The 69481-nt window shown below is 51.9% G+C and overlaps 3 protein-coding genes across 5 annotated transcripts; all 3 read right to left on the bottom strand.

Annotated features, from left to right (window-relative positions):
* Window positions 1–1676: 1676 nt before the first annotated feature.
* On the bottom strand, window positions 1677–14065 carry LOC146344245 (uncharacterized). 2 transcript variants are annotated; one of them, XM_084860333.1, is made up of 10 exons: window positions 13385–14065; window positions 9005–9067; window positions 8680–8774; window positions 6125–6260; window positions 5571–5650; window positions 4926–5031; window positions 3824–3928; window positions 2770–2922; window positions 2523–2619; window positions 1677–1968 (listed from the first exon to the last, which is right to left on the bottom strand). In XM_084860333.1, the coding sequence occupies exons 4-10, from the start codon at window positions 6230–6232 to the stop codon at window positions 1937–1939; spliced, it is 681 nt and encodes a 226-aa protein (XP_084716459.1). In that variant the 5' UTR covers window positions 6233–6260; window positions 8680–8774; window positions 9005–9067; window positions 13385–14065; the 3' UTR covers window positions 1677–1936. The 2 variants fall into 2 exon arrangements, with proteins under 2 accessions (XP_084716459.1, XP_084716460.1); XM_084860334.1 differs by lacking the exon at window positions 13385–14065 and adding an exon at window positions 13033–13384.
* A 3602-nt stretch (window positions 14066–17667) lies between these two features.
* LOC146344246 (uncharacterized) lies at window positions 17668–30055 on the bottom strand. Of its 2 annotated transcripts, none has more exons than XM_084860335.1 (10): window positions 29375–30055; window positions 24995–25057; window positions 24670–24764; window positions 22116–22251; window positions 21562–21641; window positions 20917–21022; window positions 19815–19919; window positions 18761–18913; window positions 18514–18610; window positions 17668–17959 (listed from the first exon to the last, which is right to left on the bottom strand). In XM_084860335.1, the coding sequence occupies exons 4-10, from the start codon at window positions 22221–22223 to the stop codon at window positions 17928–17930; spliced, it is 681 nt and encodes a 226-aa protein (XP_084716461.1). In that variant the 5' UTR covers window positions 22224–22251; window positions 24670–24764; window positions 24995–25057; window positions 29375–30055; the 3' UTR covers window positions 17668–17927. The 2 variants fall into 2 exon arrangements, with proteins under 2 accessions (XP_084716461.1, XP_084716462.1); XM_084860336.1 differs by lacking the exon at window positions 29375–30055 and adding an exon at window positions 29023–29374.
* A 3599-nt stretch (window positions 30056–33654) lies between these two features.
* Window positions 33655–36117, bottom strand: LOC146344247 (uncharacterized). The gene is made up of 6 exons (XM_084860338.1): window positions 36019–36117; window positions 35371–35506; window positions 35126–35226; window positions 34540–34692; window positions 34293–34389; window positions 33655–33948 (listed from the first exon to the last, which is right to left on the bottom strand). The coding sequence occupies exons 1-6, from the start codon at window positions 36106–36108 to the stop codon at window positions 33917–33919; spliced, it is 609 nt and encodes a 202-aa protein (XP_084716464.1). The 5' UTR covers window positions 36109–36117; the 3' UTR covers window positions 33655–33916.
* Between the last annotated feature and the right edge of the window lie 33364 nt (window positions 36118–69481).

Raw genomic sequence — 69481 nt, forward strand, 5'->3', positions numbered from 1 at the left:
AATGCCCCACCCCCCTTTGGCAAGCTGCCCATATATAGATATAGACATAGACATAGATACACGCATACACACACATCCATATATGGTGGTATACGTATATATATGCTCATATATCTACAAATATATTTATATTAATAGTGTCCGATCGGAGAGCCAGTGTGGTGTAGTGGTGAGAGTGCTGGACTGGGAGCCGGGAGATCCGGGTTCTAGTCCCCACTCGGCCATGGAAGCTCACTGGGTGACTTTGGGCCAGTCGCTGACTCTCAGCCCACCCCACCTCACAGGGTTGCTGTTGTGAGGATAAAATGGAGAGGAGGAGGATCATGTACGCCGCCGTGGGCTCCTTGGAGGAAAGCAGGCAGGATACATGGGAGACCAAGAGATCAGTATCAGCCTTGATCCACAAAGCAGCGTGGCATGCAGCAGTGCAAAACCAGGCAGAAGCTCAGCAGGCAGAGCTCCACCCCCACCCCACCCCCCTTCCCTGAGCAGCACAGCTAAAGTGGAAGGGGAGCCAGGCTCCTGAAATAAGACACACACCTCCTCCACCTCTCGGTGCGCAGGATCCTGTTGTGACAGAGGTTCAGAGGTCTTCCCTGGCTTCCACTCAGAGTAGACGGAGAAGCACAGCAGAGACCTGGACGCCCTGAACCACAAGCAGCCCTGCAAAAAGTAGCGGCCAGCCGCTGCAGGCCTTCCTCCTGCCCCCACCGCCCCTAGGGGGCAGGTGGCCTCCCCACACAGGCCAGCTCTTCCTTCCCCACAGCCTGTCAGCCACGTTGCCCGGCAACGGCCAGCGCCCTGTTCAGGCCTTCTCTCAGCGGGCTTGCCAAGGGGCCAGGCCGGGGCATGTCCAGCCCTGCCCCTCCTCCCTCCTCCTCTCCTCCCGAAGGATGCGTGTGCAGAGCAGAACTGCAATGGAAGCGATTTCTTGAATGCAATGCACTATTTGTTCAGCACTTTAAAAGCTGGGCCTCAGGTGTGGTTCAGAAGTGCTGCTGTCACCCTTCAGCCCAGCGGTCAGGAGCGCCCCAGCTGCCTCTTAAAGTCCCCTCCAGTGGCCAACTCAAGACACAGACGAAAGGGATTCTTCCAAGGCTTTATTCCCTTACAACTCAATGACTCTTTCAGATGCTAACTTCCCGCGACTAGGCAAGGAACTGCCCTGGGGCAGTAGCAGAGTTGCCTAAGCTCCAGGCAAGGCAGCTGGTCCCCGTTTGAAGGAGTAGCGCGGGAAGACTCTGAACTTATGGGCTATGGAGAGGTCCCCCCTCTCACCCGTGGGTCCTCGGGACGCAGGCGTTGTCGTAGCACCAAGCGGGCAGAGCGCCGCCTCTCGGCGCCCTCCATTTGGCGCCTCCCCCTGCGTCTGTGCCGAGCGTCCACCAACACCCCGTCCCCCGCTCTTTCACTGCCAGGGTCACTCTCTCTCTCAGGAAGGCAGGCAGGAGGAATCTCTCCCTGCAGGTGCGCTTCTGAAAGACGAGCGGGCTCCTCTCCCGTGGGAAGCTGCTCTTCCTCAGAATAAGAGCTGCTTTGGGGCTCTATGGGCTCAGTTTCCACCCTGACATCAGGTTACAACAAGCACGTCCCTGTCTTCATCTTTGATATGTTGGAAGCTGTGGATCAGTACCTCAAACTGAACATGGGATCAAGGAGTCTTGCAGCAGAATCATGGGCTGTAATTGTTTTATTTTCACAAATAATGACATTCAGAAACTTTTCTCCCCCCGACTGCTGACTGAGAACGCATTGGTCTTTAATCCCTCCTCCCCCAAATAGCATTGTTTTTCCGAGCATGTTTTTCTTTTCCTTCCCTCTGATCCTTCACGTTCCTGGGCCGGACCCTTTTGCATTTTCTTTCCTTTCATTTAGTTCAATGCTGCAGACAGTGCCGCTTGTCAAGAGGATGGCCCAGTTTGGGGTGGCGAATCCCCTACTCTTCGAGGTCCTCAACAATTACAGCATCTGGATGGAACAGAAGGGAAAAGAAGCAAAGGGGATACTGGAGTATTCCACCTGATTTAGGTAGCAGATGACTGAAGACGTCACATATAAAACTGCATTATTTGGGGTCTTTACGTAATTACCTGTTAGTGACTGAGACCAAGAAAACAGGTAGATTAGTCTAATGGTGGTGGAGGTGGAATCTCCCTCCCAAAATTGGAGGGTTTGGGGGACTAGAGGCAAAAAGGAATGAAGTGTTTTAAGGATATGTTTTCTCCCTGACACACACACACTTTAGTGAGGAGCTTCCTGTGTGTTCTTCCCGTGGCCCGGAAAGAGAAAGACAGCGAGAGAGAGAGATCGGCCAGCTACACAGCCAGCCAGGAAGGACACTAATTGAGTGTCTATCTGGCCACGAAGAACACAGGTGGTCCGTGCTGAGAAATCCCAGCCTAAATGATTGAGGCCAAGGCCATTCCCCAGAAAGAGATGGAGAACCCGGGGATAGATGAACGTGGCCCCTTGCTCAGCCTTGCATGTGTACACATGCAGGGTGTCGAGGATCTGGCAGTCACCTTTGCTTGGGAAGAGGACTCTCAGCGCCTCAGGGACCTTCTTCTGCCTCTGGAGGATGTCGAGCTGCTGCAGTACCTTTTCCTTCACTGCCCTTGCCTTACAGGGTGAGAAACACAAGCTGTGCGGGCAGCTCTCCTTCCCCCGCGCCCCCTATTCATGACACAGGGACACCGCCGATGTCAAATGCAGTTCTCTGCGCAGACCCGTCCGTTCCCCTGCGCCAAGCCGACTTAGCCGCTGACTCACCTCCGTCCCCAGTACCACATGGGATTGCCCGAGCATGGTGTAGACCAAGAGGACCCCAGCCGCACTTGTCCGCAGCTGGGATCCATGCGCAGTCAGCACAGCCATGCTCAGGAACTCTCTCTTCTGGCCCTCAGTGAAGAGTTCCTGGAAGACCTAAAAGAGACAAGCAGTGACGGTACTCAGAGGGGGTGCCGGAAGGCATCTTCGTCCCCGTTCCCCCCTGGCACCACAGTTCCTCCTCCTCCAAGTCAGTCATTCTCTGCCCTAACAGAGACGCGCCAGAAGCTATAGCTTGGTTGCCCTCTACCACTGGCCTGACATCTTTCTCTTCCCTTCCCAAGACAAATCCAAGGGAAGCAGGGGGTAAAGAAACTTGAGCAGCAGATGGAGCTTTTCCAGCTTCCGTACCCCTCTGGAAGAGAAGCAGCTTCATCAGGCAGCTGATGGCCTCCCTCGCCTGGTCCCTTAGTTCTTCATGTTTGCTGGTAAGGTGGAGGCCAAAAGCTGCCACATAGTACCCGAGAGCAGGGTGTTCTCCCGATGTCTAGTGGGAAAGAAAGCGAGATGAATCTCTATGCACATTCCACTCTCAGCTCCTCCCTTTGCTTCAATGCACTTCTTTCTGCAACTCCACTGGTAGGATTAGCCCTTAGCGAGAGCTCTAACCCACCTTCTCCACATTCAGGGTAACTGGACCGGTTCCCAGTGGGATGCTCTATCTTTGCATTTGGGAGGGGAGCATGAGACGACTTTGGGTCTTAGAAGCACTGAGAGACACGTCCGTTCCCCACGAAACTGTCAAGATTGTCCTTTCCCAAACAGGCAGGATGGGAAGCACGACCTGGAACACGACCCTGGCATGGGGGGGGGGTTAACCCATCACCTGCAACTGTGACTCTGATTCGGTGTCCCTCCCCGCCCCCACCCCCGCACCTGCTAATCACATAAAGAAAATAGTTCCCTGGCCCCCCAATGGCAGTTTGGTCTATCCTCTGAATTCCCTCCCAGTCCCAGGCCAGGGCTCCAGGCCGTGACAGCATGTGGGGATACTCACATCCAGGTCTGGCAGGGTGACTGCATGGCGCAGGAGGGATGCTCCGCATGTCAGGGCTCTGCCTCTCTCCTGGCCATGTTTCGACAGCATCCAGTACTTGATGTGCTGTGGAAGGAAGCAGCAGGTCAGAGTCCTATGGGGGTTGCACACCACCTTTTTCAACCGAACTGGATCACAAAGTGGTCCGCAGCAATACCATCGGATTGTGTGAGATGGATGCTATTGCCCTGAGAGAAGCACATCTTGAAGACCCTCTTTGATATCAGATGGCCTCAGACTTCGATATCAGGTGTGTCTCTCCTCCTCCTCCTCCTGCTCCGCTTATTTGGATGCTGCTTTTCGGAAGTCAAATCATCCCTAAAGCGGCTTAAACGCCAACTAAGGTACATCATACAAGGCTTGCACAACCACGTCCTCCCCTCCCTGACTTTCTGCCTTGATGGATCACAGCTCATGGACTAGAGAGTCATCCATGCAGAAGCAAGCAGGAGGCAGCAGGCAGGAGGGCCGTGCCAGAAATGGCCCCTGTCACTCCATCCTGAACGTTCTGCACGGGACCTGCTCCCTTCGGCTTGTGCTGCTGTCCGTTGGGCCACGTCCTCTTCCGCTGCTGCTGAAGGCTGGGTCAACTAAGACTCTCCCTTGGAATCCAAAGGGCAAGATCGACCTCTCCTGCCCCCCCGAAGCCCCTCACCTGCAACAAGAACAGCAGATGGCTGAGGGTGGGCTCCCCCGCCAGCAAGCCCCTGAGCATTAATTTCAGGGTGTCAGCAGGGGAGGGTTGGCAGGAACCCTGGAAGGGAAGAGAGCAGCCGCTTAGCGTGGGGCGACTGAAGGGTCCTCCCAGTCAGCGGTGGAAGGCTCCACCAGGGCGAGAGCAAGTCCTGTAGCTCAGCAATTCCAGGGAGACCCGCCAGCTAGAGACAGCTCCATGAACCAGAAGGGAACGTGGGCAGCAGCTACGGACCACTCGTCCCTTCCTGCCCTCTCAGGGCGCCGCCATTTGCCCCCTGAGGAAGGAACTTGGTAAAGAGGGGATTGGGCACCATAGACCCAGGACAGGGTATTTGCCCCAGCATTGATGCATTTGGCCAGAATATACCTTGCTGTGGAAATCTGCTCTTTCTCTTTCCCTGCTCAAGACTCCATGAAGAGCCAATCTGAGGACCAGAGCCTCGATCTGCCGGCTCAAAGGAGGCTTCGCTTTGCTGGTAGGAGGAAAGGAAAAGCAGCAGATTAGAGGGAGGGAGGGAGGGACTCCAGGAGAACGTGTTGGACGTCCCCAGCAACACCCCTGCCCTGTGCAGCAGAGAGCTGCCCCGGGGGAAGTGCGGGATCCCCTCCTAGCCCTGCTTATGTCTCAAACGGGGTCCCCAGGCTCTCCCCCAGGGCTGCAAGGTGTAAACCAAGAATACGTCTGAGGTTTAAATGACAGAACTCTCATGTGAGACGTTCTTTGACCATTGAGGAGAGAGGGAGACACTGACCCCGAGGGAGCAGTAACTGCAGAGCTCATTTTGGTTTCTCTTGAAAAATAAACCAAAGAGGAACCTTCTGGAAGCCTGTGATACGTGGAGTTTGGGGAAATGTGATCCCTGGGCTAATCCTACACGCAGCATGGGAGCTGGTAAACAGCACTGACGAAACTCTGCCCCTGCCCCCACTTCCCCAAATCAGCCACCATGGACTTGCGGAGACCAGTCCTTGAGCCAGCGCTGATTCCAATGCCCACAGGCCGCCTCCGTACCTGAGGTGGTGAATAGCCAGCATCACTGCAGACAGGACACAGGAGGGCCCTGAGTCCTCAGGAAGGGTCTCCATTGCTGCCTGTGGGAGATCAAGAGGTGAAAGGCAACAGATGAGAACCACAGGCCCACTGACACCCCGCCTGGCCCTGGAGGGAATGGCGAGAACGAGACAGAGGGCCTCTCCAAACTGTCCTCCCAGCCCTGCAACCCAGGTAAGAACACGTGATGAGCCCTGTAGGATCAGACCAAGGGTCCATCAAGCCCAGCATTCTGTTCACACAGTGCTCAACCAGCTGGCCCCAGGAAACCCACAAGCAGGACATGCGTGCAACAGCACCCTCCTGCCCGTGTCCCCCAGCAAATGGCCTATGGTTGGATTGTTCTGTCTCCTTTCTCCTCCATACGCCATCCACAGAGGGTGAAAGAACATCCATGGAAGCCCCAGAGCCCTCATGTGTCCCTGGATTCCTCTGGTCTGGTCCCCAACATTGGAATACAGGGCTCCTCCTCCACCCTCCAGCTCTGCGCCTCTCAGGGGCTCCATCTCACTCACCGCTATAGCCAGGGCAAGCTCCGCCTTGGTAGAGAGGAGGCCGACTGTCCCCCAGCTGCTCTGGCCTGCGGCCATGCAGCAGCTGGGGATGGCACGCAGGAAGGCCATCTTTCATCCGGCAGTCCAGCAGGAACCTCTGGAAATGGGGAGGGTCAGGCTGTGAGGGAGTGAGGGGTGTTTCCGGGCCTTGTCTGACATGGTTCAGGCAGCCAGAATGCAGGTTGCGAAGTGGTATCCTACTCCTCATATGGTGCAGGCCAACCTGGCAGCAATTCGCAGTTGCCTGAACCCCTTATCCTGTTACTTACAGGCTGCTAGTGAGGCCCCTAACACGAAGCTCTGCTTGGATGCCAGATCCAGAGACAGATGACATCTGAAGCTGAATATCCCTTGCAGAGAGGCAATGGCCTGGTTGGGACAACATGACAGCCCACTGTGTCTGAATTCACCCAGTGGGGGCTATCGTGTTCTGCGGGTCTCCCATGGGTCCCTGGCTTGCCATGGCTTGTGGTTTCATAGGAACATAAGAAGAGCCATGCTGGAACACACCATGGGTCCATCCCGGCCAGCATTCCGTTCACACATTGGCCAACCAGCTGCCGAGCGGGACTCCACAAGCAGGCCAAGGGCGCAACGGCACCCTCCTGCCCATGTTCCCTAGCAATGGTTGGACGTGGGCATACCGCCTCTGGTATTGGACGTGGCAAGTAGCCCTCAAGCCTAATAGCCAGGGCTGGACGTCTCCTTCAGGAATTTGTCTAACCTCCTTTTCAAGCCATCCACACCGAATTTTGTCTACTTCTACCATGTCTCCCTTTACCCTCCTTTTTCCAAGCGAAACAATCCCAGTGTTGTAAACTTCCCTCATAGGGGAGAGGCTCCAGCCCCTTGATCATTGTTGTTGCCCTTTTCTGCCCTTTTCCCAGCTCTCCACGATCCTTCTTCAGGTGTGGTGACCTGAACTGTACCCAGTTCATGTTGAAAAGCATTGGTCCCAATGTAGATGCCTGTGGGACCCCACTATTGACTTCCCTTGAATTGGGATAATTTACCATGCACTCCTGCTCTATGCTTTCAGTTCTTTAACCAATTACTGATCCATAGAAGGACCTCTGCTCATATCCCATGACTGCTACGTTTGCTCAGGAGGTTTTGGTGAGGGACTTTGTCGAAAGCCTTTTGGAAGTCCAAGTGAACAATGTCTACCACATCACCCCTGGCTACATGTCTAATGATACTCAGAAAGAAGCCTAAAAGGTTCGTGAGACAAGACTTCCCTTTGCAGAAGCCAGCCAGGTTGATTCTAGGGATGCACGAAAGTCACTTACCTGGTCTCGCAGCTTGCTTCACGGTGGGGGGGAGGCGCTTCGCTGCTCCCCCCGAAGTTCAGGCCGGGGGGGGAGGCTTCCCTCCTCGCCCGGCCGAAATTCAGGCCGGGGGGGAGGCTTCCCGCCTCACCCGGCCGAAATTCAGGCCGGGGAGAAGCGCCCCGTCTCCCCGCAAACTTCAATAGAAAAAAAAGAAAAAAAATGCCCCTGTGATAGGCTACGTAACGATTAACGTAGCCTATCATGGCTAGATTTGCAAAGTCAGCCGTGATATGCTACGTTAATCGTCACATAGCCTATCACGGGTGACTTAAAAAAAAAAAAAGCACGTACGCAAATGGCGGCCCCCATAGGGAGCCGCCATTCGCGTTTCTTATTTGGTCCCTGTAGTCTACGTAAAGATTTATGTAGACTACGGCGAAAATAAGGGCAACGCTATTTGCATTGTCCTTATTTTCGCCGTAGCCTACGTAAATCTTTACGTAGACTACAGGGATCAAATAAGGAACGCAAATGGCGGGTCCCTATGGGGGCCGCCATTAGCCGTACGGGCTTTTTTTTTGTTTTTTAAAGTCACCCGTGATAGGCTACGTGATGATTAACGTAGCCTATCATGGCTGACTTTGCAAATCTAGCCGTGATAGGCTACGTTAATCGTTATGTAGCCTATCACAGGGGTGTTTTGTTTTGTTTTACTTTGCTTGTAATGGCGGCGGCGGCAGCCGGTCAAAAGACCGGCAGCCGCCCCCGCCCATGACAAAGACCTGCCGAACCGCCACTGGGACCCGCCGCCGGGAGGGACATTCGTGAAAGGTAAGTCCCATCCCGGGGGGGGCGGGGGGCAGGGGGGGCGGATAATTTCTCCCCGAACAACCTTCAGAGGACCGAATGTGTTGGCACTCCGCCATCCCTAGGTGATTCTTGTTCAGAAGGACTTGTCCTAATACTGCTTTCAGCTGAGTTCCCCAAAACAGATGTGACGATAACCAGCCTGTAATTTCCCAATCCCCCCTGCAGTTTCGGGAAAGCCACCTTGGTGGTCCTGGTTTTCATCCCTCCTAGCTTGCAACCTTCAGAGAGCTGGGTGAACTGAGGCAGCAGACGTTGTCTGAGGGTCAATCCCAGCTAAAAAGCCTTGCATTATTTGAGGGCTGTTGAACCCTCCCAAAGCCCCACTGCCTGGGTTCCCTTGACATAACAAGTAAGAAATGCGATGGCTGACTGTACCTTTTGCCCTGACTGAAGTCTCTGCATGAACTGCCGGACGGTATCGACCTCCTCTGAAAGGGTCTTCTGGGACTGGATCAGTGGCAGAAAGTTGTCTGTTGGGATACCCGAGGGGAAAGACATGGCAAGGAGACAAGAAAGGAGAACAGGCAAGAAAGGAGAAATGAGTCCCACTTCCTTCTTGAAGAGGCGCTGCTTTCCCCATAAGCCTTCTCGAATCAGAGAGGTGGAAAAGCCAGACCTGCCTCCATCTTCCCAGTGGGCGTGATCCTTTGTTCCCGTACAGAAGTCCCCCCACCCCGCCCAAGCCCAGGCATCATCTCACCTGAACCGTCCGACCCAGTCGTCCTCTCCATCCCATCCTCAAAGTCCTCAAGTATAACAGCATCTGGATGGAAGAGAAGAGATTGATGATTTAGGTTACCAGCTGACTGAGGGAAGGGTGACTGTAGATTTCACATTCAGAACGCCATTGTTTGGGGGGTTTGAGTTTTATGGTCTTTTGACCTGGATCATGGAAACATGTAGCTGACTCCAATTTGGGGGATCCCCTTCCCAAAATTGTAGGATTTGGGGATTGGGGGGTGAATGAATTTCTTTGGGGCAGGTAAGGCTGTTTTCTTCTTTTTTTCCCTTTTGACCTCATCCGGATAGAGAAGAGACTCCATCATGCTCTGCCTTCCTTGGCCATGGGGCAGGGGTGGAAGGGGGGGAGAGATTAACTAGCTACCCACCCGGGCAGAAAGCATACTTCTTGAGGGCTCAGTTTTGCCACTGTGAATGCTGGCGGTCCATGCTGAGAAATCCCAGACTAAATGATTGATTGAGAACGTGGCCATTCCCAAGGAAGGGGTGAAGATCCCAGTTCACAGAGGAGGCTCAGGCCAAACATGGCCCCTCGTGCTGCCTGGCCTGGGCACCAGTCCAGGGTGTCCAGGAATCTGGCAGTGTTCTCTTTGCTGGGAAGGGGGACTTTCAACGCTGCTTCACGGACCTCTTTGCGCCTGCAAAGGATAGGGAGCTGCTGGAGGATTTTACTCTTTGCTACTGTCTAGCAACATGGAAACACACAAACTAATAAGCAGGCTTCACAGGGAGAAGTTTGCAGGAGGAGTGGGTGGCTTTTCTTCTTGGAGGACCCCTCTCCTTTATCCCCCGTCACTCTTCATGAGACAGGGGCGGCCTCTGCATCAAATGCCCCCTTCACGGGCCTGGCCGTTTCTCCTCTTGCAGACCGAACGCAGCAGCTCCTGGGCAGGGGTCCCCGTGCGCGAGCAAAGCTGGCTTCTGGGATGCTCAGTTCTCTCTGTGTGAAGGTTTTGGCAACCACCTACAGTCAACTAGTGGCCACCGGAATAAGAGTGTGTGCGAGACGGCGATCTCCATTTTTCTTAGTACGTGAATAGAGCTAGGGCGAACCTGCTTCGAAAGGTTGCAGGAATTCCCCTCTTTAGTCCTCTCCCCCGGCTGAAAGAAGAATCCTGTAGTGCGGTTTTGGGCTCAGCAAGCGGGGGCAAGACTTCGGGAGGAGCGGGAGGAAAAGCACACACCCCCAATCTGTGCTGATCATCTACCTTTAAATGCTGGGGCACTGAGAGTTCCAACTGCAAAGACGGATCAGGACTTACCGTTAGTCAGTTGGCATCTGGGATTAGACAGTTAGAGTGACCAGGGAGACCTTTCAAGAGCAACCTCTCCATATCACAACCTTGAAATAAGACCTTAGGTGATGAAGCGTCAATCTGTACGAGAGCGAAGCTTGAACTGGGGGCCAACCCCCTTCCCCCTGACATCATCCCTTGCTCTCCCATGTGGCTCTCGCTTGGGGCTGTCAGGACAGGGAGGTGAGCAGGTGGGGGGCAATTGGAAGAGGGGCCCCTTGTCCTCTCCTTCCAGACACCTCCCTATGTAGTGCACAGCAGAAGCTTCTGAAGGACAGGCTTTGGCTTAACCCTAGGCCACAACGCCATGTGGGGGCTGAGGCTGGGGGATAAGCAGGCCCCAACATTTTCCTCACTACTTCCCCCTAGGGATGTACGAAAGTCACTTACCTTTCCGTGCATTCTGTTCATGGCGGGGGGGAGGTGTTCCATCCCTCCCCCCGGAATCCTCGACGGGGGGGAGGCGATCTGGTCCTCCCCCCCGGAATTCTCGCCGCTGGCTGTGCTCCGTGGCGGCTCCGCGCCCCTTTTTGATTTGCCGTTTTAGGCTACGTAAATATTTACGTAGACTAAGACGGCGAAAAATAAGGAAAGCAAATGGCGGCGGCTGTAGCCGCCACCATTTGCGTTCGCCATCTTTTTTCTTTTACCAGGATGTGATAGGCTCCATAAGTGCCCCCTACGCTATTTGCGTTCCCCTTTCTTTTCTTCGTCTTAGTCTACATAAATATTGACGTAGACTAAGATGGCGAAAAAGAAGGAATGCAAATGGTGGAGGCCGTAGCCGCTGCCATTTGCGTACGCATTTGTTTGGGGGGGGGGTTGGTTACCCAGAACCCTCCGCGGCCGGAAATCCGGCTGCGGACGGCCCTGGCCTGGGCCTGGCCGGCTGCTCCACGGAGCCATCGCGGAGCACAGCCAGCCGTTGAGGATTCCGGGGGGGAGGACCGGATCGCCTTCCACCCCCCACTATGAACAGAATCCGCGAAAAGGTAAGTCACTTTCGTACATACCTATTTCGAAGTGGGCGGGAAATTCTCTTCTTTGGGGCCTGGCATCAGTTTTATTTCCATTGGAGTGGCAGAAAGGGGTGTGTGTGTGTGTGTGTGTGAATAGAGGCCTACTATTCACAAGTTATTCCCACTGATTTCTATGTAAGCTGGTATAAGATTACAAGCCATGATGAGACTAGTTACATCCTCCATGCTAGCCATTTTGTAGTGATGCCCACAGCAGTTTCTCAAATTCCCAAATGTGTTCACTGGCCTGCAAATGTGGGGGACTCCTGCTCAACATGATGGATCTTTCTGGCCGAATGCTATGGCATCTTTCTGTTCCCATCCCATGAGAAATGGCATCCGACCCATACAGGTGCCTGTTAGGTACCCAGCCCCTGTCACCATTTCCCACCAAGGGGATTTGAACCACATTGTTGATGTTGAGATCCAACAGTGATAGTGAACTGAACTAAGACTTGCGGAAGAAAGGACTGGGCCCATCTGAAGAGAATCAACCCAGATAGACTGTGGGTTTCTTCCCTACTTCTCTTTTTCAGTGTGTGGTGTAGCCTATGTGATGACAGGGGCAGGGAACCCTCAAGCACAAGATGAAACCAACGGCAGGTCCCTTCCGAGCACCGAGGAAGGAGAACAAGCCCGAAAATTGTGCGATCATTCCTCAGGTGAGCCCTACTCTCTATTGCATACGTTCCCCTCTGAATCCCTCACAGGGAGAACATCCAGCCTGAGAACAGATGTCAGCTGGATGCGACAGTGCTAAGGTGGCAAACATGGAAAATGTGTCTGAAAGTGATCATTCCTTGAGATGGACGGGACCGATTTTAAAGGGGCTTTCCATTACCTGTTTGGATGATTCAGGGCCCAGCCAAAAGGGGATGCTTGTTCCATCCTTCCCAGCTCTCTGAGCCCTCTGGCAGAGAGGGGCTAGCGGAGGCAGCGGATGGCCTCCCTGGCCTGATGTCTGATGAAGCCTGAGCCCTGCCGCATTAAACCCTAGAGAAGGGCTTAATGTCTGGTGGGAAAGCAAACAAGATGGGCCTCGACACACCTTTCTGTGCCCGCTCCTCCCTTTGTGTCCTGCACAAAGTCTGTCTTTGACCTCCACTGTGGCTCTGAACGGATTCCCATCTCTCCCCTGTCAAGGCACCTGCAAGTTACATGGGAGAATTAGTTCCCTTCCAGACCAAGGGCAGTTTGGAAGCCTCTTCTTCCCATGCAAGCATGTGGGGTTCCTCACATCCAGCTCTGGCAGGTTGCACGCACAGTGCTGCAGGGACATGCCGCACATGAGGCTCTGCTGCTCTCCTGGCCGTGGGAGGAAGCAGCATCTCAGAATCCGTGCAGCGGGGGTAGGGTTGTCTTCCAAACCACACCCAAGCCTGCTTCTGCCCACGGTATTTCATTGACCGTATCCGTGTAGCGCTGCTCAACCACAGTGGTCCTCAAATGGGTCCAGTTTACTGCAATTGGATTTAAAGCCAGATCATGTTGCCCGGAGAGAATCACATGTAGAATACCAGCGTTGATACCAGATGGTATCAAAGAAAGGTATCATGTCTCTCCTCACCATCCCCACCTTATTTGAACACTGCTTTTCCAAAGTATACTGATGCTCAAAGCGGCTTACACTAACACTGCAAACAGTTTGACATAACAATAGTTTGACATAATACCTTCTTCCTTCCTACAGAGGCAAGCAGGAGGCAGGAGTAACAGAAGACAGAGGCCCATATGAACCTTGTCTGAGCCCCCAGGGAGACAGCGGGTTCCCCAGCCTCCACACAAGAATCTCTTCCTCTGCTCCAGAAATGTCTCCATCTTAAATATTCTAAGCCAGAACTGTTTCCGTCAAGGTAATCGGCTGTAGATTAGGTCCCGTTCCGTAACACTGCCGCTGAAGGCTGGGCAGTTCTGCTGGCCCATAATCGGCCTGAGGGGTGGCAAGTAATGGGCCCCCTGAGAAACTCTGCCTTGGACTCCAAACTGCAGGATGAATCCCTCCTGCCCGCGCTTTAAGCCGCTCACCTGCAATAGAAAGAGCAGATGGCTGAGGACGGGCTCCCCCGCCAGCAAGCCCCTCAGCGTGAGTTTCAGGATGTCCACAATGGAGGGTCTGTAGGAACACTGGAAGGAAAGAGAGCAGCACCTTAGCGTGTGGCGGCCGAAGGATCCTCCCTGCCAGCGATGGAAGGCACCAAACAGGCTAGAGAAGTTCCGTAGCTCAGCTGTTCCAAAGAGACCCAGCTGCAGGAAACAGTTTCATGGACGCACTCGCTCTTTTCTGCCATCTCCAAGGAACCTCCCTTCGACCCGTGAGGACGGAACATGTGAAAGAAGTCGTTGGGTGCCACAGGCCCAGAACAGGGTATTTGCCCCGGCAGGGATGCCCCCAACCAGAATTTACTCTGCTGTGGGAATCCGCTCTTTCCCTGCTGAGAACGGCATGGAGAGCCACTCGGAAGACCAGTGCTTCAACTTGCCGGGTGAATGGAGGCTTCACTTTGCTGGTGGGAGGAAAGGAAAAGCAGCAGATTAGAGGGAGGGAGGGACTGTGGCTCAGGCCGGTCCCAGGGGAACGTGTTGGAGGTCCCCAGCAACAGCCCTGCCCTGTGCAGCGGAGAGCTGGCTTGGTCGTCTGGCACGGGGGGGAGTGCTGGATCCCTCCAGTCCTGCTACAGTCGCGAACGGGATCTCAGCCCCTCCCCCGGGGCCACAATGTGTTAACTAGCCATTCGTCGCCCTGGGATGGAACAGGTGTGTCCAGCTTCAGCTAAGGAAGGGATTGGGCACCTCAGAAACCAGGAAACAAGCAGTGTTGGATTTGGCCAGAACGTACCTCGTGAAGGAAATCTGCTCTTTCTCTTTCCATGGTGAAAATTCCCCTGACAAACCAACCTGAGGACACAGACTCGATTTCCTGGCACAATGTAGCGCAGGGGGAAAGCGCGTGTGGTGACCAATACTTGAGCCAGCACAGATCCCATGTCCCCGCAAGCCAGCTCCATCCCGGAGATGGTAAAGAGCCAGCATCGAGAAGGCAGGATGGTCAAAGGCACGGACTCCTGGGCAGGGTCTCCATCAGCAGCCGGGAGAGGTGAAGACCGAAAAGAGAAAAGAGGAAAATCAGAGACCCATCAACCCCCAGCCCCTCCCAAGAGGGAATAGCAAACACAAAAAAGAGGGATTCTCCGCATTGTCCTCCCCGCCCCAGAACCCAGTTGGATTTCTCTGTCTCTTCTCTGTTCCCCAGTGCTCCACAGAACAGCCAGAGCAAGGCTAGACTGTCAGTGGTGTTTGGAGATATAATTGGCCGTCCTGCTCCACGTCTGGCTGGACATTTCATCTCTAGACACACCTGTGAGCCCTGCTATGATCCTGGGTTCCTTGCCTTGCTCCCCAGCACTGAAATGCAGGGCTCCTCATCCCACCTTTCAGTGCTACAGACTTCCCACTGGATCTCAGGTGTCTCATGCTTAGGGTTGGCGGACAATTTCTCCCCGAAACTTCGGGGGGCCGAGCGCCAACGTGTTCTGCCCCCCGAACAAGTTTCGGGGAGAAATTCTCCGCCCCCCGCACCCCCCCCCCCGGGGACGGGACTTACTTTTCCCGAATGTCCCTCCCGGCGGCGGGTCCCGGCGGCGGTTCATCGGGTCTTTGTCGGGGGCGGGGGCGGCAGCCGATCTTTCGACCGGCTGCCGCCACCGCCATTCCAATAAAAGTAAATACAAAAAAAACACCCCCATGATAGGCTACGTGACGATTAACGTAGCCTATCACGGCTAGATTTGCAAAGTCAGCCGTGATAGGCTACGTAAATCATCACGTAGCCTATCACGGGTGACTTAAAAAAAAAAAAGCGCGTACGGCTAATGGCGGCCCCCATAGGGAGCCGCCATTCACGTTCCTTATTTGGTCGCTGTAGTCTACGTAAAGATTACGTAGACTACGGCGAAAATAAGGGCAACGCTATTAGCCAGTGAGGTGTGACCTATGTGACTTGCAGGGGTGCACAGTGTTTCGCTGGCCTTCTAGCCAGGCTCAAAATGGCGACCGGCCAGGTTCTCTCCCTCCCTTCCCATCTGGGAGCTGGGCAGTCTGGCAGCTCAGCGGGAGCGTCACCATGCACACCTCTCCACCCAGCCCAGGGGCAGCGCAGGGCCCTCCTTGTAGGGGAGGCGGCCATGTTCCACGGGATATTGGTTTCGTGGGGCTTTTCAACCCACTGCTAGGCTCCGCTCTACAGGCAGCACACAGTGGATTCAGGTAGCTTCAAAAGAGGTTTCTGTATTTCCGCTATACAGTGAGCTGCATGGCACACTGTCTCCGTTCAAGACCAACCATAAGAGAAATGGGAGAGGTTCCACTTGGGCCTCCTGCAAGAGCTAAACATGGCAGGTTCTCTTCATATATACATATATCCATATACACACACACATACACATACCAAGAAAAGCAATGAGTCAGTAACACGGTTAGAAAAGTTCTAGACAGATCATCTCCTTTACAGCCCACTGCAAACATCTTTAAACGTTGTGATGGATTTTCTGTGTTGCTACTGCAAAGGGAGTGACCCTATGTGCAATGAAATTAGTACTAGTATAATCTGCCAACAAGTCAGAGATAATGTCACCTGGGGGCCATCCTGCCCTTATCTTCAAAAGCTCTCCCAGAAAGAGAGCCTGAGTTTCCTCATAAAGGGCACCGTGTACCCGGTAATGTAGTACATCGTCTACTTCTCCGGAACCACAGATACACAGCTGCTGTGCATAGGGGGTCCCTTTCTTCATTCCACATAGATGCTGAGGGAGTAAACACCTTCCTAAGGGCAACAACAGTCAACTCCTGGAGGTCCTGTTGAAAACATTGGCCTCTCTTAAACAGACGGAACCCCTGGGGGAATGCCTGAAATTGGCTGGCACCTCCATTTTCATGGCAGTCTCCCTCGGAGATCCTGTCTCTGATGCACTCTTTGTCCTTATGAGCTAAGATAGACTGAACCTCTCCGAGGGAGAAGTGTGACAATGATAGCCAATAATGCCCCACCCCCCTTTGGCAAGCTGCCCAGATATAGATATAGACATAGACATAGATACACGCATACACACACATCCATATATGGCGGTATACGTATAAATATGCTCATATATCTGCAACTATATTTATATCTATATCAATATCTCTAAAATGACCAACACTTTCCTATTAGACAATCCCTTCAACTGTCTTTAGAAACAGGCAGCTGTGGACTGCAATTGAAGCTGCAATTTTGTTCGGACATCCTGGACAATACGTCCCATCCACCAAAATCCAGCATTCATGGAAGTGAGAAAATCTGGGGTTGGAGATGGCTCCAGGAACTTCTGCAGCCCTGTCAGTAATCCGTATTTCTGAGTGACCCACATAGGAGGAGATTTTTTTAGCAGCTGCAGTTCCGCCCTCCGCGTACCTTTTTGCAGAGGCAGAGGGCTCACTTTGGGCTGAAGTTTGCATCAGGACTAGCTGCCTCTCCACTCTCCTCCCTCCAGTCTTCTGTCTGTCTGGCGCAAAAGTTTTCAGTTGCCAAATCTCTGGCTATCTGATCTTCGGCCTCGCAAAAAAATATTAATAGTGTCCGATCGGAGAGCCAGTGTGGTGTAGTGGTGAGAGTGCTGGACTGGGAGCCGGGAGATCCGGGTTCTAGTCCCCACTCGGCCATGGAAGCTCACTGGGTGACTTTGGGCCAGTCGCTGACTCTCAGCCCACCCCACCTCACAGGGTTGCTGTTGTGAGGATAAAATGGAGAGGAGGAGGATCATGTACGCCGCCGTGGGCTCCTTGGAGGAAAGAAGGCAGGATACATGGGAGACCAAGAGATCAGTATCAGCCTTGATCCACAAAGCAGCGTGGCATGCAGCAGTGCAAAACCAGGCAGAAGCTCAGCAGGCAGAGCTCCACCCCCACCCCACCCCCCTTCCCTGAGCAGCACAGCTAAAGTGGAAGGGGAGCCAGGCTCCTGAAATAAGACACACACCTCCTCCACCTCTTGGTGCGCAGGATCCTGTTGTGACAGAGGTCTTCCCTGGCTTCCACTCAGAGTAGACGGAGAAGCACAGCAGAGACCTGGACGCCCTGAACCACAAGCAGCCATGCAAAAAGACACACACCTCCTTCCTCAGAATCAGAGCTGCTTTGGGGCTCTATGGGCTCAGTTTCCACCCTGACATCAGGTTACAACAAGCACGTCCCTGTCTTCATCTTTGATATGTTGGAAGCTGTGGATCAGTACCTCAAACTGAACATGGGATCGAGGAGTCTTGCAGCAGAATCATGGGCTGTAATTGTTTTATTTTCACAAATAATGACATTCAGAAACTTTTCTCCCCCCGACTGCTGACTGAGAACGCATTGGTCTTTAATCCCTCCTCCCCCAAATAGCATTGTTTTTCCGAGCATGTTTTTCTTTTCCTTCCCTCTGATCCTTCACGTTCCTGGGCCGGACCCTTTTGCATTTTCTTTCCTTTCATTTAGTTCAATGCTGCAGACAGTGCCGCTTGTCAAGAGGATGGCCCAGTTTGGGGTGGCGAATCCCCTACTCTTCGAGGTCCTCAACAATTACAGCATCTGGATGGAACAGAAGGGAAAAGAAGCAAAGGGGATACTGGAGTATTCCACCTGATTTAGGTAGCAGATGACTGAAGACGTCACATATAAAACTGCATTATTTGGGGTCTTTACGTAATTACCTGTTAGTGACTGAGACCAAGAAAACAGGTAGATTAGTCTAATGGTGGTGGAGGTGGAATCTCCCTCCCAAAATTGGAGGGTTTGGGGGACTAGAGGCAAAAAGGAATGAAGTGTTTTAAGGATATGTTTTCTCCCTGACACACACACACTTTAGTGAGGAGCTTCCTGTGTGTTCTTCCCGTGGCCCGGAAAGAGAAAGACAGCGAGAGAGAGAGATCGGCCAGCTACACAGCCAGCCAGGAAGGACACTAATTGAGTGTCTATCTGGCCACGAAGAACACAGGTGGTCCGTGCTGAGAAATCCCAGCCTAAATGATTGAGGCCAAGGCCATTCCCCAGAAAGAGATGGAGAACCCGGGGATAGATGAACGTGGCCCCTTGCTCAGCCTTGCATGTGTACACATGCAGGGTGTCGAGGATCTGGCAGTCACCTTTGCTTGGGAAGAGGACTCTCAGCGCCTCAGGGACCTTCTTCTGCCTCTGGAGGATGTCGAGCTGCTGCAGTACCTTTTCCTTCACTGCCCTTGCCTTACAGGGTGAGAAACACAAGCTGTGCGGGCAGCTCTCCTTCCCCCGCGCCCCCTATTCATGACACAGGGACACCGCCGATGTCAAATGCAGTTCTCTGCGCAGACCCGTCCGTTCCCCTGCGCCAAGCCGACTTAGCCGCTGACTCACCTCCGTCCCCAGTACCACATGGGATTGCCCGAGCATGGTGTAGACCAAGAGGACCCCAGCCGCACTTGTCCGCAGCTGGGATCCATGCGCAGTCAGCACAGCCATGCTCAGGAACTCTCTCTTCTGGCCCTCAGTGAAGAGTTCCTGGAAGACCTAAAAGAGACAAGCAGTGACGGTACTCAGAGGGGGTGCCGGAAGGCATCTTCGTCCCCGTTCCCCCCTGGCACCACAGTTCCTCCTCCTCCAAGTCAGTCATTCTCTGCCCTAACAGAGACGCGCCAGAAGCTATAGCTTGGTTGCCCTCTACCACTGGCCTGACATCTTTCTCTTCCCTTCCCAAGACAAATCCAAGGGAAGCAGGGGGTAAAGAAACTTGAGCAGCAGATGGAGCTTTTCCAGCTTCCGTACCCCTCTGGAAGAGAAGCAGCTTCATCAGGCAGCTGATGGCCTCCCTCGCCTGGTCCCTTAGTTCTTCATGTTTGCTGGTAAGGTGGAGGCCAAAAGCTGCCACATAGTACCCGAGAGCAGGGTGTTCTCCCGATGTCTAGTGGGAAAGAAAGCGAGATGAATCTCTATGCACATTCCACTCTCAGCTCCTCCCTTTGCTTCAATGCACTTCTTTCTGCAACTCCACTGGTAGGATTAGCCCTTAGCGAGAGCTCTAACCCACCTTCTCCACATTCAGGGTAACTGGACCGGTTCCCAGTGGGATGCTCTATCTTTGCATTTGGGAGGGGAGCATGAGACGACTTTGGGTCTTAGAAGCACTGAGAGACACGTCCGTTCCCCACGAAACTGTCAAGATTGTCCTTTCCCAAACAGGCAGGATGGGAAGCACGACCTGGAACACGACCCTGGCATGGGGGGGGGGTTAACCCATCACCTGCAACTGTGACTCTGATTCGGTGTCCCTCCCCGCCCCCACCCCCGCACCTGCTAATCACATAAAGAAAATAGTTCCCTGGCCCCCCAATGGCAGTTTGGTCTATCCTCTGAATTCCCTCCCAGTCCCAGGCCAGGGCTCCAGGCCGTGACAGCATGTGGGGATACTCACATCCAGGTCTGGCAGGGTGACTGCATGGCGCAGGAGGGATGCTCCGCATGTCAGGGCTCTGCCTCTCTCCTGGCCATGTTTCGACAGCATCCAGTACTTGATGTGCTGTGGAAGGAAGCAGCAGGTCAGAGTCCTATGGGGGTTGCACACCACCTTTTTCAACCGAACTGGATCACAAAGTGGTCCGCAGCAATACCATCGGATTGTGTGAGATGGATGCTATTGCCCTGAGAGAAGCACATCTTGAAGACCCTCTTTGATATCAGATGGCCTCAGACTTCGATATCAGGTGTGTCTCTCCTCCTCCTCCTCCTGCTCCGCTTATTTGGATGCTGCTTTTCGGAAGTCAAATCATCCCTAAAGCGGCTTAAACGCCAACTAAGGTACATCATACAAGGCTTGCACAACCACGTCCTCCCCTCCCTGACTTTCTGCCTTGATGGATCACAGCTCATGGACTAGAGAGTCATCCATGCAGAAGCAAGCAGGAGGCAGCAGGCAGGAGGGCCGTGCCAGAAATGGCCCCTGTCACTCCATCCTGAACGTTCTGCACGGGACCTGCTCCCTTCGGCTTGTGCTGCTGTCCGTTGGGCCACGTCCTCTTCCGCTGCTGCTGAAGGCTGGGTCAACTAAGACTCTCCCTTGGAATCCAAAGGGCAAGATCGACCTCTCCTGCCCCCCCGAAGCCCCTCACCTGCAACAAGAACAGCAGATGGCTGAGGGTGGGCTCCCCCGCCAGCAAGCCCCTGAGCATTAATTTCAGGGTGTCAGCAGGGGAGGGTTGGCAGGAACCCTGGAAGGGAAGAGAGCAGCCGCTTAGCGTGGGGCGACTGAAGGGTCCTCCCAGTCAGCGGTGGAAGGCTCCACCAGGGCGAGAGCAAGTCCTGTAGCTCAGCAATTCCAGGGAGACCCGCCAGCTAGAGACAGCTCCATGAACCAGAAGGGAACGTGGGCAGCAGCTACGGACCACTCGTCCCTTCCTGCCCTCTCAGGGCGCCGCCATTTGCCCCCTGAGGAAGGAACTTGGTAAAGAGGGGATTGGGCACCATAGACCCAGGACAGGGTATTTGCCCCAGCATTGATGCATTTGGCCAGAATATACCTTGCTGTGGAAATCTGCTCTTTCTCTTTCCCTGCTCAAGACTCCATGAAGAGCCAATCTGAGGACCAGAGCCTCGATCTGCCGGCTCAAAGGAGGCTTCGCTTTGCTGGTAGGAGGAAAGGAAAAGCAGCAGATTAGAGGGAGGGAGGGAGGGACTCCAGGAGAACGTGTTGGACGTCCCCAGCAACACCCCTGCCCTGTGCAGCAGAGAGCTGCCCCGGGGGAAGTGCGGGATCCCCTCCTAGCCCTGCTTATGTCTCAAACGGGGTCCCCAGGCTCTCCCCCAGGGCTGCAAGGTGTAAACCAAGAATACGTCTGAGGTTTAAATGACAGAACTCTCATGTGAGACGTTCTTTGACCATTGAGGAGAGAGGGAGACACTGACCCCGAGGGAGCAGTAACTGCAGAGCTCATTTTGGTTTCTCTTGAAAAATAAACCAAAGAGGAACCTTCTGGAAGCCTGTGATACGTGGAGTTTGGGGAAATGTGATCCCTGGGCTAATCCTACACGCAGCATGGGAGCTGGTAAACAGCACTGACGAAACTCTGCCCCTGCCCCCACTTCCCCAAATCAGCCACCATGGACTTGCGGAGACCAGTCCTTGAGCCAGCGCTGATTCCAATGCCCACAGGCCGCCTCCGTACCTGAGGTGGTGAATAGCCAGCATCACTGCAGACAGGACACAGGAGGGCCCTGAGTCCTCAGGAAGGGTCTCCATTGCTGCCTGTGGGAGATCAAGAGGTGAAAGGCAACAGATGAGAACCACAGGCCCACTGACACCCCGCCTGGCCCTGGAGGGAATGGCGAGAACGAGACAGAGGGCCTCTCCAAACTGTCCTCCCAGCCCTGCAACCCAGGTAAGAACACGTGATGAGCCCTGTAGGATCAGACCAAGGGTCCATCAAGCCCAGCATTCTGTTCACACAGTGCTCAACCAGCTGGCCCCAGGAAACCCACAAGCAGGACATGCGTGCAACAGCACCCTCCTGCCCGTGTCCCCCAGCAAATGGCCTATGGTTGGATTGTTCTGTCTCCTTTCTCCTCCATACGCCATCCACAGAGGGTGAAAGAACATCCATGGAAGCCCCAGAGCCCTCATGTGTCCCTGGATTCCTCTGGTCTGGTCCCCAACATTGGAATACAGGGCTCCTCCTCCACCCTCCAGCTCTGCGCCTCTCAGGGGCTCCATCTCACTCACCGCTATAGCCAGGGCAAGCTCCGCCTTGGTAGAGAGGAGGCCGACTGTCCCCCAGCTGCTCTGGCCTGCGGCCATGCAGCAGCTGGGGATGGCACGCAGGAAGGCCATCTTTCATCCGGCAGTCCAGCAGGAACCTCTGGAAATGGGGAGGGTCAGGCTGTGAGGGAGTGAGGGGTGTTTCCGGGCCTTGTCTGACATGGTTCAGGCAGCCAGAATGCAGGTTGCGAAGTGGTATCCTACTCCTCATATGGTGCAGGCCAACCTGGCAGCAATTCGCAGTTGCCTGAACCCCTTATCCTGTTACTTACAGGCTGCTAGTGAGGCCCCTAACACGAAGCTCTGCTTGGATGCCAGATCCAGAGACAGATGACATCTGAAGCTGAATATCCCTTGCAGAGAGGCAATGGCCTGGTTGGGACAACATGACAGCCCACTGTGTCTGAATTCACCCAGTGGGGGCTATCGTGTTCTGCGGGTCTCCCATGGGTCCCTGGCTTGCCATGGCTTGTGGTTTCATAGGAACATAAGAAGAGCCATGCTGGAACACACCATGGGTCCATCCCGGCCAGCATTCCGTTCACACATTGGCCAACCAGCTGCCGAGCGGGACTCCACAAGCAGGCCAAGGGCGCAACGGCACCCTCCTGCCCATGTTCCCTAGCAATGGTTGGACGTGGGCATACCGCCTCTGGTATTGGACGTGGCAAGTAGCCCTCAAGCCTAATAGCCAGGGCTGGACGTCTCCTTCAGGAATTTGTCTAACCTCCTTTTCAAGCCATCCACACCGAATTTTGTCTACTTCTACCATGTCTCCCTTTACCCTCCTTTTTCCAAGCGAAACAATCCCAGTGTTGTAAACTTCCCTCATAGGGGAGAGGCTCCAGCCCCTTGATCATTGTTGTTGCCCTTTTCTGCCCTTTTCCCAGCTCTCCACGATCCTTCTTCAGGTGTGGTGACCTGAACTGTACCCAGTTCATGTTGAAAAGCATTGGTCCCAATGTAGATGCCTGTGGGACCCCACTATTGACTTCCCTTGAATTGGGATAATTTACCATGCACTCCTGCTCTATGCTTTCAGTTCTTTAACCAATTACTGATCCATAGAAGGACCTCTGCTCATATCCCATGACTGCTACGTTTGCTCAGGAGGTTTTGGTGAGGGACTTTGTCGAAAGCCTTTTGGAAGTCCAAGTGAACAATGTCTACCACATCACCCCTGGCTACATGTCTAATGATACTCAGAAAGAAGCCTAAAAGGTTCGTGAGACAAGACTTCCCTTTGCAGAAGCCAGCCAGGTTGATTCTAGGGATGCACGAAAGTCACTTACCTGGTCTCGCAGCTTGCTTCACGGTGGGGGGGAGGCGCTTCGCTGCTCCCCCCGAAGTTCAGGCCGGGGGGGGAGGCTTCCCTCCTCGCCCGGCCGAAATTCAGGCCGGGGGGGAGGCTTCCCGCCTCACCCGGCCGAAATTCAGGCCGGGGAGAAGCGCCCCGTCTCCCCGCAAACTTCAATAGAAAAAAAAGAAAAAAAATGCCCCTGTGATAGGCTACGTAACGATTAACGTAGCCTATCATGGCTAGATTTGCAAAGTCAGCCGTGATATGCTACGTTAATCGTCACATAGCCTATCACGGGTGACTTAAAAAAAAAAAAGCACGTACGCAAATGGCGGCCCCCATAGGGAGCCGCCATTCGCGTTTCTTATTTGGTCCCTGTAGTCTACGTAAAGATTTATGTAGACTACGGCGAAAATAAGGGCAACGCTATTTGCATTGTCCTTATTTTCGCCGTAGCCTACGTAAATCTTTACGTAGACTACAGGGATCAAATAAGGAACGCAAATGGCGGGTCCCTATGGGGGCCGCCATTAGCCGTACGGGCTTTTTTTTTGTTTTTTAAAGTCACCCGTGATAGGCTACGTGATGATTAACGTAGCCTATCATGGCTGACTTTGCAAATCTAGCCGTGATAGGCTACGTTAATCGTTATGTAGCCTATCACAGGGGTGTTTTGTTTTGTTTTACTTTGCTTGTAATGGCGGCGGCGGCAGCCGGTCAAAAGACCGGCAGCCGCCCCCGCCCATGACAAAGACCTGCCGAACCGCCACTGGGACCCGCCGCCGGGAGGGACATTCGTGAAAGGTAAGTCCCATCCCGGGGGGGGCGGGGGGCAGGGGGGGCGGATAATTTCTCCCCGAACAACCTTCAGAGGACCGAATATGTTGGCACTCCGCCATCCCTAGGTGATTCTTGTTCAGAAGGACTTGTCCTAATACTGCTTTCAGCTGAGTTCCCCAAAACAGATGTGACGATAACCAGCCTGTAATTTCCCAATCCCCCCTGCAGTTTCGGGAAAGCCACCTTGGTGGTCCTGGTTTTCATCCCTCCTAGCTTGCAACCTTCAGAGAGCTGGGTGAACTGAGGCAGCAGACGTTGTCTGAGGGTCAATCCCAGCTAAAAAGCCTTGCATTATTTGAGGGCTGTTGAACCCTCCCAAAGCCCCACTGCCTGGGTTCCCTTGACATAACAAGTAAGAAATGCGATGGCTGACTGTACCTTTTGCCCTGACTGAAGTCTCTGCATGAACTGCCGGACGGTATCGACCTCCTCTGAAAGGGTCTTCTGGGACTGGATCAGTGGCAGAAAGTTGTCTGTTGGGATACCCGAGGGGAAAGACATGGCAAGGAGACAAGAAAGGAGAACAGGCAAGAAAGGAGAAATGAGTCCCACTTCCTTCTTGAAGAGGCGCTGCTTTCCCCATAAGCCTTCTCGAATCAGAGAGGTGGAAAAGCCAGACCTGCCTCCATCTTCCCAGTGGGCGTGATCCTTTGTTCCCGTACAGAAGTCCCCCCACCCCGCCCAAGCCCAGGCATCATCTCACCTGAACCGTCCGACCCAGTCGTCCTCTCCATCCCATCCTCAAAGTCCTCAAGTATAACAGCATCTGGATGGAAGAGAAGAGATTGATGATTTAGGTTACCAGCTGACTGAGGGAAGGGTGACTGTAGATTTCACATTCAGAACGCCATTGTTTGGGGGGTTTGAGTTTTATGGTCTTTTGACCTGGATCATGGAAACATGTAGCTGACTCCAATTTGGGGGATCCCCTTCCCAAAATTGTAGGATTTGGGGATTGGGGGGTGAATGAATTTCTTTGGGGCAGGTAAGGCTGTTTTCTTCTTTTTTTCCCTTTTGACCTCATCCGGATAGAGAAGAGACTCCATCATGCTCTGCCTTCCTTGGCCATGGGGCAGGGGTGGAAGGGGGGGAGAGATTAACTAGCTACCCACCCGGGCAGAAAGCATACTTCTTGAGGGCTCAGTTTTGCCACTGTGAATGCTGGCGGTCCATGCTGAGAAATCCCAGACTAAATGATTGATTGAGAACGTGGCCATTCCCAAGGAAGGGGTGAAGATCCCAGTTCACAGAGGAGGCTCAGGCCAAACATGGCCCCTCGTGCTGCCTGGCCTGGGCACCAGTCCAGGGTGTCCAGGAATCTGGCAGTGTTCTCTTTGCTGGGAAGGGGGACTTTCAACGCTGCTTCACGGACCTCTTTGCGCCTGCAAAGGATAGGGAGCTGCTGGAGGATTTTACTCTTTGCTACTGTCTAGCAACATGGAAACACACAAACTAATAAGCAGGCTTCACAGGGAGAAGTTTGCAGGAGGAGTGGGTGGCTTTTCTTCTTGGAGGACCCCTCTCCTTTATCCCCCGTCACTCTTCATGAGACAGGGGCGGCCTCTGCATCAAATGCCCCCTTCACGGGCCTGGCCGTTTCTCCTCTTGCAGACCGAACGCAGCAGCTCCTGGGCAGGGGTCCCCGTGCGCGAGCAAAGCTGGCTTCTGGGATGCTCAGTTCTCTCTGTGTGAAGGTTTTGGCAACCACCTACAGTCAACTAGTGGCCACCGGAATAAGAGTGTGTGCGAGACGGCGATCTCCATTTTTCTTAGTACGTGAATAGAGCTAGGGCGAACCTGCTTCGAAAGGTTGCAGGAATTCCCCTCTTTAGTCCTCTCCCCCGGCTGAAAGAAGAATCCTGTAGTGCGGTTTTGGGCTCAGCAAGCGGGGGCAAGACTTCGGGAGGAGCGGGAGGAAAAGCACACACCCCCAATCTGTGCTGATCATCTACCTTTAAATGCTGGGGCACTGAGAGTTCCAACTGCAAAGACGGATCAGGACTTACCGTTAGTCAGTTGGCATCTGGGATTAGACAGTTAGAGTGACCAGGGAGACCTTTCAAGAGCAACCTCTCCATATCACAACCTTGAAATAAGACCTTAGGTGATGAAGCGTCAATCTGTACGAGAGCGAAGCTTGAACTGGGGGCCAACCCCCTTCCCCCTGACATCATCCCTTGCTCTCCCATGTGGCTCTCGCTTGGGGCTGTCAGGACAGGGAGGTGAGCAGGTGGGGGGCAATTGGAAGAGGGGCCCCTTGTCCTCTCCTTCCAGACACCTCCCTATGTAGTGCACAGCAGAAGCTTCTGAAGGACAGGCTTTGGCTTAACCCTAGGCCACAACGCCATGTGGGGGCTGAGGCTGGGGGATAAGCAGGCCCCAACATTTTCCTCACTACTTCCCCCTAGGGATGTACGAAAGTCACTTACCTTTCCGTGCATTCTGTTCATGGCGGGGGGGAGGTGTTCCATCCCTCCCCCCGGAATCCTCGACGGGGGGGAGGCGATCTGGTCCTCCCCCCCGGAATTCTCGCCGCTGGCTGTGCTCCGTGGCGGCTCCGCGCCCCTTTTTGATTTGCCGTTTTAGGCTACGTAAATATTTACGTAGACTAAGACGGCGAAAAATAAGGAAAGCAAATGGCGGCGGCTGTAGCCGCCACCATTTGCGTTCGCCATCTTTTTTCTTTTACCAGGATGTGATAGGCTCCATAAGTGCCCCCTACGCTATTTGCGTTCCCCTTTCTTTTCTTCGTCTTAGTCTACATAAATATTGACGTAGACTAAGATGGCGAAAAAGAAGGAATGCAAATGGTGGAGGCCGTAGCCGCTGCCATTTGCGTACGCATTTGTTTGGGGGGGGGGTTGGTTACCCAGAACCCTCCGCGGCCGGAAATCCGGCTGCGGACGGCCCTGGCCTGGGCCTGGCCGGCTGCTCCACGGAGCCATCGCGGAGCACAGCCAGCCGTTGAGGATTCCGGGGGGGAGGACCGGATCGCCTTCCACCCCCCACTATGAACAGAATCCGCGAAAAGGTAAGTCACTTTCGTACATACCTATTTCGAAGTGGGCGGGAAATTCTCTTCTTTGGGGCCTGGCATCAGTTTTATTTCCATTGGAGTGGCAGAAAGGGGTGTGTGTGTGTGTGTGTGTGAATAGAGGCCTACTATTCACAAGTTATTCCCACTGATTTCTATGTAAGCTGGTATAAGATTACAAGCCATGATGAGACTAGTTACATCCTCCATGCTAGCCATTTTGTAGTGATGCCCACAGCAGTTTCTCAAATTCCCAAATGTGTTCACTGGCCTGCAAATGTGGGGGACTCCTGCTCAACATGATGGATCTTTCTGGCCGAATGCTATGGCATCTTTCTGTTCCCATCCCATGAGAAATGGCATCCGACCCATACAGGTGCCTGTTAGGTACCCAGCCCCTGTCACCATTTCCCACCAAGGGGATTTGAACCACATTGTTGATGTTGAGATCCAACAGTGATAGTGAACTGAACTAAGACTTGCGGAAGAAAGGACTGGGCCCATCTGAAGAGAATCAACCCAGATAGACTGTGGGTTTCTTCCCTACTTCTCTTTTTCAGTGTGTGGTGTAGCCTATGTGATGACAGGGGCAGGGAACCCTCAAGCACAAGATGAAACCAACGGCAGGTCCCTTCCGAGCACCGAGGAAGGAGAACAAGCCCGAAAATTGTGCGATCATTCCTCAGGTGAGCCCTACTCTCTATTGCATACGTTCCCCTCTGAATCCCTCACAGGGAGAACATCCAGCCTGAGAACAGATGTCAGCTGGATGCGACAGTGCTAAGGTGGCAAACATGGAAAATGTGTCTGAAAGTGATCATTCCTTGAGATGGACGGGACCGATTTTAAAGGGGCTTTCCATTACCTGTTTGGATGATTCAGGGCCCAGCCAAAAGGGGATGCTTGTTCCATCCTTCCCAGCTCTCTGAGCCCTCTGGCAGAGAGGGGCTAGCGGAGGCAGCGGATGGCCTCCCTGGCCTGATGTCTGATGAAGCCTGAGCCCTGCCGCATTAAACCCTAGAGAAGGGCTTAATGTCTGGTGGGAAAGCAAACAAGATGGGCCTCGACACACCTTTCTGTGCCCGCTCCTCCCTTTGTGTCCTGCACAAAGTCTGTCTTTGACCTCCACTGTGGCTCTGAACGGATTCCCATCTCTCCCCTGTCAAGGCACCTGCAAGTTACATGGGAGAATTAGTTCCCTTCCAGACCAAGGGCAGTTTGGAAGCCTCTTCTTCCCATGCAAGCATGTGGGGTTCCTCACATCCAGCTCTGGCAGGTTGCACGCACAGTGCTGCAGGGACATGCCGCACATGAGGCTCTGCTGCTCTCCTGGCCGTGGGAGGAAGCAGCATCTCAGAATCCGTGCAGCGGGGGTAGGGTTGTCTTCCAAACCACACCCAAGCCTGCTTCTGCCCACGGTATTTCATTGACCGTATCCGTGTAGCGCTGCTCAACCACAGTGGTCCTCAAATGGGTCCAGTTTACTGCAATTGGATTTAAAGCCAGATCATGTTGCCCGGAGAGAATCACATGTAGAATACCAGCGTTGATACCAGATGGTATCAAAGAAAGGTATCATGTCTCTCCTCACCATCCCCACCTTATTTGAACACTGCTTTTCCAAAGTATACTGATGCTCAAAGCGGCTTACACTAACACTGCAAACAGTTTGACATAACAATAGTTTGACATAATACCTTCTTCCTTCCTACAGAGGCAAGCAGGAGGCAGGAGTAACAGAAGACAGAGGCCCATATGAACCTTGTCTGAGCCCCCAGGGAGACAGCGGGTTCCCCAGCCTCCACACAAGAATCTCTTCCTCTGCTCCAGAAATGTCTCCATCTTAAATATTCTAAGCCAGAACTGTTTCCGTCAAGGTAATCGGCTGTAGATTAGGTCCCGTTCCGTAACACTGCCGCTGAAGGCTGGGCAGTTCTGCTGGCCCATAATCGGCCTGAGGGGTGGCAAGTAATGGGCCCCCTGAGAAACTCTGCCTTGGACTCCAAACTGCAGGATGAATCCCTCCTGCCCGCGCTTTAAGCCGCTCACCTGCAATAGAAAGAGCAGATGGCTGAGGACGGGCTCCCCCGCCAGCAAGCCCCTCAGCGTGAGTTTCAGGATGTCCACAATGGAGGGTCTGTAGGAACACTGGAAGGAAAGAGAGCAGCACCTTAGCGTGTGGCGGCCGAAGGATCCTCCCTGCCAGCGATGGAAGGCACCAAACAGGCTAGAGAAGTTCCGTAGCTCAGCTGTTCCAAAGAGACCCAGCTGCAGGAAACAGTTTCATGGACGCACTCGCTCTTTTCTGCCATCTCCAAGGAACCTCCCTTCGACCCGTGAGGACGGAACATGTGAAAGAAGTCGTTGGGTGCCACAGGCCCAGAACAGGGTATTTGCCCCGGCAGGGATGCCCCCAACCAGAATTTACTCTGCTGTGGGAATCCGCTCTTTCCCTGCTGAGAACGGCATGGAGAGCCACTCGGAAGACCAGTGCTTCAACTTGCCGGGTGAATGGAGGCTTCACTTTGCTGGTGGGAGGAAAGGAAAAGCAGCAGATTAGAGGGAGGGAGGGACTGTGGCTCAGGCCGGTCCCAGGGGAACGTGTTGGAGGTCCCCAGCAACAGCCCTGCCCTGTGCAGCGGAGAGCTGGCTTGGTCGTCTGGCACGGGGGGGAGTGCTGGATCCCTCCAGTCCTGCTACAGTCGCGAACGGGATCTCAGCCCCTCCCCCGGGGCCACAATGTGTTAACTAGCCATTCGTCGCCCTGGGATGGAACAGGTGTGTCCAGCTTCAGCTAAGGAAGGGATTGGGCACCTCAGAAACCAGGAAACAAGCAGTGTTGGATTTGGCCAGAACGTACCTCGTGAAGGAAATCTGCTCTTTCTCTTTCCATGGTGAAAATTCCCCTGACAAACCAACCTGAGGACACAGACTCGATTTCCTGGCACAATGTAGCGCAGGGGGAAAGCGCGTGTGGTGACCAATACTTGAGCCAGCACAGATCCCATGTCCCCGCAAGCCAGCTCCATCCCGGAGATGGTAAAGAGCCAGCATCGAGAAGGCAGGATGGTCAAAGGCACGGACTCCTGGGCAGGGTCTCCATCAGCAGCCGGGAGAGGTGAAGACCGAAAAGAGAAAAGAGGAAAATCAGAGACCCATCAACCCCCAGCCCCTCCCAAGAGGGAATAGCAAACACAAAAAAGAGGGATTCTCCGCATTGTCCTCCCCGCCCCAGAACCCAGTTGGATTTCTCTGTCTCTTCTCTGTTCCCCAGTGCTCCACAGAACAGCCAGAGCAAGGCTAGACTGTCAGTGGTGTTTGGAGATATAATTGGCCGTCCTGCTCCACGTCTGGCTGGACATTTCATCTCTAGACACACCTGTGAGCCCTGCTATGATCCTGGGTTCCTTGCCTTGCTCCCCAGCACTGAAATGCAGGGCTCCTCATCCCACCTTTCAGTGCTACAGACTTCCCACTGGATCTCAGGTGTCTCATGCTTAGGGTTGGCGGACAATTTCTCCCCGAAACTTCGGGGGGCCGAGCGCCAACGTGTTCTGCCCCCCGAACAAGTTTCGGGGAGAAATTCTCCGCCCCCCGCACCCCCCCCCCCGGGGACGGGACTTACTTTTCCCGAATGTCCCTCCCGGCGGCGGGTCCCGGCGGCGGTTCATCGGGTCTTTGTCGGGGGCGGGGGCGGCAGCCGATCTTTCGACCGGCTGCCGCCACCGCCATTCCAATAAAAGTAAATACAAAAAAAACACCCCCATGATAGGCTACGTGACGATTAACGTAGCCTATCACGGCTAGATTTGCAAAGTCAGCCGTGATAGGCTACGTAAATCATCACGTAGCCTATCACGGGTGACTTAAAAAAAAAAAAGCGCGTACGGCTAATGGCGGCCCCCATAGGGAGCCGCCATTCACGTTCCTTATTTGGTCGCTGTAGTCTACGTAAAGATTACGTAGACTACGGCGAAAATAAGGGCAACGCTATTAGCCAGTGAGGTGTGACCTATGTGACTTGCAGGGGTGCACAGTGTTTCGCTGGCCTTCTAGCCAGGCTCAAAATGGCGACCGGCCAGGTTCTCTCCCTCCCTTCCCATCTGGGAGCTGGGCAGTCTGGCAGCTCAGCGGGAGCGTCACCATGCACACCTCTCCACCCAGCCCAGGGGCAGCGCAGGGCCCTCCTTGTAGGGGAGGCGGCCATGTTCCACGGGATATTGGTTTCGTGGGGCTTTTCAACCCACTGCTAGGCTCCGCTCTACAGGCAGCACACAGTGGATTCAGGTAGCTTCAAAAGAGGTTTCTGTATTTCCGCTATACAGTGAGCTGCATGGCACACTGTCTCCGTTCAAGACCAACCATAAGAGAAATGGGAGAGGTTCCACTTGGGCCTCCTGCAAGAGCTAAACATGGCAGGTTCTCTTCATATATACATATATCCATATACACACACACATACACATACCAAGAAAAGCAATGAGTCAGTAACACGGTTAGAAAAGTTCTAGACAGATCATCTCCTTTACAGCCCACTGCAAACATCTTTAAACGTTGTGATGGATTTTCTGTGTTGCTACTGCAAAGGGAGTGACCCTATGTGCAATGAAATTAGTACTAGTATAATCTGCCAACAAGTCAGAGATAATGTCACCTGGGGGCCATCCTGCCCTTATCTTCAAAAGCTCTCCCAGAAAGAGAGCCTGAGTTTCCTCATAAAGGGCACCGTGTACCCGGTAATGTAGTACATCGTCTACTTCTCCGGAACCACAGATACACAGCTGCTGTGCATAGGGGGTCCCTTTCTTCATTCCACATAGATGCTGAGGGAGTAAACACCTTCCTAAGGGCAACAACAGTCAACTCCTGGAGGTCCTGTTGAAAACATTGGCCTCTCTTAAACAGACGGAACCCCTGGGGGAATGCCTGAAATTGGCTGGCACCTCCATTTTCATGGCAGTCTCCCTCGGAGATCCTGTCTCTGATGCACTCTTTGTCCTTATGAGCTAAGATAGACTGAACCTCTCCGAGGGAGAAGTGTGACAATGATAGCCAATAATGCCCCACCCCCCTTTGGCAAGCTGCCCAGATATAGATATAGACATAGACATAGATACACGCATACACACACATCCATATATGGCGGTATACGTATAAATATGCTCATATATCTGCAACTATATTTATATCTATATCAATATCTCTAAAATGACCAACACTTTCCTATTAGACAATCCCTTCAACTGTCTTTAGAAACAGGCAGCTGTGGACTGCAATTGAAGCTGCAATTTTGTTCGGACATCCTGGACAATACGTCCCATCCACCAAAATCCAGCATTCATGGAAGTGAGAAAATCTGGGGTTGGAGATGGCTCCAGGAACTTCTGCAGCCCTGTCAGTAATCCGTATTTCTGAGTGACCCACATAGGAGGAGATTTTTTTAGCAGCTGCAGTTCCGCCCTCCGCGTACCTTTTTGCAGAGGCAGAGGGCTCACTTTGGGCTGAAGTTTGCATCAGGACTAGCTGCCTCTCCACTCTCCTCCCTCCAGTCTTCTGTCTGTCTGGCGCAAAAGTTTTCAGTTGCCAAATCTCTGGCTATCTGATCTTCGGCCTCGCAAAAAAATATTAATAGTGTCCGATCGGAGAGCCAGTGTGGTGTAGTGGTGAGAGTGCTGGACTGGGAGCCGGGAGATCCGGGTTCTAGTCCCCACTCGGCCATGGAAGCTCACTGGGTGACTTTGGGCCAGTCGCTGACTCTCAGCCCACCCCACCTCACAGGGTTGCTGTTGTGAGGATAAAATGGAGAGGAGGAGGATCATGTACGCCGCCGTGGGCTCCTTGGAGGAAAGAAGGCAGGATACATGGGAGACCAAGAGATCAGTATCAGCCTTGATCCACAAAGCAGCGTGGCATGCAGCAGTGCAAAACCAGGCAGAAGCTCAGCAGGCAGAGCTCCACCCCCACCCCACCCCCCTTCCCTGAGCAGCACAGCTAAAGTGGAAGGGGAGCCAGGCTCCTGAAATAAGACACACACCTCCTCCACCTCTTGGTGCGCAGGATCCTGTTGTGACAGAGGTCTTCCCTGGCTTCCACTCAGAGTAGACGGAGAAGCACAGCAGAGACCTGGACGCCCTGAACCACAAGCAGCCATGCAAAAAGACACACACCTCCTTCCTCAGAATCAGAGCTGCTTTGGGGCTCTATGGGTTCAGTTTCCACCCTGACATCAGGTTACAACAAGCACGTCCCTGTCTTCATCTTTGATATGTTGGAAGCTGTGGATCAGTACCTCAAACTGAACATGGGATCGAGGAGTCTTGCAGCAGAATCATGGGCTGTAATTGTTTTATTTTCACAAATAATGACATTCAGAAACTTTTCTCCCCCCGACTGCTGACTGAGAACATATTGGTCTTTAATCCCTCCTCCCCCAAATAGCATTGTTTTTCCGTGCGTGTTTTTCTTTTCCTTCCCTCTGATCCTTCACGCTCCTGGGCGCACCTTTTTGCATTTTCTTTCCTTTCATTTAGTTCAATGCTGCAGACAGTGCCGCTTGTCAAGAGGATGGCCCAGTTTGGGGTGGCGAATCCCCTACTCTTCGAGGCCCTCAACAATTACAGCATCTGGATGGAACGGAAGGGAAAAGAAGCAAAGGGGATACTGGAGTATTCCACCTGATTTAGGTAGCAGATGACTGTAGACGTCACATATAAAACTGCATTATTTGGGGTGTTTGGCCGGCTACGCAGAGATCGGCCGGCTACGCAGCCAGCCAGGAAGGACACTAATTGAGTGCCTAACTGGCCACTGAGAACACTGCTGGTCCGTGCTGAGAAATCCCAGCCTAAATGATTGAGGCCAAGGCCATTCCCCAGAAAGAGATGGAGAACCCGGGGATAGATGAACGTGGCCCCTTGCTCTGCCTTGCATGTGTACACATCCAGGGTGTCGAGGATCTGGCAGTCACCTTTGCTTGGGAAGAGGACTCTAAGCGCCTCAGGGACCTTCTTCTGCCTCTGGAGGATGTCGAGCTGCTGCAGTACCTTTTCCTTCACTGCCCTTGCCTTACAGGGTGAGAAACACAAGCTGTGCGGGCAGCTCTCCTTCCCCCGCACCCCCTATTCATGACACAGGGACACCGCCGATGTCAAATGCCGTTCTCTGTGCAGACCCGTCCCTTCCCCTGCGCCAAGCCGACTTAGCCGCTGACTCACCTCCGTCCCCAGTACCACATGGGATTTCCCGAGCATGGCGTAGACCAAGAGGATCCCAGCCGCACTTGTCTGCAGCTGGGATCCATGCGCAGTCAGCAAAGCCATGCTCAGGAACTCCCTCTTCTGGCCCTCGGTGAAGAGTTCCCGGAAGACCTAAAAGAGACAAGCAGTCACGGTACTCGGAGGGGGTGCCGGCAGGTGCCATCCGTTTTTCTTGGCACGAGAAAAGAAAGAGGGGGACCCTCTACAAACCCTTGCAGCGGTGCCTCTCTTTAGGCTTCTAGCCAGCCTGAAACAGGAGCCTTGGACTGATATTGGAGGCTCCCCACTTGCTTGGGGAGACCTCCGGAGTGGTTGGAGGAAAAAACACCCCCCAGCCGCTGATGTGAGTTGATATTATTATATATCCCAGACAGGGAGGGGCGCTCAAGGAGGGCATTCCCCTCCTCCCCTTCCGACAGACACCCTCAGCTTCCCACGCAATGTTGTCCCCCCGCCCTGGTCTAATTGGACAGCTGCAAGAGGCGACTCGTCTGTCTGCAGCCCTGCAACCAAACTTACGACCAACGTGGAAATACAGCCTTACCTCCCCAACCCTGCAAGTATCTTTGCAGGCCAGCAGCATCTTCGTCCCCGTTCCCCCCTGGCACCACAGTTCCTCCTCCTCCAAGTCAGTCATTCTCTGCCCTAACGGAGACACGCCAGAAGCTATAGCTTGGTTGCCCTCTACCACTGGCCTGACATCTTTCTCTTCCCTTCCCAAGACAAATCCAAGGGAAGCAGGGGGTAAAGAAACTTGAGGAGCAGATGGAGCTTTTCCAGCTTCCGTACCCCTCTGGAAGAGAAGCAGCTTCATCAGGCAGCTGATGGCCTCCCTCGCCTGGTCCCTTAGTTCTTCATGTTTGCTGGTTAGGTGGAGGCCAAAAGCTGCCACGTAGTACCCGAGAGCAGGGTGTTCTCCAGATGTCTAGTGGGAAAGAAAGCGAGATGAATCTCTATGCACATTCCACTCTCAGCTCCTCCCTTTGCTTCAATGCACTTCTTTCTGCAACTCCACTGGTAGGATTAGCCCTTAGCGAGAGCTCTAACCCACCTTCTCCACATTCAGGGTAACTGGACCGGTTCCCAGTGGGATGCTCTATCTTTGCATTTGGGAGGGGAGCATGAGACGACTATGGGTCTTAGCAGCACTGAGAGACACGTCCATTCCCCACGAAACTGTCAAGATTGTCCTTTCCCAAACAGGCCGGATGGGAAGCACGACCTGGAACACGACCCTGGCATGGGGGGGGGGGGTTAACCCATCACCTGCAACTGTGACTCTGATTCGGTGTCCCTCCCCACCCCCACCCCCGCACCTGCTAATCACATAAAGAAAATAGTTCCCTGGCCCCCCAATGGCAGTTTGGTCTATCCTCTGAATTCCCTCCCACTCCCAGGCCAGGGCTCCAGGCCATGCCAGCATGTGGGGATACTCACATCCAGGTCTGGCAGGGTGACTGCATGGCGCAGGAGGGATGCTCCACATGTCAGGGCTCTGCCTCTCTCCTGGCCATGTTTTGACAGCATCCAGTACTTGATGTGCTGTGGAAGGAAGCAGCAGGTCAGAGTCCTATCGGGGTTGCGCACCACCTTTTTCAACCGAACTGGATCACAAAGTGGTCCGCAGCAATACCATCGGATTGTGTGAGATGGATGCTATTGCCCTGAGAGAAGCACATCTTGAAGACCCTCTTTGATATCAGATGGCCTCAGACTTCGATATCAGGTGTGTCTCTCCTCCTCCTCCTCCTCCTCCTCCGCTTATTTGGATGCTGCTTTTCGGAAGTCAAATCATCCCTAAAGCGGCTTAAACGCCAACTAAGGTACATGATACAAGGTTTGCACAACGTGTCCTCCCCTCCCTGACTTTCTGCCTTGATGGATCGCAGCTCATGGACTAGAGAGTCATCCATGCAGAAGCAAGCAGGAGATAGCAGGCAGGAGGGCCGTGCCAGAAATGGCCCCCGTCGCTCCATCCTGAACGTTCTGCACGGGACCTGCTCCCTTCGGCTTGTGCTGCTGTCCGTTGGGCCACGTCCTCTTCTGCTGCTGCTGAAGGCTGGGCCAACTAAGACTCTCCCTTGGAATCCAAAGGGCAAGATCTACCCCTCCTGCCCCCCCGAAGCCCCTCACCTGCAACAAGAACAGCAGATGGCTGAGGGTGGGCTCCCCCGCCAGCAAGCCCCTAAGCATCAATTGCAGGGTGTCAGCAGGGGAGGGTTGGCAGGAACCCTGGAAGGGAAGAGAGCAGCCGCTTAGCGTGGGGCGACTGAAGGGTCCTCCCAGTCAGCGGTGGAAGGCTCCACCAGGGCGAGAGGAAGTCCTGTAGCTCAGCCAATCTAGGGAGACCTGCCAGCTAGAGACAGCTCCATGGACCAGAAGGGAACGTGGGCAGCAGCTACGGACCACTCGCCCCTTCCTGCCCTCTCAGGGCGCCGCCATTTGCCCCCTGAGGAGGGAACTTGGTAAAGAGGGGATTGGGCACCAGTGACCCAGGACAGGGTATCTGCCCCAACATTGATGCATTTGGCCAGAATATACCTTGCTGTGGAAATCTGCTCTTTCTCTTTCCCTGCTCAAGACTCCATGAAGAGCCAATCTGAGGACCAGAGCCTCGATCTGCCGGCTCAAAGGAGGCTTCGCTTTGCTGGTAGGAGGAAAGGAAAAGCAGCAGATGGGAGGGAGGGAGGGACTTAATGGATAGGCCTTGTCCAAGGAGAACGTGTTGGACGTCCCAAGCAACAGCCCTGCCCTGTGCAGCAGAGAGCTGGCTTGGTTCTCTGGCCCCGGGGGAAGTGCGGGATCCCCTCCTAGCCCTGCTCAAGTCGCAAACGGGGTCCCCAGCCATTCCCCCAGGGCCGCAAGGTGTAAACCAAAAATACATCTGAGGTTTGAATGACAGAACTCTCACGTGAGACATTCTTTGACCCTTGAGGAGAGAGGGAGACACTGACCCCGAGGGAGCAGTAACTGCGGAGTTCATTTTGGTTTCTCTTGAAAAATAAACCAAAGAGGAACCTTCTGGAAGTCTGTGTCATGTGGAGTCTGGGGAAATGTGATTCCTGGGCTCATCCTACACGTAGCACGGGAGCTGGTAAACAGCACTGACGAAACTCTGCCCCTGCCCCCACTTCCCCAAATCAGCCACCATGGGCTTGCGGAGGCCAGTCCTTGAGCCAGCGCAGATCCCATTGCCCACAGGCCGCCTCCGTACCTGAGGTGGTGAATAGCCAGCATCGCTGCAGACAGGACACAGGATGGCCCTGAGTCCTCAGGAAGGGTCTCCATTGCTGCCTGTGGGAGATCAAGAGGTGAAAGGCAACAGATGAGAACCACAGGCCCACCGACACCCCGCCTGGCCCTGGAGGGAATGGTGAGAACGAGACAGAGGGCCTCTCCAAACTGTCCTCCCAGCCCTGCAACCCAGGTAAGAACATGTGATGAGCCCTGTAGGATCAGACCAAGGGTCCATCTAGCCCAGCATTCTGTTCACACAGTGCTCAACCAGCTGGCCCCAGGAAACCCACAAGCAGGACATGCGTGCAACAGCACCCTCCTGCCCGTGTCCCCCAGCAAATGGCCTACGGTTGGATTGTTCTGTCTCCTTTCTCCTCCATACGCCATCCACAGAGGGTGAAAGAACATCCATGGAAGCCCCAGAGCCCTAATGTGTCCCTGGACTCCTCTGGTCTGGTCCCCAACATTGGAATACAGGGCTCCTCCTCCACCCTCCAGCTCTGCGCCTCTCAAGGGCTCCATCTCACTCACCGCTACAGCCAGGGCAAGCTCCGCCTTGGTACAGAGGAGGCCAACCGTCCCCCAGCTGCTCTGGCCTGCGGCCGTGCAGCAGCTGGGGATGGCACGCAGGAAGGCCATCTTCATCTGGCAGTCCAGCAGGAACCTCTGGAAATGGGGAGGGTCAGGCTGTGAGGGAGAGAGGGGTGTTTCCGGGCCTTGTCTGACATGGTTCAGGCAGCCAGAATGCAGGTTCCGAAGTGGTATCCTACTCCTCATCCAAGCTCAAGCCGTCCATTCATATGGTGCGGGCCAACCTGGCAGCAATTGGCAGTTGCCTGAACCCCTTATCCTTTTACTTACAGGCTGCTAGTGAGGCCCCTAACATGAAGCTCTGCTTGGATGCTAGATCCAGAGACAGATGACATCTGAAGCTGAATATCCCTTGCAGAGAGGCAATGGCCTGGTTGGGACAACATGACAGCCCACTGTGGCTGAATTCACCCAGTGGGGGCTATCGTGTTCTGCGGGTCTCCCATGGGTCCTCGGCTTGCCATGGCTTGTGGTTTCATAGGAACATAAGAAGAGCCATGCTGGAACACACCATGGGTCCATCTTGGCCAGCATTTCGTTCACACCTTGGCCAACCAGCTGCCGAGCGGGACTCCACAAGCAGGCCAGGGGCGCAACGGCACCCTCCTGCCCATGTTCCCTAGCAACAGTTGGACGTGGGCATACCGCCTCTGGTATTGGACGTGGCAAGTAGCCCTCAAGCCTAATAGCCAGGGCTGGACGTCTCCTTCAGGAATTTGTCTAACCTCCTTTTCAAGCAATCCACACCGAATTTTGCCTACTTCTACCATTTCTCCCTTTACCCTCCTTTTTCCAAGCGAAACAATCCCAGTGTTGTAAACTTCCCTCATAGGGGAGAGGCTCCAGCCCCTTGATCATTGTTGTTGCCCTTTTCTGCCCTTTTCCCAGCTCTCCATGATCCTTCTTCAGGTGTGGTGACCTGAACCGTACCCAGTTTTCCAACCGTAGTCGCATCATAGACTTGTAGAAAGGCAGTTGCCAGTGTATTCTCAAGTCCTTTTCCATTTATGCTTCACTTGGAGTTGGCCTTTTTTACAGTGGCCCCACACTGGGTGGACATTTCCATTGAGCTGTCCACCACGACCCCAAGATCTCTTTCTTGGTCTGTCACCACTAGCTCAGATCCCATCAGATTATACTTGAAGTTGGGAATTTTTGCCACAACGTGCCTCTCTTTGGACTTGCTGACACTGAACTGCCCTTGCTGTTGGGATGCCCATTCTCCCAGTTAAGAGAGATCCTTTTGGAGCTCCTCACAACCCCTTTTTGTTTCAACCACTCTCAAGAACTTGGTGTCATCAGCAAACTTAGCTACATCACTGCTCACTCCTCATTCCAGATCATTGATGAACATGTTGAAAAGCATTGGTCCCAATGTAGATGCCTGTGGGACCCCACTATTGACTTCCCTTGAATGGGGATAATTTACCATGCATTCCTGCTCTATGCTTTCAGTTCTTTAACCAGTTACTGATCCATAGAAGGACCTCTGCTCGTATCCCATGACTGCTACGTTTGCTCAGGAGATTTTGGTGAGGGACTTTGTCGAAAGCCTTTTGGAAGTCCAAGTGAACAATGTCTACCACATCACCCCTGTTTACATGTCTAATGACACTCGCAAAGAAGCCTAAAAGGTTCGTGAGACAAGACTTCCCTTTGCAGAAGCCAGCCAGGTTGATTCTTGTTCAGAAGGACTTGTCCTAATACTGCTTTCAGCCGAGTTCCCCAAAACAGATGTGATGATAACCAGCCTGTAATTTCCTGATCCCCACTGCGGTTTCGAGAAAGCCACCTTGGTGGTCCTGGTTTTCAACCTCCTAGCTTGCAACCTTCAGGGAGCTGGGTGAACTGAGGCAGCAGAAGTTGTCTGAGGGTCAAGCCCAGCTAACAAGCCTTGCATTATGTGAGGGCTGTCGAACCCTCCCAAAGCCCCACTGCCTGGGTTCCCTCGACATGACAAGTAAGAAAGGCGATGGCTGGCTGTACCTTTTGCCCTGACTGAAGTCTCTGCATGAACTGCCGGATGGTCTCGACCTCCTCTGAAAGGGTCTTTTGGGACTGGATCAGTGGCAGAAAGTTGTCTGTTGGGACACCCGAGGGGAAAGACATGGCAAGGAGACAAGAAAGGGGAACAGGCAAGAAAGGAGAAATGAGTCCCACTTCTTTCTTCAAGAGGCGCTGCTTTCCCCAGAAGCCTTCTCGAATCAGAGAGGCGGAAAAGCCAGACCTGCCTCCATCTTCCCAGTGGGCGTGATGTGATCCTTTGTGCCCGGACAGAAGTCCCCCCACCCGCCCAAGCCCAGGCATCACCTGACCTGAACCGTCCGACCCCGTCCTCCTCTCCATCCCCAGGGCTTTCAGCCTCTTGGCAACGGAGCACAGGTCGATGGCCTCCTTCCTGTGCTCCTGTTGTCTTGAGGCCAGGGGATGGATCCTGCTCTTGTGGCGGCGGCAGCAGCAGCAGAAGCTCCATCTCCTTCCTGGAGATGATGGAGGATCCCCTTCCTGTGTTGCAGGGCTGGCCTTGGGAAGCCTCTTCCAGAAGAAGGGGAACAGCTTGCGCAGCCTGGAAGAGAGTGAGCGGCTTGCAGTGTCTTTGGTCTCAAGATGGCTGACCTGAGCTTTGGGCGAACCCAGGCTCTGGTCTCAGTCTGAGCCTCCCAGTTTGTGTCCAACAGTTAAGTCTCTCATGGACCAAGATGCAAGAGTGAGGGCAGGAAGCATACTCTGAGCAGTTCCATGCCATTGGCACGGGATGACATCTGAGTCCAAGTGAGCATGGTACCCAACCCAACTGCAGAGACAGACACCAAAGGAGAGCCTGTTGACACCCCCACAATCCTAGCCCTGGCGCTGATCTCAAAGGGGATGGCCATGTGCCCTGCTGTGTAAAGGACAGTCCTTTGTTTGAAGGCTGGTCCAATCTCGGGAGGTCGCTAGAGATTGAGGCAGGGGTTCAGTCCAGCGGATCCCCCCCCCCACGGATTAGACCAGATCTGAGTCTGGTGTAAGGGGAAACAGCCCGAAGGAGGGAGAGCAGGGAGGGGCCTTGAAGTTGCAGGGGGGCAGCAGACAGAACAGGCAGGCACACACGTCCCTCCATCACAGTCTTCACCACTATGGTGATTGGCATTATGTTTCTATTGAAATTGTCATGAGTATTTCAAAATAGTCATCTACAGAAGAAATGAGCACAGGAACATTTGACGTAAATCTGCATCGCCTTTTCGGGTGAGGTGTAAGTGGCCACTAGGGATGTACTTACCTTTTTGAAGGGTGACATTTGCAGGAGGGGAGGCACTCCGTCCCTCCGCCCCGAAATTCTCTCCAGGTGGCTCCGCTCCACGGAAATTCCACAGAGCTGCTGGCCGGGGCCGCGCGCTGCCAGACATCCGGCCGCTGGGCAGCCTGCGGGGACGCAAATGGCGGCTGCCGTTGCCGCCGCCATTTGCATGCCTGTATTGTGCCGTGATAGGCTACCTCAATATTTACGTAGCCTATCACGGCAAAAAAACAAAACAAAACAGCCAACGCAAATGGCGGCTACGGCGGCCGCCATTTGCGTTCCCTTTGTTTTTTTTGCCATTTTAGCCTACGTAAATATTTACGTAGGCTATTACGGAAAAAAAAGAAAAAGAGAACACAAATGGTGTAGTAAATATTTACGTAGGCTAAAACGGGGGGGGAAAAGGGAATGCAAATGGCGGCCGCCGTAGCCGCCGGCATTTGCGTTCCCTTAGTTTTGCCGGGATAGGCTACGTAAATACTTACATAGGACAAGGCAAGCCTTGAAAAACTGGAAACAAGGACAAGGCAAGCCTTGAAACACTGGAAACCCTGAAAGCGGACAAGACGGGGCTTTTTGAAAAGTGCCTGGCTGTGGCAGGGCAGGGAAAGTCTTGCAAGGGTAGGGGTGGGCAACTTCAGGCCTTGGGGGTAGGGATGTTAGAGAATTCCACCACGGATCCGAGGGAGTCCAAATTCCAGTGAATTTGGCCCCCCGGAATCTGTGGCGGAATGGAGCAACCTGCCCCAGCACCTCGCGATAGCCCTGCGAAACGGAGCCTACCTGGCTGCGGCTCTGGCGGTGGATCCGGCATCAGCGGCAGCTCCAGTGTCTCCAGCTGCTGCTGGGCTGTGGCCACAAAAGGCGGCCGGTATACTGGCCGCCATTTGAGTCCCTGGCAAGCTGTGATAGGCTACGTAAGTATCTACGTAGCCTATCCCGGCTCAGAGCAGGGAGGCAAATGGCGTAGCAGCCACCATTTGCGTCCCTGCTTTTGCCTTGATAGGCTACATAAATATTTAGGCTATGTAAATATCACGGCTCAGCGAAGGGACGCAAATGGCAGCTGCTATGCCGGCCGCCATTTGTGTCCGCAGACCTGCCGTGTGGATGCACCCGGCCGGCGGCTCCGTGGACTTCTAACTCTAACTTGTCCTACCAACTATCTCTAACTAAGTGGTTCTAAAACTACCTGTAACTGTCTAACTGGATCTCACAATTCTCTCTCTCTCTCTCTCTCCCTCTCTCTCCCTCTCTCTCCCTTTCTCTAGCTCTTCCTCTCTCGCCTGACTCCCCACAAAGACGTGGTCCCACCGGGACCTCCAGAAGGCCACCCAGGGCGGGGAGTGTCACAATGGAGAGCGTGTCATCGTTGCTTAGCAATCTGCTCCCTGGCCCTTGGAGGAGCGGTTTGTTGCTGCCTCCCTGGCAAGGGGCCAAACATCCTAAGTCTCCCGCTCGGCTTTGCTCTGGAAGACAAGTGGCTTGGGGGGTTGCTGCTGAAATCAATCATAAAGAATAATTTTTAAAATAATTGTAAGCAAGTTGATCCTTTTTTTAAGAGGAACATCTGGCAAGCCACAAAGAACATGGTCAGAAGCAATTTCCCCACCAGTCGCCATCACTCCTGGAGTGCTGTGGCGGTGGCTGCTGCTTTCTCCCCCCCGACCCGCTCCCTCCGCTTTCCTCCTCGGCCTCCCTCCCCTCCCAGGACAAAACTGGATGTCGGTCTGCCGCAGTGGAAGTGCGTGCGGCCCAGTTTGAACGGGGGCTGTGGCACTGCCGGAGGGAGACTGGCGCGCCCTCCCCGTCCGGGACAGAATCCCATTCCCCCCCTCCCGCCCCCGGGGGGATCAAGAAGCCAAGAAGGGACCCTTGATGTTCTGCTCAAGGCTTTGAGGCCTCAGATAGACGTGGGGTGGGGTGGGGTGCAATTCCAGGTTCCCCCCCTCCTTCCTGGAGCACCATGGTCCCGATCCAGCTCCTTGCCCACTTAGACTGAAGGAAAGACGTTTGACCGTTGCTGACTCCTGTGTAAGTGTGTGCAGCCCCACGTTGGATTGGACCATGGCAATCCGGGAGGGGGAATCATGCCTTCTTCCTCTTCCCCTTCCCCGTCGCCATGCAGAAGTCCCCCACGCCTCCAGCAGGAGGCCTTTTTTCTTCTTTTAACACCACTCTGTGTGTGTGTGTGTGGGGGGGGGTATTTCAGGCTGAAAACTGGGAAGCGAGAATCCCCCCCCCCCGGATTGCCATGGTCACAGTCCAGATCAGGCCTTGCACACGGCCGCACACAAATCTGAATGAAATGGCTCCCCTACCAGATCCTGCTGAGCCGCCGCTTCTCCCATTCCCGCCCCGCCGCAAAGACCGGCTCTTGCTGCTCCCTGCCAGCCACGGGTGTTTATGGGCTTTTCGAGAACAAGACCGATCTGGAATTGGCTTCCAGGCGCCCTGCCTGAGCAGAAAGGGCCGAGAGCCACCCCCACGAATCCCTTGCTCTGCAGCGAGGGAGCGCTCTCCAACACTTCTGGCTTTCGGGGAGCGATGGACAGGTCGCCCTGGCCCAAAGCCATTCCCCTCCCGTCGGCACACTGTGCACACACCCCACACAACACTACGGGCACAGCATTTGCTGGGGGGAGGTTCTGAGCTGGCGTGGGATCTGGCACACGCGCACAGCGTTCCCCCCAGCCGGCAACAGACTCTCGGTGGAAAAGAAGGAGGAGGTCAGCTGCTTTCAAGGCCTGCTGCTGGCTCTGGGTGAGGGAGGGCGGGGGGAAGCAGTAGGCCGTGCAGCAGCCCCCGCCTGCCCCCAGCCGCCACTGCCTCTTAGGCCTCAAGGCTTCCTCGCATTTCCGGGCTTCGTCAGTGGCGTCGCCCTTTCCGCCATGTGACAGGCACGGCCTTGTCCACCTCCCTCCATCGAATGCTTGAGCTGGGAGGCTGGCAGCAGCGCAATTGCTCGCCATGGCTTTACTTTGGAAGCGCACATTCAAGACCATTCCACCCCCCCAACCAGAGAACCCTGCACACAAGCCCCTTTAATTGCCCCCCTCCCACACCAAGGGGTGCAATGTTTTCTGAAGGGGGCGAGGAATCCGCCTTTCCATCGTCTGTCTCTGTGCGAACTCTCTGGGCCTTCACACTCCTGGCCCAGGCCGTTTCACGTGTCATGTCTTTTCGTTCCCTCGGTGCTGCTCTGCATGCTGTCAGCTGCATGGCCATTCTGAGGGGATGATCCCCAAATCCTCAGAGTCCTCCAGTATAACAGCATCTGGATGGAAGAGAAGAGATTGATGACTGAGGTTACCAGCTGACTGAGGGAGGGGTGACTGTAGATTTCACATTCAGAACGACATTGTTTGGGGGGTTTGAGTCTTATGGTCTTTTGACCTGGATCATGGAAACATGTAGCTGACTCCAATTTGGGGGATCCCCTTCCCAAAATCGTAGGATTTGGGGTTTGGGGGGTGAATGAATTTCTTTGGGGCAGGTAAGGCTGTTTTCCTCTTTTTTCCCTTTTGACCTCATCCGGATAGAGAAGAGACTCCGTCATGCTCTGCCTTCCTTGGCCGTGGGGCAGGGGTGGAAGGGGGGGAGAGATTAACTAGCTGCCCACCCAGGCAGAAAGCACACTTCTTGAGGGCTCAGTTTTGCCACTGTGAACGCTGGCGGTCCATGCTGAGAAATCCCCAGCTAAATGATCGATTTGGAACGTGGTCATTCCCAAGGAAGGGGTGAAGATCCCAGTTCACAGAGGAGGCTCAGGCCAAATTGGCCCCTCGTGCTGCCTGGCCTGTGCACCGGTCCAGGGTGTCCAGGAATCTGGCAGAGTTCCCTTTGCTGGGAAGGGGGACTTCCAACGCTTCACGGACCTTTGCGCCTGCAAAGGATAGGGAGCTGCTGGAGGATTTTACTCTTTGCTACTGTCTAGCAACATGGAAACACACAAACTAATAAGCAGGCTTCACAGGGAGAAGTTTGCAGGAGGAGTGGGTGGCTTTTCTTCTTGGAGGACCCCTCTCCTTTATCCCCCGTCACTCTTCATGAGACAGGGGCGGCCTCTGCATCAAATGCCCCCTTCACGGGCCTGGCCGTTTCCCCTCTTGCAGACCGAACGCAGCAGCTCCTGGGCAGGGGTCCCCGTGCGCGAGCAAAGCTGGCTTCTGCGATGCTCAGTTCTCTGTGTGTGAAGGTTTTGGCAAGCACCTACAGTCAACTAGTGGCCACCGGAATAAGAGTGTGTGCGAGACGGCGATCTCCATTTTTCTTAGACCGTGAATAGAGCTAGGGCGAACCTGCTTCGAAAGGTTGCAGGAATTCTCCTCTTTAGTCCTCTCCCCCGGCTGAAAGAAGAAGCCTGTAGTGCGGTTTTGGGCTCAGCAAGCGGGGGCAAGACTTCGGGAGGAAAAGCCCCCCCCCCCCAATCTGTGCTGATCATCTACCTTTAAACGCTGGGGCACTGAGAGCTCCAACCGCAAAGACGGATCAGGACTAACCGTTAGTCAGTTGGCATCCGGGGTGAGACAGTTAGAGTGACCAGGGAGACCTTTCAAGAGCAACCTCTCCGTATCACAACCTGGAAATAAGGCCTTAGGTGATGAAGCGTCGATCTTTAGGAGAGCGAAGCTTGAACTGGGGCCAACCCGCTTCCCCCTGACATCATCCCTTGCTCTGCCATGTGGCTCTCGCTTGGGGCTGTCAGGACAGGGAGGTGTGCAGGTGGGGGGCAATTGGAAGAGGGGGCCCTGGTCCTTCTCTCCTTCCAGACACCTCCCTGTGTAGTGCACAGCAGAAGCTCCTGAAGGACAGGCTTTCGCTTAACCCTAGGCCACAACGCCATGTGGGGGCTGGGGGTGGGGGATAAGCAGGCCCCAACATCTTCCTCTCTATTTCTCCCCCCGCCATCCTCTGGCCTCGTGCTTCCTCTCTGCTTCCCCCCTTTGCTTTGCTCTTTCTCCTCCCCTCCCAGCCTGTGGCCTCACTACTTGATTCTCGTCCCCTCATTACCTCGCTGCTTCTCCTGCTTCCAGCCATGTGTTTCTCCCACCGCTTCCCACTCCCTGGTAGCCCCAAGCCTTGCTCATTTTTGCTCCCTCCCCAGCCCCTTCTCTCCTTCCTTTCAGACACACACACAGAGTACCTCCCTGGGCAGGGACTCTGATGGTACAGGAGGCGTTAGGAGTGCGAGGTTCAGGACAGAGTGGCTCAGCCTGGGTTCGAGGTGGGGGGGAAATTCTCTTCTTTGGGGCCTGGCATCAGTTTTATTTCCATTGGAGTGGCAGAAAGGGGTGTGTGTGTGTGTGTGAATAGAGGCCTACTATTCACAAGTAATTCCCACTGATTTCTATGTAAGCTGGTATAAGATTACAAGCCATGATGTGACTAGTCACATCCTCCATGGGAGCCATTTTGTGGTGATGCCCACAGCACTTTCTCAAATTCCCAAATGTGTTCACTGGCCCGCAAAGGTGGGGGACTCCTGCTCGACAGCATGGATCTTTCTGGCCGAATGCTATGGCATCTTTCTGTCACCATCCCATGAGAAATGGCATCCGACCCATACAGGTGCCTGTTAGGTACCTGGCCCCCGTCACCATTTCCCACCAAGGGGATTTGTCCCACATTGTCGATGTTGAGATCCAACAGTGAACTGAACTAAGACTTGCGGAAGAAAGGACTGGGTCCATCTGAAGAGAATCAATCCCAGATAGACTGTGGGTTTCTTCCCTACTTCTCTTTTTCTGTATGGGGTGTAGCCTATGGGATGACAGGGTCAGGAACCCTCAAGCACAAGATGAAACCAACGGCAGGTCCCTTCTGAGCACAGAGGAAGGAGAACAAGCCCGAAAGTTGTGCCATCATTCCTCCGATGAGCCCTACTCCCTATTGCATACGTTTCCCTCTGAATCCCTCACAGGGAGAACATCCAGCCTGAGAACAGACATCAGCTGGATGCGACAGTTCTAAGATGGCAAAGATGGAAAATGTGTCTGAAAGTGATCATTCCTTGAGATGGACGGGACTGATTTTAAAGGGGCTTTCCATTACCTGTTTGGATGACTCGGGGCCCAGCCAAAAGGGGATGCTTGTTCCATCCTTCCCAGCTCTCTGAGCCCTCTGGCAGAGATGGGCTTGCGGAGGCAGCGGATGGCCTCCCTGGCCTGATGTCTGATGAAGCCTGAACCCTGCTGCATTAAACCCTAGAGAAGGGCTTAATGTCTGGTGGGAAAGCAAACAAGATGGGCCTCGACACACCTTTCTGTGCTCACTCCTCCCTTTGTGTCAATTGACCTCTGTCCTGCAATTGCAAAGGGCGGACATAGCCACACCACCATTTCACCCTCTTCTCAATTATCATAATAACGAGATGAGGTCCAGCGGGAGGCCGTACTGCTGGGTGGGGAACTTGAGGCCCTCCAGATGTTTTGGCCTACAACTCCCCTCAGCCCTAACCAGCATGGCCAATCCTGAGGGATCATGGGAGTTGTAGGCCAAAACATCTGCAGGGGTCACACGTGCATGCCCCTGCCCGACTTTGCATTTGGGAGGGAGGATGAGATGAAGATGGGACTTAAAAGCACGCAGAGCCAAATGACACGTTGCATTAATCAAGTGGGTTGCCCTCGTGCGTAACCTTTTTCTTTCACAATTTGGCAGTGCTGGGGGCACAATCTGGGATGCAACCGTGGCATGGGGTGCAAGGGACTCCAACACTTTGACCTCCACTGTGGCTCTGAACGGAGTCCCTTCTCTCCCCTGTCAAGGCACCTGCAAGTTACATGGGAGAATTAGTTCCCTTCCAGACCAAGGGCAGTTTGGAAGCCTCTTCTTCCCATGCAAGCATGTGGGGTTCCTCACATCCAGCTCTGGCAGGTTGCATGCACGGTGCTGCAGGGACGTGCCGCACATGAGGCTCTGCCGCTCTCCTGGCCGTAGGAGGAAGCAGCATCTCAGAATCCTTGCAGCGGGGGGGGGGGTGTCTTTCAAACCACACCCAAGCCTGCTTCTGCCCATGGTATTTCATTGACCATATCCGTGTAGCGCCGCTCAACCACAGTGGTCCTCAAATGGGACCAGATTACTGCAAATGGATTTAATGCCAAATCATGTTGCCTGGAAAGAATCACATGTAGAATACCAGCGTTGATACCAGATGATATCAAAGAAAGGTACCATGTCTCTCCTCACCATCACCACCTTATTTGAACACTGCTTTTCCAAAGTATACTGATGCTCAAAGCGGCTTACACTAACACTGCAAACAGTTTGACATAACAATAGTTTGACATAATACCGTCTTCCTTCCTACAGAAGCAAGCAGGAGGCAGGAGTAACAGAAGACAGAGGCCCATACGAACCTTGTCTGAGCCCCCAGGGAGACAGCGGGTTCCCCAGCCTCCACACAAGAATCTCTTCCTCTGCTCCAGAAATGTCTCCATCTTAAATGTTCTAAGCCAGAACTGTTTCCGTCAAGGTAATCGGCTGTAGATTAGGTCCCGTTCCGTAACACTGCTGCTGAAGGCTGGGCGGTTCTGCTGGCCCATAATCGGCCTGAGGGGTGGCAAGTAATGGGCCCCCTGAGAAACTCTGCCTTGGACTCCAAACTGCAGGATGAATCCCTCCTGCCCGCGCTTTAAGCCGCTCACCTGCAATAGAAAGAGCAGATGGCTGAGGACGGGCTCCCTCACCAGCAAGCCCCTCGGCATGAGGCTGAGGGTGTCCACAATGGAAGCTCTGTAGGAACACTGGAAGGAAAGAGAGCAGCAGCTTGGAGTGTGGCGGCCGAAGGATCCTCCCTGCCAGTGACAGAAGGCTCCAAACAGGCTAGAGACGTTCCCGTAGCTCAGCTGTTCAAGGAGACCCAGCTGCAGGGAACAGTTCCATGGACCCGCTCGCTCTTTTCTGCCATCTCCGGGGCACCGCACCTCCCTTCGACCCGTGAGGACGGAACATGTGAAAGAAGGCATTGGGTGCCATAGGCCCAGAACAGGGTATTTGCCCCGGCAGGGATGCCCCCAACCAGAATTTACCCTGCTGTGGGAATCTGCTCTTTCCCTGCTGAGAACGGCATGGAGAGCCACTCGGAGGACCAGTGCTTCAACTTGCCGGCTGAATGGAGGCTTCACTTTGCTGGTGGGAGGAAAGGAAAAGCAGTGGATTAGAGGGAGGGAGGGACTGTGGCTCAGGCTGGTCCCAGCCAGGGGAACGTGTTGGAGGTCCCCAGCAACAGCCCTGCCCTGTGCAGCAGAGAGCTGGCTTAGTCCTCTGGCACAGGGGGGAGTGCTGGATCCCTCCAGTCCTGCTACAGTTGTGAACGGGGTCTCAGCCACTCCCCCGGGGCCGCAATGTGTTATCTAGCAATTCGTCGCCCTGGGATGGAACAGGCGTGTCCAGCTTCAGCTAAGGAAGGGATTGGGCACATCAGAGCCAGGAAACCTTCTCTGCCACAGCAGTGTAGGATTGGCCAGAACGTACCTCATGGAGGAAATCTGCTCTTTCTCTTTCCGTGGTGAAAACTAGGGATGTACGAAAGTCACTTACGTTTTCGCGGCTTCTGTTCATGGGGGGGGAGGCATTCCGTCCCTCCCCCTGGAATCCTCGATGGGGTGGGAGGCGATCCGTTCCTCCCACCCGGAATCCTCTACGGCCGGCTGTGCTCTGCATCGGCTCTGCAGAGCAGTCAGCCAGGCTCAGGCCAGGGCCGTCCGCAGCCGGATTTCCAGCTGTGGAGGGCTCTGGGTAAAAAAAAAAAGCGTATGCAAATGGAGGCAGCTATGGCCACTGCCATTTGCATTCCATATTTTTTGCCATCTTAGTCTACGTAAGTCCAAGTGGGCATCGTACCCAACAGCATGTTCAAGCTGAAAATGTCCTCAAAGAACATTTGTCTCTGCTCTGTGGCCAAAACTGAACGGATGCTTCAGAATAAGGATCACAGATCAGTCTATGTTTCAGAAATCGAGATGGCGTTCCTGTGTTACTGCAGATGGCCAGGACAGACACCAAAGGAGAACCTGTTGACCCCCCCCCCCCGCCAATCCTGGCCCTGGCCCTCATCTCAAAGAGAATGGCCATGTGCCCTGCTGTGTAAAGGACAGTCCTTTGTTTGAAGGCTGGTCCAAGACCATCCTCTGTTTGAACACATCCTCTCTCTGAATGGCTGTCCAATCTCGGGAGGTCGCTGGAGACTGAGGCAGGGACTGAGGCAGTCCAGCGGATCCCCCCGCCCCGAATTGGCCTCCCAGTCCCCATTTCAGACCACATTTGAGAAGTCTCTGTGTGATCCACGAGTGCCCAGCAGCCACCCATCCCCTCAGAAAGCCACCATCCCCAGCCCAGTCTCAGTTGGGACGTGCTAAAAAGGACACCGAATGGCCATTGAAATGCCATCCATTGGTTAATTCCCACCGGCCCTAAGAAATCATGGGAAGATTTTAGAGGTAATCTTCAAGTCTAAGTACCAAAAAGAGGGAACCACTTATTGTTCACAGAACGCAACTCAGAATCCAAAGACTTTCTAATAGTGTGGATTCAGTGAACAAATCCTAGGACATATCCTAGGAGAAATCCTCATAATGAGGTGTCCTTCAAAATGGCCATAGGAATACTTTGTGCTGGGATAAGAGGCTTCAGGAAAAGGAGTAGGTGCTCCCAAACTTCTCATGGCTGTCAGAATTCATACACCCAAAGGCCCCCAGAGTTCTGATGCCATTCCTTCTTCATAGCTAAGGACCCTCTTTCCATATAGCTATGGCCATAGGAAAGCTTTGGGCTGGGATGAGAAGCACCACTGAGAGAGTGGGGGAAGTAGGTCATTATTCATGTGACTCACTTTGATTGGTGTAAGATGCCACCCATGGCTTAATTTTAGACAGCGCTCCCTATAAACTGCTGAGATGGTTTCAGGGGCTGCTCCTGCTAGGCCAGGTCATCTTTCGCAACTATAATTGGTGTCTGAATATCAGCCCACACACAAAACGGAGGCCTACTCAATCTTGTCATGTTTTCCATTGCACTGCCCTGCTGTTTTGGCTGATATGAGGATATCATACATTGGGGTTTCTTGCTCCTTCCTGAACCCCTCTTTAGCCCGGTGCTATGGAGAGGTGGTCACATCTGAACCACGGCAGTTGGGTATTGTCTGAGGCCATACAGGGACAGTCATCAGACTCCTGTTGTATCCTGTGGGGCTTTGGATATCAATCCAATGCATTTGTACGGGCATTGGGATGGACAGACGGTTCCTCTGCCCTTTCAGAAGAGCATGCCCGAAGGAGGGAGAGCAGGGAGGGGCCTTGAAATTGCAGGGGGACAGCAGACAGAACAGGCAGGCACACACGTCCCCCCATTGCAGTTTTCACCACTATGGTGACTGGTATTATGTTTCTATTGAAATTGTCACGAGTATTTCGAAATAGTCATCTACAGATGAACTGAGCACAGGAACATTTGACGTAAATCTGCATTTCCTTTTTGGGTGAGGTGTAAGTGGCCACCCCTTTCTGAATACAGCCAGAAAGGACAAGGCCAGCATGAAAAACCTGAAGCCCTGGAACTGGACAAGACAGGGCTTTTTGAAAAGAGCCTAGCTGTGGCAGGGCAGGGGAAGTCTCGCTAGGGCAGGAGTGGGCAACTTCAGGCTTTGGGGGCCAACTTCAGTCACTTGGAAAGCCCCCAAACCTCCTTGGGAAAAGCCCCTCATAGTGCGCCACTAAATTTGAGCCAGAGTGGATTGCCACCCTACTTCAGCAGCAATGCGCAACACTGCCTGAAAAAGGCCAAACCTGGGTTGAACACAAGGCTCACGCCTTCGTTTAAAAGTGAAAGGTGGCCTTCGGTAGACCACCATTGAATCAAAGATAGCGAGGGAAACAGAACACAGAAACCTCTTGGAGATCCTACTCACTTGGTGAATGATGCAGCTTTCCATCTCACTGCCCAACTGTCCCTCTCACTATCTCTCCTGCCCACTATGTAACCAAGTCTCCCTCCCACCCTCTAACCTGCTCTAACAAATGTCACAAACGGTATAACAAACTCTAACTTGTTCTACTACTGATCTGGAACTCTCTAACGGGTTCTACTGAATACTTCTAACTCTAACTTGTCCTACCAACTATAACTAAGTGGTTCTAAAACTATCTGTAACTGTCTAACTGGTTCTAACAATGCTTTCATTCTAACTGGATCTCACAACTCCCTCTCGGACGGGGAGGACTGACGCACCCTCCCCGTCCGTGACAGAATCCCATTACCTCCCTCTCCCGCCCCTGGGGGAATCAAGAAGCAAAAAAGGAGACCCTTGATGTTCTGCTGAAGGCTCTGAAGGCCTCAGATGGACGTGTGATGGAGTGGAGTGGAATTCCAGTTTAACCATAGAGGGCTGCTGGGGACCTTGGCAGTTGGAAATGAGGTTTGTTGCTGCCTCCCTGCCAAGTGCCCAAACATTCCCAAATTCCCCTCTCAGCTTTCTTGTGAGGGAGTTTGTGGGGATCAGTGCACAGCTGCCAAGAGGATGCTTGGCTTGGCCACCTTCAAAGCTTCAACGTTGGGAGGGAGGCTGCTTGCTCACCATTGCATCCTGAGGAGGGTGCCACAACTCCCATGGCAAGTGTGGTGGTAGGCAGAAGTTTCATCCTGGCTCAGGATAGATTTGCACATTTACTTTCTAATGCATACCATGTGTGTGTGTGTGCGCGCGTGCATGTGTGTGTGTGTGTGTTAATGCATGGTGTCTCCACAACTCCTCATACAAGGGACCCATTTTGACCTGTCACTTCTGGAACTTCACATAGGGATTCAATGCAATCTCAAAGCAGCCACAGAGCTGCCTACCAGTGTTGTGTTGTCTTTGTGTGTGTTTCTGGGAATGGCCAAAAAGCCTTCTCTTTTGCACCTTCAGTCTTGGGTCATCTAAGCACACACACGGAAAGCAACAAATCTGTCTGAGACTATGAGTACAGTTGCTCACTTCATTTAAAAAAAAAAACACAAGAACACCTCCAATTTATAAATACTGTGTAGTAACCTGATTATTATGGGGTTCATTTTAGAACTTATTATTATGGGTTGTAGGAGAAAATGCTAGGAAGGCAAGCTGGGGCATAAATGAGATGTTGTTAGACCTTATATTTCCGGAGGATACCTTCCCTACTGTGGCCACCTGCCACAGATTACTAACACAAGTGACAAACTTACCAATATTTACCTTGGGGAAGCTTTACCACTTGTTAAGGCCACCGGCCTTGGCCATATCTGAGAATATAGGGAGCGTTCCATCATTGGCCATTCAAAAGCACAGGCAATATCACACATATTTGAATCACTGTTGCACATCCATTGAGCAAATACCTTAACCTTGCTATGACCCTATAGTCATCACTTTGCCTCTTGCTGATCTGATCATTATTAGGGATGAGGGAGAATTCGGTTCAGTTGGCATTTTCATACGAACTTATCAAATTCACACTGTCCAAATCAATATACGAACTGGACCAGAACCACTGTTTCCCATTGGTTTTCACACTTTGAATTTTGCAATGCAGTTCTCTGAACAAAAATGTGTAAAACATGCACATTTATTTATTTATTTATTTATTTATTTATTTATTTTATATTATTTTTATATCCCATCTTTTATCTTCTTGCAAGGAACTGACAGGGGCTTACATAGTCCTTGTCTCCACTTTATCCTCATAACAACCCTGTGAGGAAGGTTAGGCTGAGAGTCAGTGACTGGCCCATAATCACCCAGTGAGCTTCATGATGGCAGGGTAGGGACTAGAACCCAGGTCTCCTGAGTCCCAGTCCAACACTCTAACCACCATACCACATTGGCTATGAACTTGCCTCAGTATTTAGATCTGCAGGAGAGGCCCTTTTGAGGGTGGTTTATATTAGGGGAAAGGGTGCACAGAAGTATGCATATTAATGGACAATGTTACCCCCCCCCCAGCATCATATAAGGGAAAACAGCTGCCAGATAGACAGATAGATACATAGATAGATAGATAGATAGATAGATAGATAGATATAGATATAGATATATAGATATATATGACAACAATGTCTACAAAATGTGTATTTGAGAAGAAATGTGCACAAAATGCATATGAATATTTGTGTTTGTTTTTTTAACAGACATGGAAATGGGACAGAGGAATGGGAAAAATGAGAGACTTACGGCACAATCCTATGGCCACTAATCAGTGGCTAGACAGCCATAGGATAGGTCAGTTTCTGGGAACTGACCTTGGAGCCCGCGCTCTGAGGTCGGTTCCCTGAGAACTGACCTCCACCCCCTCCCGTGTTGCCTCGTAGGCAGCGCAGAATAGCCCCGCGCTCATAAGAGCAGCATGGAGCTGTGAAAACGGGGTGTTCCTGGGGGTGTGCCAGGGCGGGGAAGTCGGAAATGCTGGTATGACACATCCTATGTGTTGTCCAGCTGCCACTTATGGCGCTCTGAGGTCCTGCGGCTAGACAGCCAAAATCAGCTATCTAGCCATGAAAGCCGGGTGGGGGGAGCGAGGAGGAGATCTGCTCCTCACCACTCCTCCTGCCCCGCACTGGATAGGCAGTTGCCCCTGTGCTTGGAGGTGACCATCAACCCAGATAGGATTGCTCCCTCCAAGAAGCTGAAATTGACATACCTGTCTATCCCTAACTTAATTATATCCAGGTATCTCCCATTTGTTTAGGACATTTATCTACAACAGCAAATATGTAGGTTCAAATAGGTGGCAGAAAAGCGAGGATATTCACAGCACACAAACACATATCCCTTCCAAAGCTACATCCTCTTCGTCTTTTTATCAGGAGAAAGAGCCCTGCATTCATTTCAATTTCATCCTACATGTCTGGCCTCCCTTTTATCCATCCTATTTAGAACTCCCTAGGGAGGGTGGGTGAATTCCATGAAACAGGAAATTATTTGCCTGGGACTTGCGAAACATTTTTGTTTAACTTAACGTGTACCCGCATTCAGTGTCAAAGCAGTGAATCGTCATCATGTAAAATACATAAAGAGCAAGGGTTTAATAATATATTATTTCTTCTGATGAAATGAATCACCTATACCATGCTTGACATCCCCAGGATCAGAGTGGGCTTGGCAGAGCTGTGGTTGAAGCTATTTTTTTCTCCAAAAATAGCTAGTGCTACTAATAATAAGTTACATTATCATGCTGAGATCATCAAAGTGGCACATAGGAAGGACCAGAATTTATCACATTTAGGGGATGTACAATCTGGCAAACCCTGAGCTTGTCAAGGTTCTCTGAATTCCACCTCGAAGCTCATTCCGACTCACATCCGTTTCAGATTGTGAGCTTTGTTTTGTTTTGTTTTTCACATAAAGATCCATGTGTATTTTCATGCACATCATGTTTCCAAATGTGTGCATCAATTTTGCACATTTTTTAAAAAAGTATGTATTTTTCTCTCATTGATTAAAATGTGTTTGCTCACATTTTCCAAAGGTGCACATTTCCCAGGACTCATGGGGGGCATTGATCATTCTTTATCCTTTGGGATAGCTCCTCTTCTTCCATCAGAAGACAGGGCCAATGTCTTGCCATATCCCCTGGGGTGGAGGGATATCCCTCTTCTCCAGACTGGCCCAGCCTATTGGCAAAACAACAGGGCCTCTGGTAAGCTCTGCGCTCACTGCGTCTTTTTTATTTTTATTTTAGTTGTTGAGTCTTCTCTACTCCCTCTCCACCCTTCCTTCCCTGCATGGACTAGTTAGGGCTGGGGCCCTTCCACTAGGGCATAAAGGAGGGCTATTGTTACCATGACTGCTGCCCCCCATCATGAGGGCGCAGTTTTCCCTCCTTTTTTCCTCTGCTACTAGGCCTCATGCTGCCGAAGTTGCTGCAGCATGAGCCAGCCACAGGAAGCAGCAGGCCCCGCCACCTCCTCTCCTCACAGGGCAGGCAGACAGGAGCCAAAAGAATGTGTCTCTCCCCCTCCCCACCAGCTGGGACGGGGATAGAGGCCAAGCACCACAACAGTGTGGGAGAAATGGCCGCCAACACCAGTGATGGTCAGGACCATGTGGCACCAGAGGAGGATCTCAGGGTAGCGGAGAGGGAGAGTAACAATTCTTCCCCTCCCTCCCCCAGTTTCCCAGTCTTGAGTGGAGACAGGGCCCATCCCAAGTTTCTACAGTGGGTGCAAGCCCGAATCCTCAAGGTGGTAAGCGGGTGGGCATGATGCCTGGGCTGGGGGCTGACAGGGCATCCTCCATCAGATCAACGCAGATCCCCCTCTTCTTCCTCTAGAAGTCTGTCCTCTAGATGATCTTCGTCATCTAAGTTGAAGCCATGATCTAGCAAGGAAAAAAGGAGGGAAATGTGTGCAAAGAACTTCCCCTCCTTCCTCCACCATGCAAAGGCAGAAAACCCATCAGCTGGTCTGACACGGTACAGGCCGAGTCGAGCCAGCTGGCAGATGTCAGACTGAAGTCGGGGGGGGGGGGGCAGTGAGCTGGTGAAAGCTTGCCAAGCTCCAGCCCTCAGGCAGATTCTTCTGACATCCCTAGATCAGTGCTTCAACAGCTGCACTGGCTTCTATTCCATTTCCGAGCCCAATTCCAAATTTTGGTGTTGACCTTTAAAGCCCTAAACTGGTTGAGACTAGAGTATCTAAAGAAACACCTCTTCCCATATGTATCTGCTTGCACTCTTATATCATCTTCAGAGGCCCTCCCTCCTCCGGGTGCTCTGACTGAAGGTTAGATAGGTGGCTACAAGAAAGAGGGTCTTCTCAGGTGTGGCACCCCACTAATGGAATGCCTTCCCTAAGGAGGATCACCTGATGCCTACATTGTTATCTTTTCGGCACCAGATGAAGACCTTTCTTTATTCCCAGGAGCTTTAAAGACTTAGTTTTTAGAGATCTGCTGTCCTGTTCCTTCATTCTCTCTAGGGATGTCAGAGAATTCCGCCACAGATCTCGGTGAGGCCGAATGCCAGTGCATTTGGCCCCCTGAAATCTGTGGCGGAATGGCCTGCCCCCCCGCCCCCCCCCCCCGCGGATCCCCCCTGGGACGAGACTCACCTGGGGTGGACCTTCCGGGCAGCGGCGGTTCCGGTGGCGGCATCGGCGGCGGCGGCCGGTCTTTCAACCAGCTGCCGCCACCACCGCCATTTCCAGGCTTGTGTAAAAAGAAAAAAAAAAAAGACGATAGGCTACGTAAAGATTTACGTAGCCTATCATGGCTAGGTTTAAAAAAAAAGAAAAAAAGACGTGATAGGCTACGTAAAGATTTACATAGCCTATCATGGCTAGGTTTAAAAAAAAAGAAAAAAAGACGTGATAGGCTACGTAAATCTTTACGTAGCCTATCATGGCTAGGTTTAAAAAAAAAGAAAAAAAAGACGTGATAGGCTACGTGAATCTTTACGTAGCCTATCATGGTTGGGTGGGTTTAAAAAACAAAACAAAATACACAAATGGCGGTGGCTATGTCTGCCGCCATTTGCGTTCCTTCTTTTTACCATCTTAATCTATGTAAATATTTACGTAGACTATGAGGACAAAAATAAAGGGGAACGCAAATAGCGTAGGAGGCGCTATTTGCATCCCCTTTTGATTCGCCGTTGTAGCCTACGTAAAGATTTACGTAGGCTAAAACAGTGAATGAAAAAGGGACGCAAATAGCACCCGCTACACTATTTGCGTTCCCTTTTATTTTTGCCATCATAGTCTACGTAAATATTTACGTAGATTAAGACGGCCAAAAAGAAGGAACGCAAATGGCGGCGGCCATAGCCACTGCCATTTGCGTACGCGGTTGGTTGATTTTTATTTTTTTTTACCCAGAGCCCTCTGTGGCCGGAAATCCGGCTGCGGATGGCTCTGGCCTGGCCGGGCTGGGCCTGGCCGGCTGCTCCACGGAGCTGCCGCAGAGCACAGCCGGCCATTAGAGGATTCCGGGGGGAGGAACAGAGTGCCTCCCCCCCATCAACATAATCCGCGAAAGGTAAGTCACTTTCATACATCCCTAATTCTCTCTCTTTCCAATCAACACACTCCAAGACACCAGGCTTCAGGCTCACTATTATATTAATTAATGACCAGGTCCCTTACAAATGCAAATTCTAGGAAACTCTCAGGCTACAAAGGAAACAGCTACTCCACACAATTATGAATATCAATAGAGGAGCAGAAGTGAAAGTTAGAGAAGTTGCCAGCAGTTTGAACAAGAACTTCCCAGCCAGACTAGCTTAGGGGGGATACTCATCCCTTATGGTGGCTCCCTCCTATGTAGGCTTTCACGCATAGCCAACCTGGGTTCTCATGGGGGGGGGGGGGCTTCAGGTCGAGCCATCTGTGTGCCAAGGTCTTGAGAAGAATGTCTTGCTACTGTATATCTGAACTCATTAGGGAGGGACTCTCTCCCCCTGTTCTGGCTGTTCCCATTCTGAGTCTGAGCTGCTAGACATCTCCAGGGGCTCAGATCCATTCCTGACATCTTCATATTTAACTTCTCCTGTGCATCTTTTTCTATTGCATTTTATTCTTTTAACTATTTGTATTGTATTTTACTCTTTTAACTCTGTGCAATTCACCTAGAAAACAATTGTTATTGGGTGGATTAAAAATATCAAACAAACAAATAAATAAATAAAGTGTTCCAGTTGACCACTCAAAAAACTGCAATGGGATTTACAATATTCAACTTCAACACCCAAGGAGCCCAATATCTCTCCATCTTCTGTGCTCCCTGCTCCTTGCCATGTGTGCCCCTTTTCCATGGGAGGAAAATCCTTATTTGGGGGAAAAGGGAGAGTAACAGGCAATGGAGTGCAGAAGTATCACATTGCAGCTGGAGATTATGGGACTTACTAATAAATCATCGATTGGCTATGAGAAACCAACTTTCAGTCTCAGACTCCAGAACTCCAGTGTGGGGGTTGAATTCTGTTTCAAAGGAACTGAAACCAACAGAGTCTCGACTTTTTGAAACAGCACTGTCCACAAAATTGGCAGAACCATTATCTTGAATCTGGTGGCAAGTCCAGGCCTTGTCCACTTTCTACTGAGTACCAGTGTTGGCATGTCCCAAGTGAGAGGGTTAGAAATCCACATTAATGCAGGGGTGGGCAACTTGTGGTCCTCCAGATCTTTTGACCTTTAACTCCCAGCAGTCCTAGCCAACATAGCCTATGGTGAGGGATCATGGGAAAGGTAGGCCAAAATATTGTAGGCCACAAGGTTCCCATCTCTGCTTAACAGTAACCATTGTAAATAGCCAGACTGGTATTTCAGATGTCAAGGTCAGGCTGAGCTAAATATATTTTTAAACAGCCTGACCTTACATTTTTGTGAGTTACTTTTTTGTGGGATTAAAGCTTTCTTTCTTTCTTTCTTTCTTTCTTTCTTTCTTTCTTTCTTTCTTTCCTTCTTTCTTTCTAGAACAGAGAAATACTTAATTAGCTGCTGTAAAACCACATATTTGTCACCAAACATTAAAAGTAATATTTCCACTCAATTCCCTAGCTAAATTAACTTACGAGAGTTTAAACTGTAACTTGTAAGAAATCTAAATTCATATCAAAGCCAGGCGAGTAGCATACATTAGGTATGTTAACTCAGCAAAACAGCAAATGATCTAATTACTGGCATTAGTTATTTCAGTTCCTTGGGATTGCTTGGTTTGAACTTTTCAGAGCAAGTGATTCCTTTGTATTGTCATAGGATATTGCTAAATCCCCTTTCTGCTGATCCAGAAAGTGCTAAAGTGTATTTATATGCTGCTAACTGAAACATAAATTCCTTCACTCATTTGTCATATGTCCCCTATATTCAAGGTAGTTGTTGGGTGGGATTTTTGTGGGAAGGGTTGTTTGTTCTTTGTTCTTTCTCTCTTCAGCTATGTAGGTTTATTGCCAACAGCATTCTACCATGGCACTTTCAAATAGGTCAGGCCCAATTAGATGAGCCCCACTCTACCTCACTATGACCCAGTTCACATGTTAATTAACCCATGATTTGCTGCAGCACATGTCACACACATGCCACGATCTCTTTAAATATGCAGCCTTCAATCTGGTCAATCGGAGGTTGTATATTCAAAATGGGGGCAGCAGGCACTGAGTACATGCTGCAGCAAATCCAAGTTCAGTGCTCTGTCCACCACACTGGCTCTGATTGGTGATACAGCCAGGATTGACTCCTATCCCTCCATGGGGAAGATACTGTATATATCAGTTCAAACTAAGCAAAGTTTACATCAGAGGAACAGCCATCTTTCGCAGATAGGGTAGCCCCTTATGAATCTCCCCAAAAGATCCTCTTTTCCCCAAAAGAGGACCTGCATCAACAAAAAAGAAGACAATGATTTGCGTACCATTTGCATATGTGAATTTATATGTATATGTGCAAATTTAGGAATCATTATTATAAGTTAAATAGAAATACAGTACGTCTCGCCATATTGTGAAAGACTGTGACCAGAAGATCTATGTGACTACCTGTTCAGTCTATGGTCCAGGTGCTAAGTGTGTGTTGATGGACAACAGTTCTTGCGGTTCTTTATCCTTAAACTGGAATTGGACAGGGCAGCGCTTCAAATAGAGGATGCCTTCAAACAGAAGACAGTCCCCTTGAGACGAGAAACATCTTCTTGCTCCCTCCAACTAGCTTGTTTCCCAAACTTGAACAGGTATATCTGAGATTTATGAGAGAATGCAATGGCTTTACAGACAGACCCCACTCAGTGATAGGTTTACAACTCTTTACTGAGTGTTTTGGGCTTCAAGAATTAAAATATGGGTAGAGATCCCTGAAACCTCTCTCAAGCTAGACAACACAAATATGGTATTAAAGATATATATATCGATTGCTCAAACCATCTAAGAGAATAACAAGCTTGAGCTAAAATGAGGCAGATTACAAACATCCTTAAATACACACAAGTTATAATCACTAAAAGGGTAATGAAAAGCGTAGCAAGCATATTGTTATCATAGTAAAACCTAGGTTCCGCTCAATCTAACAGTCAATATCAAAGTTTCATCTTTACCTAAATGGAAGGCATGGTGGTGGGCGAAGCCGGGCGAAGCCAGCCGAAGCACGTATGGTGGGTTTCTTGTTCTCTCAGGATCTCTCTTCCAAACAAATCAAACTCTGATCTTTTATAACCCCCATGGTGTCAATGACCTCATCCTCAGTTTCAGACCTGGTCATACCACCATTCCCATTGTTCTCAATGTAACCAGGTCTGCCATTGACACCGGTAACACCTGGACAAAGGTATCCTTGCTAAACTAAGCAGCTGGCTGCTTTCAGTACCCAACTGACCCAATTGTGGCAGCCTTCCCTCAATTCCAAGAATACATTCAATTTCTCATAGTTACCTCACAACCCACCCAAATGGAACTAGTCATGTCTACAAAATACAATACATTCTTATCAATCCACACAGTACAATGCATATTCTGCGACACCCTGGCAGCCTTTCAAACAGAAAACTGTCCTCTGTAAAAGAAGACACTTGGCTACCCTATTTACATAACCTTCACATATCATTAATAACGTTTATGCCCTATTTAAATTCCTTTACTCTCTCTTGTTTCCTACTCAGGGCAGAGGACAGGAGCTCAAGCTGGGTTACTATTTCTGGATCACCTCAAAGTAATGCAGTCATGGTTATGTTTTCCTGAACCAGCCTACTCTATGCCCTGTGTAACATCAAACACCGTTTACCACTTGAATCCTCCCAAGCACATGGATAATTTCCATATCAAAAATGGATGCTTCGAGGAACATCTGGTGCTAATGCAGAAATTCTCCACATGATTGGGATGATTTACATGGCAAGCTATGCTAGAGGTTGCACTCAGGCTGTGGTAGGGATGGGGGAGAATTTCTCCCCGAAACTTCGGGGGGCCGAGTGCCAACGTATTTGGCCCCCCAAAGTAGTTTTGGGGAGAAATTCTCTGCACCCCCCCACCCCCCGGGATGGGACTTACCTTTCCCGAATGTCCCTCCCGGCGGCGGGTCCCAGCGGCGGTTTGGCAGGTCTTCGTCAGGGGCGGGGGCGGCAGCCGGTCTTTCGACCAGCTGCCGCCGCCGCCATTCCAAGAAAAGTAAAAAAAAAAAAATGCCCCCGTGATAGGCTACATGACGATTAACGTAGCCTATCACGGCTAGATTTGCAAAGTCAGCCGTGATAGGCTACGTAAATCGTCACGTAGCCTATCACGGATGACCTAAAAAAAAAAAAAAGCACGTATGGCTAATGGCGGCCCCCATAGGGAGCTGCCATTCGCGTTCCTTATTTGGTCGCTGTAGTCTACGTAAAGATTACGTAGACTACAACGAAAATAAGGGCAACGCTATTTGCGTTGCCCTTATTTTCGCCGTAGTCTACATAAAGATTTACGTAGACTACAGCGACCAAATAAGGAACGCGAATGGCGGCTCCCTATGGGGGCTGCCATTTGCGTACGCGCTTTTTTTTTTTTTAAGTCACCTGTGATAGGCTACGTGATGATTAACGTAGCCTGTCACGGCTGACTTTGCAGATCTAGCCGTGATAGGCTACGTTAATCGTCACGTAGCCTATCACAGGGGCTTTTTTAAAAAAAACTTTTTATTTTGCGGCCGGGCGAGGCGAGGCGCCTCCTCCCTGGCCTGAATTTCGGCTGGGCGAGGCGGGAAGCCTCCCCCACGGCCTGAATTTCGGCCAGGTGAGGAGGGAAGCCTCCCCCCCGGCCTGAACTTTGGGGGGAGCAGCGAAGGGCCTCCCCCCCACCGTGAAGCAAGCTGCGAGACCAGGTAAGTGACGCTGTGGTGCATCATCACAAGGAAGCAGCCCACATGGGAGTAAGGTAATGTGCAGCCTTTAAGTTGTGCTCTGACAAAGGATGTGGGGAGGGGGTAAGAAATTTGGTGAGTATCTGTCTAGCTTTTTGGACAGCTTATAATGATCATTAGAAAGACACTGACATTACTAAGGAATTGCACATTTCCCCTCATTTTCCAGTACTATGTGAAAAGAGCACCAAGCCCTGAAACATCTTTCAGTTCCAAAGATGAATTTAGCAAGGGATCAGCCTGCGGTTGAAATCTGCTGCACAGCTTTAGTAACCACTGTATTTGAATTCAGTATTCTGAATGCTGTTCCAGTTCTGCAGGTGGCCATGGCAATATTGATACTCTCATCCGTTTTCAAGACAAAACAGGAAGGTATTATTTTTTCATCGTCACTGGTCAGAGTGGCAAAATAGTCATCATTATTATGGGGAAGGTTTATGTTTGTGTGGGTGGGTTGAAGGACTGCTTGCAAGGATCCCTCGAGATGTATTGCATGTTCGAGCATTTTCAGGGGAAATGCACATTGCAAATACCAGCAAGATCCCACTTAGGCTGCAATCCTATATGCACTTTCCTGGAATAACTCCTATTGAACTCAATGGGGCTTACTTCTGACTAGACATGTGTAGGACGCTATTGTTAGTGAGGCTACCCAGCATCGGAGGTGGGGGGCAAATTTGCTCTGACCAATGTGCAGTGCTTTTTTCTTCTTCTTCTTCCCAGATGCATGAATGGCAACCATTCATACCTATCGGAAAAAATAAAGGGGTGTACTGATATTACTAGACCACAGAACAACGGAATGGTTTAAGATTGGGAAAGGAATACGGCATGGTTGTATACTCTCACCCTACCTATTCAACCTGTACTCAGAACTAGGGATGGCGGAGAATTTCTCCACAGATCTCGGGGAGGCTGAATGCCAATGCATTCGACCCCACGAAATTGGCGGTGAAATTCTCTGCCCCCCCTGCCCCCCCCGGAATGGGACTTACCTCCCTCGAATGTCCCTCTTGGCGGTGGGTCCCGGCGGCGTTTCGGCGGGGGCGGGGGTGGCGGCCGGTCTTCCGACCGGCTGCCGCCGCCGCCATTACAAACTAAATGTCAAAACAAAACACACACGTGATAGGCTACGTAATGATTTACGTAGCCTATCACGGCTTGATTTCCAAAGTCAGCCATGATAGGCTACGTAAATCATTACGTAGCCTATCACGGGTGACTTTGAAAAAAAAAAAAGCACGTATGCAAATGGTGGCGCCCATGGGCACCGCCATTTGCGTTCCTTATTTGGGCCCGGTTAGTCTACGTAAAGATTTACGTAGACTACGGCGAAAATAAGGGCAAATGCGTTGCCCTTATTTTTGCTGTAGTCTACGTAAATCTTTACGTAGACTACCCGGGCCCAAATAAGGAACGCAAATGGCGGCGCCCATGGGCACCGCCATTTGCGTACGTGCTTTTTTTCCCCCCAAAGTCACCCGTGATAGGCTACGTAAATCGTTATGTAGCCTATCATGTGTGTGTGTGTGTGTGTGTGTGTGTTTTATATTTACTTTTTTATTTTGCGGCCGGGGAGACAGGGCGCTTCTCCCTGGCCTGAATTTCGACCGGGTGAGGTGGGGCACCTCCCCCCCCGGCCTGAATTTCGGCCGGGCGAGTCGGGGCGCCTCCACCCCCGGCCTGAACTTCGGGGGGAGAACCAAAGCGCCTCCCCCCCACCACGAAGCAAGCTGCAGGACCAGGTAAGGGACTTTCGTCTATCCCTACTCAGAACACATCATGCAACGTGCTGGGCTTGATGAAGCCAAGGCTGGAGTTAAAATCGCTGGAAGAAACATTAACAATCTCAGATATGCAGATGATACCACTTTGATGGCTGAAAGTGAGGAGGAGCTGAGGAACCTTATGACGAAGGTGAAAGAAGAAACTGTAAAAGCTGGGTTGCAGTTAAACCTCAAAAAAACCAAGATTATGGCAACCAGCTTGATTGATAACTGGCAAATAGAGGGAGAAAACATGATGGCAGTGACAGACTTTGTATTTCTAGGCGCAAAGATTACTGCAGACGCTGACTGCAGCCAGGAAATCAGGAGACGTTTACTTCTTGGGAGGACAGCAATGACAAATCTTGATAAAACTGTAAAGAGCAGAGACATCACACTGACAACAAAGGTCCACATAGTTAAAGCAATGGTATTCCTCGTAGTAATCTATGGCTGCGAGGGCTGGACCCTAAGGAAGGCTGAGCGAAGGAAGATAGATGCTTTTGAACTGCAGTGCTGGAGGAAAATTCTGAGAGTGCCTTGGACTGCAAGAAGAACAAACCAGTCCATACTCCAGGAAATCAAGCCAGACTGCTCACTTGAGGGAATGATATTAAAGGCAAAACTGAAGTACTTTGGCCACATAATGAGAAGACAGGCTACCCTGGAGAAGATGCTGATGCTAGGGAAAGTGGAAGGCAAAAGGAAGAGGGGCTGACCAAGGGCAAGGTGGATGGATGATATTCTGGAGGTGACGGACTCGACCTTGGGGGAGCTGGGGGGTGGCGATGGCCGATAGGAAGCTCTGGCCTGTGCTGGTCCATGAAGTCATGAAGAGTTGGAAGTGACTGACCGAATAAACAACATCAACTGATATTACTGAAGCAGGGGTTAAACCCACTCCTTGCCCCTAATGCTCCCAGTTGTTTAGGATCAAGCTCGCTTCCATTTGAATAGTCCCACTTGTTCATCTTCATTACAGGCTCATTTTCTTGGTCACACTAGAATGTGACAGTATATTGAGAATTGGCGTTGTGATTTTAAGACAGATCAACAGACAGATTTGGCAAAAGATGTTACTTCTGTAGTTCCATAAGCATTCATCTTTATTAACAGCTATAGTGCTACCAAAACTAATGAAAAGATCTGTGTTTCTTTTCTCAAGATTGCAAACGTCTTAAACGTGCTAGGAGGGCTCATGGATCTGCTGTGCAAAAATGAGTTCCTTAAGAGAAGCAGGTTTCCTAATCTCTCGCATCAGCCTGTCAAAGAATCCCTTTGGGTTTATTTCACTGCTCATTACCCATGTATTTCCATGATTTTCTGCATTGGCCTGTTGCTTTTCCCCCTTTTTTTGTGCTTAGCTTTGCATACCCCTAAATAACCACCATCTGGAACTGACCCCTGTGGTATCAACCAACCAATATTTAATTATTTTAAACCCATCTAAATACTATTTTTTGGCTCAGGCAATTTTCTAATTAAACTGGGTCAATTAACAAGCTGGTTGGCAGCAAGCAGGGGGAACAAGAGGTCAGCTTTCCACTGGAGTCCTCTTCATTTGTATCGAAACAGATGGGCATTTCATTTCCAGTCCTTACTGTAGTTTTGCCTTACTGTATCCCCCCGCCCCCACTTTGGCATGAAATTCTTTAAGACACAAAAAGGAAATAAATAAATAAATAAATAAATATCCCAAGCACACAGCAATGCCACCGCCAAGTATTCTCGAATCCTTTTTTTTTTTTTTTGGTTACATGTTTTTGAGCTTCTGTGTACTGAAAACTTCTTCTTGACCTATCTTTCCCTTAAGGAGAGGAGTTTTTAGAGAAGAAGAGCTGTCTTTCTAGGATCCACCTTTCTGGCTATAAATTTTTAAGCATAATCCGTAAGTCTACAACTGAGTTTCAGCTTAATTTATGCCTGCCATGGAAAGAGCTCCCGGATGTCAGGGCTAGCTGTGTGTGCAGGGATGTTCAGGGGGATCAAGCTGTGCTACTCTTTAGAAGCCCTGCCAAAAAATGACATCTCCTAAGAACAGTGGCAGAATTTTAAAAAGTTGTCTTTTCCTTCTTAAACAGTGGGGTTAAAGGACATTAGGAGGAAAAGAAACCCTTCTCCTGACTCCTGCCTGCAAGGGGGTACATAGAAAAAAGCAGAGAAAAGATTGTCAAAGTCTCACAGAACAAGAAGCAGTTTTTATCTTAGCCATGAAAGGTAATCTTTCTTTAAAATGTAGGGGTGGACAAAAGTCCCTTACCTGTCCTTGAAGCTTGTTCGCGGTGGGGGGGAGGCGCTTCGCTGCTCCCCCCGCGAAGTTCAGGCTGGGGGGGGAGGCTTCCTGCCTCACCAGGCCGAAATTCAGGCCGGGGAGGAGGCGCCTCGCCTCGCCCGGCCACGAACTCCAAAGTTTTAAAAAAAACAAAAACGCACCCGTGATAGGCTACGTGACGATTAACGTAGCCTATCATGGCTAGATCTGCAAAGTCAGCCGTGATAGGCTACATTAATTGTCACGTAGCCTATCACGGGTGACTTTAAAAAAAAAAAAGTGCGTACGCAAATGGTGGCCCCCATAGGGAGCCACCATTCTCGTTCCTTATTTGGTCGCTGTAGTCTACGTAAAGATTTACGTAGACTACGGTGAAAATAAGGGCAACGCAAATAGCGTTGCCCTTATTTTCACCGTAGTCTACGTAAATCTTTACGTAGACTACAGCGACCAAATAAGGAATGGGAATGGCGGCTCCCTATGGGGGCCGCCATTATCCGTACGTGCTTTTTTTTTTTTTTTAAGTCACCAGTGACAGGCTACGTGACGATTTACGTAGCCTATCATGGCTGACTTTGCAGATCTAGCCGTGATAGGCTACGTTAATTGTCACGTAGCCTATCACGGGGGCATTTTTTTTTCTTTGATTGGAATGGCGGGGGTGGCAGCCGGTCAAAAGACCGACTGCTGCTCCCGCCCCGGACGAACACCCACTGAACCGCCTGCCGGACCCGCCGCCGGGAGGGACATTCGGCAAAGGTAAGTCCCGTCCCGGGGTGGGGGTGGGGGGTGGGGTGTGTGTGGAGAATTTCTCCCTGAAACTTGTTCGGGGGGCCGAACACATTGGCGCTCGGCCCCCCCCGAAGTTTCAGGGAGAAATTCTCCGCCATCCCTATTAAAATGCTAAACAGGTAATTGAGATATTTTAAAGAAATGGCATGAAGAACATGGTAGTCAAACTACTTACTCTGAAGTGATCCTACTTTTACACTCAGTGCAGAGTTTCTACCCCTCAAGACTTTGGTTTCAAGATTATTAAAAAAACAAAATGTGGCATATAATAAAGAGTCAGGAACCAGGAGGCAAAGAAGTCATTAAGTTCCATTCAGTTTGTATCCCACTCTCTCCCAGAGCTTGTGGTGGTAACAGTAAATAAAATCTAAACAAAACTCAATAATAGCAAAATATTAATTTCGAGTTACCCCATATCTGGTTATTGTCATAAAGTACAATCCAGTAATTAAGAAAAAGTAGATCACAGCTTTACAGAGTGTAAATAATGTAATAAGAAAACAGTGTAATCTTCCAGTATAGCAGGGATATACTGTGGCCCTCCAAATATTAATGGAATATGAAACCCATCATCTGTCAGCATTGGCCATGCTGGCTGGGTCAGATGGGAGTTGGAGTCTGTGAAGAAACTGGTTTTCTGAGGTAAAAGTTCCATATGTTCAAGTGTTAAGTTTTGTTAAACTTAACTGTACCACTTCTGGACTGAAGATGAAGGGGTTAACTGTAGAAGGGTAGGGATGGGGGAGAATTCCACCACAGACCTCAATAAGGCCGGATTCCAAGAATCTGGCCCCATTGGGGCACGTGGTGAAATGGAGCACTCACCTCTCCCTTTCCCCGGAATCTGTGTGGGTCGGCTCCCTTGTAGTGTTGATCTTGCAGAGCCGGTGGCCGGCTCCGCAGGATTGCCACAGAGCGGAGCCAGCCTGGACGGATTCTGGAGGAGAGGGACAGATTGCCTCCCCCCCTGCAGACCCCCCAGCTAGACCCGGAGGTAAGGGATTCATATATCCCTATAGAAAGGGAAAATGTGTGCCTTATACCAGAAAATTGTGCCTGAGTAGTAATATATTGTAGATGTGGTGTGCTGGTAGAATGGCAGTTACTGTTATCATCGAGAGAGGA

This window comes from Heloderma suspectum, chromosome 5 (genome assembly GCF_057233095.1).
Source record: "Heloderma suspectum isolate Gila_16-S chromosome 5, 16-S_ref, whole genome shotgun sequence".
NCBI lineage: Eukaryota > Metazoa > Chordata > Lepidosauria > Squamata > Helodermatidae > Heloderma > Heloderma suspectum.

Coding starts and splice junctions, on each gene's coding strand:
- LOC146344245 (XM_084860333.1), bottom strand. CDS start 6,232: ATGGCCTTCCTGCGTGCCATCCCCAGCTGCTGCATGGCCGCAGGCCAG. Junction 5,032..5,570: donor CTGGCTATTCACCACCTCAG/GTACGGAGGCGG, acceptor TCCTCCTACCAG/CAAAGCGAAGCCTCCTTTGA. Junction 3,929..4,925: donor GAGCAGATTTCCACAGCAAG/GTATATTCTGGC, acceptor TTCCTTCCACAG/CACATCAAGTACTGGATGCT.
- LOC146344246 (XM_084860335.1), bottom strand. CDS start 22,223: ATGGCCTTCCTGCGTGCCATCCCCAGCTGCTGCATGGCCGCAGGCCAG. Junction 21,023..21,561: donor CTGGCTATTCACCACCTCAG/GTACGGAGGCGG, acceptor TCCTCCTACCAG/CAAAGCGAAGCCTCCTTTGA. Junction 18,914..19,814: donor TCACCCTGCCAGACCTGGAT/GTGAGTATCCCC, acceptor TGTCTCTTTTAG/GTCTTCCAGGAACTCTTCAC.
- LOC146344247 (XM_084860338.1), bottom strand. CDS start 36,108: ATGCTGTCAAAACATGGCCAGGAGAGAGGCAGAGCCCTGACATGTGGA. Junction 35,507..36,018: donor TCACCCTGCCAGACCTGGAT/GTGAGTATCCCC, acceptor CTTTCCCACTAG/ACATCTGGAGAACACCCTGC. Junction 34,693..35,125: donor ATACTTGCAGGGTTGGGGAG/GTAAGGCTGTAT, acceptor TGTCTCTTTTAG/GTCTTCCGGGAACTCTTCAC.